Below are 63266 nucleotides of genomic sequence, written 5' to 3'. Positions count from 1 at the left end.
AACATATTGACTTGGGGCTGGAGGCAGGGCTCGAAGTTAAGAATACATATTGCTCTTTCAGAGAACCCAAGTTTGTTTCCTTGGGTTCCATCCATGTCAGGCAGCTCACAATCACCTGTAACTCTATCTCCAGGAGATCCTACACTTCTAACCTCCAAGGGCACCTGAACTTATGTGCATACAATATATACAAAGACACATACAAGTACATATTATTTTAAATTATATAAAAATAACAAAAATAAATCTTAGAAAAAAGATTAAGTTGACTTGTCCACCCCCCCCCCCCCTTAGGAAGGCAAGCAATCCCTTATAAAGAAAAACAACTTACATCAAGTTATGGACCTTGAGTAAATAGAAGGCAAATGCCAGTCTTTTCTTAATGCACATTCCAAGCAACCTAATGTGGGAGGTCTTATATCCCTAAATGATTACAAGAATCCAAATAGGTCATATAAATGAGTGAAACACTTAGTAGGTAAAAAACCTCTTAAATCCATACATTTATTGATTGTGTGTGTTGGGGGGGGGGGAGGGAGGGAGGGAGGGAGACTGAGAGAATAGAGATCATAGGACAACTCATGTCAGTTGCTTCTCCTTCCGCCATGTGGGGCCTGAGAACTGAACTCAGGTCTTCAGGCTTGGTGGTAAGTGCCATTATCTCTGGAGCTATCCCACCAGCTACAACACACACACACACACACACACACACACACACACACACACACACACACACACACACAGACTCCCCTTCTCTAGAAGCACCCACTAATCACAGGCAACAGTTATCATGCAAGCCATTTTTTTTTTAAGACAAGAAAAGCAAAAATTTGGTATGTTTTTAAAATATTGGCTCAATTTTTTTTAATGAAGGCAAAACATAACATTTCTATAAGGAACTCATTCCTAGTAACCCACTCATTCAGTAGCCTCAATGATAAAATAATCAGAGTTGGAAACTTTAATCCTTTATCACATAAACCATGTTGCCCACATGTCCTTCATTGGCAGTCTGAAATCTGCTGCCGCTCCAAAACAAGTCTCCTGTGGTTCAGTGGTTTTCATATCGAGAAGCTACTACACTAAGTATTCAAAAGATATCCTTCCTCTGGAAGACAATCCATCATACACATTGCATTCTAATCTGAGGCGGTTAATTCTGCACACTTGACTCCCTGATCTGACCGTGACTATATAAGCTCATGGTCACCTTAGCTTGTATGGCCACCAAACCATTGCCCTTGATCATGCTCAGCTTTGCTCCATCCTGTTTCCAGAAGCAATGTTAAATCTTAGCAACTAGGTACAAGTTCGCATACATACGCATTAATCCTCTCATAATTAAAAATACAAGATAATAGTTTGCTGATCAATGAACAAAGTATTTATTCAGCACCCATGTGCCAAGCACAGTGCTAGGCACTGTGGTGGATACAAAAATTAAGACATAGTCCCTGCCCTTAAGGAGCTTACATTCTCATGAAGGAAACAAAACTAACATACATGTAGCAGCTAGGAACAGTACAAGACAATATATGGTTTGCTATAAGAACTTTAGTACAGATTTGAAGCTTCACAGGGATTTAAAGAAGACAATGAAATAGACCTTAGTATTAAGATTTGAGTGTCAGGGTCTTGAAAGACGGAAGAGACTTAAATCGAGGTCCCTGCTAAGTAGAAGTGGGAGCAGGGTTCAGAGGAAGACAGAGATATGCATTTGATAAGGGCCAAGAATGGACTGCAGGTTTCTGAGCACAGTGGCTTAACCATAGAAGCAAGGTTCAAGAGCTTTGATGAAAACTCAAAATAGTAAGTAGCTTAGTCATCCTAAGAGGAGCGAAGGGCAGGATATTGGCTAACACAGATAGAACTCACCTGTTAAAGGAAAACACAGCCACAAAATAAAACAGCGGCAGAAGGCATGGCAATTCTAGGAAGCATGTTACACAACATGCCAATAGCTCCAATGTTTCCTAATTCCCAGAGGACCCCAGAGACAGTGCTATGGTTCCATTTCAAGATCCAGGGTGTGGACGTTTTGCCTCACACAAGTACAAAAGAAATATAAAAGACAGGACACAGAAGAATGACAGAAAAAGAAGTCGAAGAAACAAGTAAAAATTCATAGTGAAAAAAACACACCAAAGTATATAAAATGTATCTCCTAGGGAGATGCAATTGGTATGTCCATTCATTTTTAAATGAACATATATTGTATTTCTATAAAAACAAAACAAAACTCCCTATGCTTTAGGTGTGCTTTTCAGTTATTTCTGGTACAATCCAGGAAATGTCTCAAACTATACTCATGTAAACTTAAGCAGTCAAAATCCCACAATCCAATCTCACTTTTCTGTTGACTCACATTACAAAAAGGAAGCATGTTTTAGAAGAATCAGAAATCAGAAGTTTGCTGGGGAAATGAAGACTTTCCCTCTTGTCCAGGTAAGCACAGAGATCCTATCAAACTACACAGGACCAGGGACACAAATGTGGGACTGGCCAAACTCCTAAGAGGCCAAATGCCTGAAACTGGCACTCTAAGGGCACAGTGTGGAGCACAGCATGGCATTTTTGCCACTAGGAATTGACATCCTAAAAACCAGACTGCTTTAGGCTATACATCCAAAATGTATTTCCTGTTTTACCCGGTCATTAATATGTACAGGTATTTGCTACTTAAAATGAACAGCTGGTGAAGAGATTTTAGAATTAAAACTTTACCACAAAAATTCCATCAATTAGCTAAGTCTAAAATTCACTCAGGGACAATAAATAAAACCTAAAGAAACTCATTTCTGGCTCAACAGCAAGCAGTAATAATAAAAATAAATTCCTAAAAGTTACCAGTAAAGCTTTCTTGAACAAAAACAATGATTAAACGTAAGAATCCCATAAGGATCATACAGCCTAAGATTGTCATTAAACGTAAGAGATTTTTAAACAAGAGAAAAAAGCAGCCCCTTTAACACACGCTCCCTAAAATCCTCTTCAGTTATTTACTAGCAACATGGAACACGCCAGTACTCATTCCATTCCTTCTGCATATTCCACTTAGTCATTAAAATACTTCCCACTTCAAGGGCAATCTGCAGCTTCTCACCTAGAATGGTTACTACAGCTTGTTAACCCTTTGTCAACCTCTGAGAAAGATCTCATTCTGGAAAGCAGCTCAGCCGAAGTAGGACAAGCCAGTCTGGGGAGTCCTGCGCCTATATGATGTTTATGAAAACTATCTGCTCATCTTCCTGGGTTCTGATGAAGCAGCATGAATGTAAAACGAGATGTACTATCTTTGACAAGCATTCACTGAACCGTCAGTGTGGCTGCTTCCAAATACCCTAATTTCCACCTGACTGCGAAGGTGAATGAGGCACTTGCCTCTGGAAAGGTTTTGAGCTTTTCTGGAATGACAAGAGGAAGACATACCCGACTGCTGCCCATTCATATTCCTGTGCTTTGACAAAGGGTGGCCATTACTAACCTGGGTAGTTCTTAGTGGAGAAATTCCAGCTAAGAGATGTTACAGTTGCTTTCTGTTTACAGCTGACTCTCCTACGGATTCCTCTGCTACAAGAAATCACCCTCCCTTCTCTCTCCTCCTGTGGTTTAGTAACTTGAAGCTTCGTAGTTTTCAGACGGAGAACTATCTGAATGGCAGAAACCAATCTTCCTCCTACCGAGGCTATGACTCTGAACTAGTCAGATGTACATAACAGCTGTGTATTTCCAATCTTGAAATGAAATCCAGTCGAAAGCCGTGGAGACACGAGGCAGACACAGAAACTGCTGTGTTCAGACCTACGCAGGAGAGCTAGAACACATTACCATGATTTAAAAGATCACACGAAAGCTTAAATACAGTGTGAGAGAGATGGAATTCAGTTTTATTTTGTCCTCTCTGAAACTTCCATTTACACCACGGCCTTGTCTATCAAAGAGGCGGAGGAGGAAACGCCCTGCCTTATGCCAGAGCTCAAGTACCCATGTACTTGTTAGAGGCGGCAGGGTATCTGTTTCTCCAGTTTTTTGGCTCCAAGAGGTTGTTATACTTTTAGTACCAGCATAGTGAGGAACCCCTGGCAAACTGCTGGAAATGTCTTCTGTGTTAGTCAGTGTACCATTCCGTAAAGTGCTTCTGGAGTTAAAATCTGTCAAGCTGTCAAAAGTGTCCACACTTTCGCAACAAGGGATAAAAGAATCCCAATGGGCATTTCACTGAGTCCTTCTCAGATGGGTTTCATAAATTGGCACAGCTGCTTTACCCTCCAAGGCGCTGGCCCTCACCCCAGGCGAAGCCTCCTGGCCGCTCTTCAGGTAGTGGGTTGTAATTGGGATCCTCATCTGGTGTATCAAAAATAGTCCTCCTAAAACACACAAGACTATTCAATGCCAGAGCCATCTTAGATTGGAAGTACTAGAAAGCAGTTCATTCCCACAGGGCTTCCACAAACAGAGAAGCGTCATCTCTGCCTGCCAACTAAAGAGGTATTATACCGTAAGGGCTCCACAATTATTTAGCATTTACATTAACTTACCTCCTTTACTAATGTTTACTATAGAAATGATAAATGCTGATGAGGTACCTGGAACAGTCAAATAAACAGGCACAAAAAGAACGATGGTTGCTGGTAGACGGGAACAGGAATTACTCAATGGGCAGACTTTTAGGATTACAAGATCAAAACATTCTAAGGACAGTGGCCACAGCAGCACGACACAAATGCACGTAACACCACTGCACTGTCCGTGGTAAAACGGTTAAGACGGTGAATTTCATGTTGGGGTGTGTTGACTTAGTTACAAGGACATTCATCACTCCAATTACAGAAGGAAAAGCAATAACTAATGTCAGTGTCCATTAATAAGGAAGTAACACAGTATGTTAAATATGAACCACAGAATGTCATGTAGCCACTAAAATTCTGTAGGGCATATAATGGAAAAGTAATCACTCCCCTCACCCAACCCCTGCAGACAGGGTTTCTCTATGTGTAGGCCTAGCTGTCCTGGAACTAGCTCTATAGACCAGGCTGGCCTTAAACTCATGAAGATCCATCGGCCTCTGCCTCCCAAGTGCTTGGTTCAAAAGTATGTGCCACCACACCTAGCTAGGAAAAGTAATTCTTACATATTAGGCTAAAAAAAAAAAAAAAATGACATTTTAGCTGGGCAAGGGTTTCTCTGTGTAGCTTTGGAGCCTGTCCTGGAACTCACTCTGTAGACCAGGCTGCCCTTGAACTCAGAGATCTACCTGCCTCTGCTTCCAGAGTGCTGGGATTAAAGGTGTACACCACCAAGTCTGGCTGAAAAAAAGACATTTTAAGAAGTATACAGATAGGGGCTGGAGAGATGGCTTAGCAGTTAAGAGAACTTATTGCTCTTGTAGAGGACCAAGGTTTGGTTCCCAGCACCCACATCGGGGAGTTTACAATCACCTGTAATTCCAGTTCCAGGGGACATACTGTCCCTGGCCTCTGCAGGCACACACAGTCATACATACAGTGCACATAAAATGCAGGCATACAGCCTTGTAAACATATTTATAAAATAAATCTTTGAAATACATTAAAATTATAAAGCTATTTTAATAAAAAAGCATATACAGATAGATAGTTACCCAATTCTAAGTGTTCAGCCCTAAACACATCTACATACAAACAACACTAGATGGACTAAATAGGTAAATAGATTTTGTTTATGTCTGTATAGTAATAATTAAAGAAGGGGTCATGAATTGGATAGGGAGTAAGGATACACAAAAGGAGTTGAAGGGGAGAGAGGGAGAAGTGGAAATGATATAATACAAGAATCACGTAGGAAATTATCAAAAAGGTATGAAAGATACAAGACTAGCTGTCGTCAGTCAAAGGAAACTGCTATGTATAAGCAGAATTACAGAAGATTTTGCTTCCTGTGGTGGTTTGAATAGGTATGGCCCCCATAGACTCATGTGTTTGAATGTTTGGCCCATAAGGCATGGCACTATTAGGAGGTGTGGCCTTGTTGGGGGAAGTGTGTCACTGTGGGGGTGGGCTTTGGGGTTTCCTATGCTCAAGCTACATCCAGTGAGAAAGACCACTTCCTGCTGCCTGTGAGCAGAGATGTAGGATTCTCAGCTTCTTCTCCAGCACCATATCTGTCTACATGCCACCATGTCCTGCCATGATGATAATGGACTAAACCTCTGAAACTGTTAGCCATCCCCGATTATATGTTTTCCTTTATAAAAGTTGCCGTGGTCATGGTGTCTCTTCACAGCAATAGAAACCCTAATTAAGACACTTACTTGTTTTTCGTTAATTACAAAAAAAAAAAAAAAAAAAAAATTTCCTCTTGAGATGGATTCTTGGTATGTTACCTAGGTTGACATCAAACTTTGAATTCTTCTGCCTCAGCCTTTGGAGTGGATGGGATGACAGGCATATACTAGCATACCTTGCTAGTTCACTCTTCTTTTTCTCTTTCTTAGATATATTTACTTCCCTTCTATTGATTTTAGTTCTTTTTTAAAGGTTTATTTATTTGTGTATTTCATGTATATGGGTATTTTGTCTGCATGTACACCTGTACACCAAAGGAGGGCATCAGATCCATGGGATCATAATTACAGATGGTTGTGAGCCACCATGTGGGTGCTGGGAACTGAACTCAAGACCTCTGGAAGAGCAGCCAGTGCTCTGAGCCATCCCTCCAGCCCCTTATTTTCATTTTACACCTGTGGGTATTTGCCTGCACGTATGTCTGCGTAGCATGTACTTTCAGTGCCTGAAGAGGCCAGAGGATGGCGCTGGATCCCAGGGAACTGAAGTTATAGACGGTTGTTAGCTGCCATGTGGGTGCTGGAATTGAACCTGGGTCTTCTAAAAGAGCGGCCAGTGCTGCTAACCACTGAGCCATCTTCATTCTTTTTTGCTTAACCATTTTACAACAGAGAATTTATATCAAAGCATTTGGTCGTCTCAGTAGAGCCTTGTTTGTCTGTTTTTTGAGACAGAGTTTCTTTGTGTAACCCACCACCTCCCAGCAAGCCCCCTTCTCTGCCCCTTAACGTAGTAGTTTCCAAGGATACAAAATTCTAGAGCAGAAACAGGTCTTATAAATCAAAACTCTAGCTCAAGAAACTGCAGAATACAAATGAAGAGAAGTGCTTCAAGTCACACTGCTTGGTGGTGGCACAGCTAGTCTGGCTTCAGGTCCAAAGCCTTTTCCATTCTATTTCCCTGTGTATCTCCACCACCTGCTTTGCTGGTCACAAAGTCATCAGAAACATCCTCTGAACTATGTGGCTCCTTCCAATGTTTACTTCTCTCAACCTGGACAGCAGCTTTCATACAGCCGGCAGGCTCTTCTCTGGCACACAAGTTCTAGTGGTCACTCAGGATAATAAATGCAAAGTCACCCCCACGATGTCAAGAGCCAAGTAATTACAACCCTGGCCTAATCTGCGCCTGGCCAATACAAAAGTTCTTCATTGCAGCCATGTTGCTCAATCTTCAAACACTGGTATGAACCACATGAATCAGGAGCTAAGGGAGCCCAGAATACACCATGATCACAGTTTGTGTGCATGGACAGTGAAACACGGTATTAAATACTCACAAAAGAGATGGTGTTTTCAGAATTCTTATTCCACCAGGCTGATTGGGAAATATATCTTCCAAGAAAAAATATATGTGCCCAACTGCAATACCTATAATCAACCAGAAATAAAGGATAAAAAGGAAGATTAAAGTTTCAATTTTAAGTCTCCTACCAATATACGCTTTATTTAGGGTAAGGTAATTATTGAAAGTCAATGAGCTAATATTATCTTTCAGATATAATTATTAAACAATCTTGCAATAGCTATATATGAAGACTGAACAGAATAAACATGAAAGACAGTGACAAAATACAGTTCAGGTAAAATAAGACAAAAAGTAGTGATAAGATGCTTACCCAAAAGGTCCACAATAATTGAGTTCCCCAACAACAAGGAAAACCCCATGAGCACCCAGGGCAGAAAGGGGGCCTGGAAGTTTAGAAGACCAAAGAAGTTCATGCGGACATACGGGTTCCTTCGGCTCCACACGTAGACCAGCATTATTGTAAAGGCCTGGCCTAAAAAAACTAAGCTCACAAACAAACCAAAAAGCTAGCAAATGGAATTAAGGAAAATACCAACATGAAAGCATGCCAGGGAAGGCTAAGTAAGAGAACTAAAGACTATCCTTTTGCTAAAATCTGAATTAAAAAAAGCTAAGTAGTGACATTTTCAAAGTGTAAGAAGAAAATTAATTACCCAAGGCAAAACTGGCTTGGGCTAAATTGTCCGGCTCACAGCTACTACAGACTAAACTTGTGCTTTTGTGAGGCTTTTGCCTTTTTGGAAAAAGTTAATTCCTTTGTAAGTAAATGCCACGAAGAGCACTCTCCACTGACGCCTTCACAGGTGCCGAAGCATGCATGCTGGAATGAAGCCTTGGCACACAGCACGGATTGGATCGAAGTCTGGTACACACAACGAAGTTCTTTTCTTTCTAGAAAACATTGTATCAGTTTGACAGTGACTTAATACATGTCTTACCAACTAAGTGAAGTGAAGTCACCCACCAGTAGGGATATAACTGAAAACCCACCCGGGTTAAAAGTTCTTGCTCGGCCCTGTCCAGCCTCTAGGTTTGGAAGCTGTCAAAGTGGGCTGTGAAATAAATGGGAGCGCCCCGAGGCTACAATTTGGGGAACTACTTTATCTGTTTGTTCAGAGTAGCTTGTGAATCATGGGAGACAGACTGAGGAGTAGACAGTCTGTTCTTTAATATTTTCCTGTATTTTATTTGTTGAAGGATACAGTCATTAAAAGTCCACCAAAAAGGAACATAAATACAAAGTCTGCTGTCCGACCTCGGAAAGAGCCTTCTTCTAGCATTCGACAGTAACGGTATCTTAAGTTTCAGGTTAAGAAAATATTAAGCACATACATAAGAAGAAAATAAAATGTAATGAACCACTGAAACATACTTAGGCTTCAGACTACACAGGAAAGCTGCATTTCTCTAAGAATGTTTAAGTAGTAATCTGGTTTCTTTTTTTTTTTCCCATCAAGCATTTTAGGCAACAACAAAACTCGCACCATATTATACAAAGCCTATTCCTGGTTGGGTAGCTAATTCAAATACTGCACGAATGCGCTTCCAATCACCATTACATCTCTTCCAATTTGTAGTACTGTCTTTCCCATGTTCATCTACATGGGAATTTGCACCATCCTTGGTTTGCTAATTTGGAAGAAATCCCTGCAAAGAAGCCTTGTGTGATAACTACTTTTCTAGGCCAGGTAGGCCAAGCATTTCTATATTCCAGTTCATAAAAACTGTAACGAAAAGCCTTTTATTAGAAACTTATCAGAATACAGCCTATACAGGAAACAAAAAAAAAAAAAAAAAAACCGTTCTAGGACTTACAGGTCCTCTGTCTCCTGCAGATGAGCTGGAGTGCTGGGTGCTCAGCACACCTGATTCCCATCTGACTCTTCGATTACCAGGGCTCTTCCTGTCTGTCAACAAACCTAAATATGTCGCGCCCAGCAGACATTTTGGCACTCACTTTTTTTTCAGCCTTGCAATCATGGTCCCCACGCTATGTCATAAACTCATTCCAAACCCCGGGGAAAATTCTGTGGAGTTAGCAATGTTTCAGGGTGATTTACTACTGTGCCAGCTGATGCTGACATTGTTTTACAAATGTGTCTACAATAAATCACAGCTGAAGGACATAAATGTTTTAATAGTTGGAACTTCCTGTGTAAACAAGGGGTTACAAAGAATTTCAAAACATTATGATTTGATTACAAACTACAGACCCCGAAGTCATAACTACAATGTTATTAAAAATAAATAAACAAGAGTAATAGTTTCAACTTACAATATATACCAAGTTAACCTAAAGTCTTGATGTTGACTCCACTTAAAAGGATACAGAAAAATCATGTTAAACAAAAAATTGAATCCAACTGGACCAAAAAATAAGAAATTGGTGATTAGCCTCCATATCTGTGGGGGGTGGGGGTGGGGGTGGGAGAGAGAAAGATACATTAAGTAAAATACATAACCAGGAAACATTTCTATAGTAAGAGAAAAACGACATTCTATGACTCTAAGGCTCCAAAGTCCTAGGTGGGGCCCATTCAAATGTGACATCCATCTGATTCTGGGTTTGTTTTGTGTGTGTGTGTGTGTGTGTGTGTGTGTGTGTGTGTGTGTGTGTGTGTGTGATGCTTCTAGTTAAAAGACTAAAAGATATTAATTGGACTGTGAAATTTATACGGATGATAGGACAAAAATTCAAAATCATAATTGTCTTTCATAAAACAACACAAAAAGCCCACACCATGTGGCTAAGCAAATTAGCCGTCTGAATAAACACCTAGGTTAGTTTGCAGAACAGAGTGCTTTTATATGTGTAGTCACCATAAGGAGGAGTTTACAGATACTAAAAACTTCAGGGATCCAGTAAATAAAGCTGCTGAAAATAGTTTCTAAATTAGCCCCAACATCCTAATGGAAAAATTCTAAGACAGTCAGGTTTTGGTTTGAAGTCGACTTCCTACAAGAATTGATGCTCCCAGAGTCAAGGAGAGATACAAAAACAGTCTCACCTACTCAATCTACAACTACTCACAAAGCTTTACATAATTTACTATCATGTGAGATCTTAGCAATCTTGTGAGACAGGCAAGCTGATGTGACCATCCTCACTTCACAGATAAGAAATCTTAAGACTTAGGGCTTGCTGAAGGGCATGGCAGCTGGGTGGAGCCTCTTGATAGCAAAGCTAGAACTCCTAATTCCAAACTTAATACAAGAATTTAACCTTGGCTAGGGATGGTTGCTCATGTCTATAATCCTAGTACTAAGGAGTCCAGGCAGGAAGTTCACAGAATTGCTGTTAAATTCAAAAGTTGCCCAGGCTTCATAAGAGATCCTGTGGTTTTGTTGTTGCTTTAAAAAAAAAGTACGGTGATGTACACCTTGTGATCCTAGGAGGCTGAGGCAAGAGGACACCATGAGGACCATGCCACAGTCACAGCCACAAAACAAACTATCTCAGAAAATAAACAAAAAACAACCAAAGAACTTAACCCTAGGCAGTCAGTAGGAAGCAATCCCAGGAAAGGCCACAGGAAAACAACCTGGCAAAGACCAGATTGCCAGGGGACCGACTGCTCATACACCATTAAACCCTCCACCACTGGTAACTATTTGTGACAACTAATGTTGACAGTCACCTATAAGACAAACTCTGGGCATCCCTCTCTGAGGGAGTTTCTAGACTCTGTCACTTGAGGTGGGAAGGAAAACACTAGCTGGGGGCGCCATACAATGGGCTGGGATCCTAGAACAACTGAGCAGGAAGAAGTGAACTGTTTCCTCACTAAGGGTACCAGGGGACCCACAGCCTTAAGTTCTGGATGCAGTGACTTCCCAACCACAATGGACTTTACCAACAAACTGAGAGCCAAATAAGCCCTTCCGTCTTAAGCTGCTTTGTCAGTATTCCCATCACAGCAGTGAGAACAGTGACCAGCACTCTGTTTACATGGAAACAATCCAGTTCTATGTGTTATCTGAACATAGGAGCTCATAGAATCCTCAACCCAGTGAGGACACCACACATAAAAGCTCCCAAGTAAAGCTGGATGGTGATGGTGCACGCCTTTAATCCCAGCACTCAGAGGCAGAGACAGACAGATCCCTGGGAGTTCAAGGCCAGCCTGGTCTAGGGAACGAGATCCAGGACAGCCAGGACTACAGAGAAACCCCATATAGAAAAACCAAACCAAACCAACCAACCAACCAACCAACCAACCAACCAACCAGAAAACCCCAAGTAAGGGTGAGAGATACTCTATCGTGAAAGGTAATATATCTGAAGGCACACAAAAGCTGCATCTTGAAAGGCAAACTAGAGTTCAATGGGTACAAAGGGAGTATAATCCATTTGGGGCAGGGAACAGCACGAATAAAGCAGAATTACAGCCAATGAGATCTTGCCTTCACCTAGAGTGTGAATGACCATCCTGGCATGAAAACACACTGCTCTTTAGCATTTTAATCACTGGAAAAAGACTTCTTCAAGCTGTACTCTAATAAGCCAACATACTGTTTTAGAGAATGGCCTTTTAGACTTGTGTTAGTATGATCTGACTTCTGGAAGACAGATCAGTGTTAAAGCTCTACCAGAACTGGTTTATGAGCTGGACCAAGAGGATTAACAACAATTAACCCAGGTTGTGTCTGGGTGGTGAATGGACAAAATAAGGGCTATCCTGTGAGACTCCCTGGGCAGTTAGCTGGTTAGTCTATTCTCAAATCACATCATTATCATCATCACCATCATAATTATTACTATTAACATTGGTTGTTGTTACTATTGCTTGTGTTTTAAGATAATTCCTTGATGTGTAGCTCAAGCTGGCCTCAGCTTCCTGACTGCTGGGATTATGGCCACATTAATTCTTAACTAGCTGTAATCAAATACAGGAACTCAATACACCCAAAACATACTAAAAATAGAAGATGAATTATAAATTCCCACCTGTAGCAATTTTCTTAAGACAGGGTCTTCCTAGGTAGTCCAAGCTAACCCAGAACTTGCCATCTTCCTGCTTAATCTGCTTGGACCGCGATCCACCCTTGGCAATTCTAATTTGGTATATGCTCACAAATACCTAGCAGCTCTTAAATGATTCTGGAGTCCAACCAGGCTGCAGAATTCCTTCTTTACATTTCAGTAAGACTTATAATCAGAGCTTCCTCCACTGGATTATTTTTTGAGACTGTATCTGATAGGATTTATTACTTACTAAACAATAAAGAAAAAATGATAGTGGAAATATTAATCATAGTAGCCATAGACCACTTACTTGAAAGTGTTTAAAAATTAGTTCAGGGTTGAAGTATAACTGAAAAGGTGTGATCAATTCCAACTGCTGAAATGGAAAAAAAAAAAACTTCTTAAATCAGATCGATCACAAAACAAAATTTCAGCATTAACAACAAAGGATCAGTAGCTCTAATAATTTCTGTTGTCACTTGGAGTAAATTTCTATGTCTTGATTGCGACGGCTGGTAAGGGATCTTTAGAATTCGTACAACCGTTTGTATCCTCAATACACAATGCAAGTTTTATGTTGCAATATTTGAGGATGCTATAAGGCAACAGTATCTTTTACGAATCTGTGTGTCGCGTGGTCACCACCTGAAACAGCTGGGTGAGACAACTCCGAATAAGAGATTCGAGGCCCCGATACCTTTAGGGCTAGGTACAGGCGACCAGTTCTTTCATCCACGGGCCGTCTTTTGAAAGATGCTTCCAGACAATTCGAGATTTTTATTCTTAATATGGAAGTCTGTGAACCTAGCGGACCTTGCTCCCACACTAGTCACCTGGCCATATCTAGAGCTCTGAGACACATTTTTGGGTGGGCGGCTCCCGCAGGTCTGACTCGCTACAGGTCTCGATTTCATCTCTCGGAAACTGACCTACTCTCGCATGGAGGAGCACTTCCTTTTCAGGTCACTGGCTTGGCACCCTTGGGACTATCCTGAACCCTAGAGTCAGCTCCGGATGTCTCCACCCACCCCTGGGACCAAACCCTCTGGGCTTCTCTGCGGCCCAAACCCGTTTTCTGAAGACCCAGTCATAGCTAGCCTGAAAAAGAGGACGTGGCGCCACAGCTGCTCACCACGGCCGCGGTGGTGAGGACGCAGGCGGTAGTGTAGGCGCGGCTGACCGGCGGGATCTGCAGGTACTCCAGCCGGAGGCTCTGGTACGCCATCTTCCCCACCGCGCCTGCCCCCCTTCCCCTTCCGCCAGTATGCCAGGCGGCGGGGCGGACTCAAAGCCGGCCTTCAGCCTTACCACCGCTGTCCAATCAGCGCCGCGCACCCGGCCAGCCACCAATCGCTGGCGCCCTGGGGACTGCGCATCCACCAATCACGAGTTGCGCCTCCGCGTCGGCCCATCCTTACATCTCCGCCTACCAACGAAGAGAGAAAGTACCAGTTCCTTCCGCCAATCCCCGCCGGCCACAGCTAGCTTTCCCTCCTTGTCCCCTTCCCTTTACCAATCCAAGTGCTCCCTTTCGACCCCGCGGCCAGCCAATCAGGAGTGCGATCCATCCCGCCTTTGGTTTGTTCGCAGAGGCGCATTTCAGTCGCTTCCGAGGAGCCGGTGCCGCCGCCTCCCTCCTTCAGCTCCGTGTGGTTTGAAGGAAGTGGCGGGAAGCCGGTGTGTGGCGGACTCCATCACCCCCGGGATCGCTTCGGTAGGGGCTGTGTGCTCTCTGAGGAGGAGCGGTGTCGTTTCAGGGGCGCCGGAGCGTTCTGCAGGGTATCCCTCCCACCAGGCCGGTTTAGGCCTGGAGACCTGGAGGTCCCGGCATGCTTCGCGGCCGCAGGGTGGGACGGGAGCTGGAGCTGCCGGAAGCGCCTCCCGCTCTGCGGTTTCTGGGCCTTGTCTGTGGTGGTCGTGGGCTCCGTTCCACTCGTCGAGATGGTGTGGGGACCTCCCATGTTTATTAACTTCAGCCGCAGGAACTCTGTCTGGCAGAGAAGAGATGGTAGATGAGTTAATAACACTGAGGGGGGGGAAGCGAAGGAGGTAGTGGCTGCTGCTTCGGGGATCTGTATTGGAACTGCCTCTTGAAGGATCTGTGCTCAGTGCGTGCCTACTTGAAGGAAAGAAAATAGAATTCGGTTGTGTTGGAGCAAAGGCTATCCAGATCGTGGCCGAAGTATTCTTGTAAGTTAAAAGAAGCATAAAAATTGTGTGTGTGTGTGTGGGGGGGGAAGTGTGACTGTAAAGAGAGAATGGCATTTAGAAGGAATATAAGGCTGAACGCAGTAGTGGCACCTGCCTGTGACTCCTAGCCATTCTGGAGGCTGAAGCCAGAGGCTTTGTTGAGTCCTGAAGTTGTAGGCCAGCGTGGACAACATAGAGGAGATTGGGGGCAAACACAAGAAGAGTGGTCTTGTTGATAAAACTGCAGCTTTATAGCTACCACCTCGCCATAGCATTGGCTGTGTAACAGAGAAAAGGCAAACTTGGAACTTTTCTCTGAACTGGAAGTTTGGATTTAGGAACTTGGTTAGAATTGCTATTTTATATATATATATATATATATATATATATATACACACACACACACACACACACATACATACATATATATACACATACATACATATATATACACACACATTTGAAGCAAAGTTAGAATGCAAACTTAATTATAGGGTGCAAGTTGTCGGTAGGTTGACTCATCATTTGGGTAATTTGTAACAGACATCCATCCTACTTGGATAATGAAAATATTAAAATCTTCTAGAAAAGGCATCGCAGTATAAACAGCAGATGTGGAGGGTGGAGGTAGTTTCAGTGTCCAAACAGTATGTGAGGCCAGATGGTTTTAATTTTTAAAATACAGTGTGGGGCTGGGAATGTATCAGTAGAGTGCAAACCTAGCTTATAAAAGGCCCTGGACATAATGCTTAGCACTATAGGAAGGAAAAACAAGTTTATGACTACCAAATTGGCAAAAGTTAAGAGGGTTGGCAGATAAAAGAAGTTCTGGTCTACTCCAAGTGAGTGTAACCCAGTCTGGATGTTCTGAGAATGTTTTAGCAGTATTTAGTGACATAATATATGCAAATATCTGGCAAGTCCCTAAGAGACTTGGAAGATCTCCATATAACCCACCCCCCCCCACCCCCCGGTGTTTGGGCAACTTTATTGAAGAAAACAAAATTAGTTACTATCAGACCTATTAGGTGATCCCTCTTCCATTATTAACTCCCAACATCTTTCCTTGGGAGATAAATTAATAGCTCCAAGCCTCCTAGCAATTTAGATGAAAATTCAGAACTGTTTTGAGACTGTTTTGGAATACAAAGGATGTTTGTCTTTCCATATTAATGCTACAGATTCAAAACCAATTCTTTAACCCATCAGTTATGAGCATAAAGAATATTTGTAAACTGAGACTTAACAGTGGAAGGCTTAAACAAGGACAGTTGCTGCTAAAATGTTTCATCCTATGGTGGGACAACTAAATACCCACGTCTATTCCCCACTCAGATGATTTCTCCAGTGTTAGATCAGTGAGGAATGGTTTAGTCTCATCAAGTTAGAGTGAAGGCATGGCCACATAATACACTTGCTCCACTTAAAAAAAAATGTAGCCAGGTGGTGGCCAGCCTTGTCTACAGAGTGAGTTCCAGGACAGCCAGGGCTACGCAGAGAAACCCTGTAAATCGTAATCTTGATTAACTGTTACCTTATAATACAGTTTTCCAAACAGCAGTTATTGTGTGGGTATAGTCATGGCTCAACAGTAAGGTCCCCATGCCACTTCCAGAGGATGAGTTTGCATCGCAGCGCCCTTGTTCAGTGGCTCCCAACTGCCTCTAACTCTGGCTGCAGCCGGACTGACACCCTCCCCTGGTCTCCAAGGGCACCTGTGTGCATGTGGCATATGCACACGTGAGCATACACACATAAATAGTAAGACTAAATCTTTTAAAAGTTCTTGTACAGCACTGAAAGAGCTGAAGTCTTCTTAGGTGACCCAGTGACTGAATGGTGGTAAGCAAAAGACAAAAGTAAGAAGAGGTCTGATAAAGGAACTGCCAAATGAGAATAGAAGAGGAAGAGTAATTTAAAGTTTATTCCAGCAATAATGCAGGCTATTCTGACTTTAAGGTCATATCATATGGCATGTTTCTGACTTTGTTCCCAACATAATCTCTTAAATGTATCTCTGATTTATAGATCTGTACAATCTGTGGCACTAAAGGAGCATGCAAACTTGTATCAAAACAGTGAACAAATGAATAGAGTGATTTAGAAATAGTTAAAGCAGGTGATCACTGATCTTAGACTATGGAGTCAGATGCTATTACTGTTACCATTTGAATGAAAGTTCTTGCAAATGTATCCTTAGCTGATTTGAAAGTAGAAAAGTGAATTGTCAGAAAGAATACTCTGCTTTGATATGGGCTGTTATTAATCTTATCATTGTGGCTTGCCAGTGAAGCCTAGCCTCAGCTGCACCTGCAGAATTTTATATTGGAGTATCATGGACCAAATATGACAGAGCCTCACATTAATCCATTTCAGTGTCATAGTTTGACTTCTACCTGGTTCCTTGTTACCTTTTTTTTTTTTAAAGTTATTTTGTTTGTTTGTTTGTAAAGTGTATTTTGTTTGTTTATTCATTTATTTAGTTTGCCTGCATGTATGTATATGCATCATGCCTGTGCCTGGTTTCCACACGGCCAGAAGAAGGCATTGAATTCTCTAGAACTGGAGTTACAGATTGTCTGAGCCGTCATGTGCTAGTGCTCTTAATCACTGAGTCATTTCTCCATCCCCAACTATCTTGTTTGTTATTGTTGCTTAATGATTTTAGTTTTTGAAATGTATGTGTATGAGTGTTTTGCTTGCATTTTTGTATATGTACCATATGTGTGCCATGTCCCCCAAAGAGGTTATTAGAACAGGGCATTGGATTTCCTGGAATTGGAGTTATTGATGGTTATGAGCCACCATGTGGGTGTTGGGTCTTATGCAAGAACAGGTGCTCTTAACCATTGAGCCATCTCTCCAGTCCTGTTCCTCACTAGCTTAAAACATTTTAAAAATTAATGTATTTTTATTTTTATGTGTGTGCCTGCATATATATGTATGCTGCACTATGTGCAGTGCCCAAGGTGGTCAGGAGAGGGTGTCAGATAACTGGAATTACAGATAGTTGTGAGCTTTTATATGGATTCTGGAAACCAAACTTGGGCCCTCTGCAAGAGCAGCAGATGCGCTTAACAGCTGAGCCATCTCTGGCAGCCCTACTCCTCATCATCTTGATGTGTGCTCAAAGGTCTGACAGGTGTCTTGATTATTTGGTTGGTGGGGAAGGATTGTCTTGTTTTACACTGTGTATCAGTCCCCCTAACACCACTGTCACAAACACAGGGTAGCTCTAAGATTTACTTCTCATGCATAATCATTGAATTTGTGCCGCCCCTTTCCTTCTCCTTTTTGGAACAGCAGCTTCTTACTAAACTGGGTGGGGATGGCTGTGGGGATGCCTAAGAGGGAGCATAGATGCAGAGCTGAAACGCTTAAAGGATGCATTTTGTTTGTTGTTTTTATTTTTCGAGGCAGGGTTTCTCTGTGTAGCCCTGGCTGTCCTGGAACTTGCTCTGTAGACCAGGCTGGCCTCGAACTCACAGAGATCCACCTGCCTCTGCCTCCTGAATGCTGGGATTAGAGGTGTGGCATGGACACTTTACCTGGGATATGTGTGTGTGTGTGTGTGTGTGTGTGTGTGTGTGTGTGTGTGTGTGTGTGTGTGTGTGTAATAGAACTGCTATACTGCTGTGGTCAGGGTCAGTCAAGTAATGAGTGTGGTAACATGAAGTGATTAGGCCATTAAAATGTAAATGTGTATATGAGACTATTTGTAGGGGCTGGAGAGGTGGCTCCAAAGTTAAGAGCTCTTGTTGCCTTTGCAGAGGGCCTGAGTTGGGTTCCCAGCAAGTTGAGTTGCCAGCACTCACAGCTGTTTATAACTCCAGCTCCAGAGAACCCAGCACCTTCTTTTTTTTGTAGGCATCTTCATGTATGTGTACATACACAGGTGGATATATGCATATACACATAAAAAGTGAGTTCTAGGCCAGCCAGAGCTACCTGTCTAAAAACAGCACCACAAATTGTAAGAGTAGTTTTGGCATTCTACTCCTTGGGAGGCTAAGGCAGAAAAGTTGAAATTTTGAAGCCAGCCTAAGCAACATAGTGAGGCCCTGTCTCAACAAAACCAAACCCTAGTAGGAGCATAATCTGTGAGAAGTGTTCAGGAAGTAAAAATCTTACAAGCCAGAGATACTCTATGAACGATACGACAAAAAACAAATTCTGTTTATATAGCCACACAGTTACCACCGCCATATTTTAAACCATTGCATATATAATTTTTCAAGGTTGATGACATCCTGTCTTCTCATAAGATTGTCCACACCATTGGCTATACTTTTTTTCACTTAAATTTTTAAAAAATTCATCTGGTAGGGGAAGTAGCAGTTTGTAGATTACATTAAGTGCCCTAACCTGAGAATGGAGTGAAACGTCTCTTATTTCCATAACAAGCATATGGTTACTAGTAGGACAAAAATGCCATGGTTAAGTTCCATGGTTCCAAGGTTAAGGAAATGGGATGACATGTTTCTAGATGCTTACACTGGAAAAGAATGCCTCTCAGATCCTTGAAACAAATCAGGGTAAAGGCTTGGTCATTTAGTTGGATTTTTCTCTGATGGCTAGGGTGGGAGACAATGAGATAATTAAAATGGTAGAACATGGGACTAAAAGGAATGAGCAAAGAAGTTAGGTGGAGCTGCTAAAGGTACAGTGTGACTGACAGACTAGTATAGGACTTGATTAAAATGTAGTTCAGTTAGTAGAGTGCTTGTCTGGGCCCTGGGTTCTAACCCCAACACCACATTATTGGTATACTCCTATGATCCAAGCATTCTGGTAGTAGAGACAGAAGAATCAGAAGTTCAAGATCATCCTCAGCTACATACCAAGTTTGAGGTCAGCTTGGGCTACATGAGACCCTGTCACAAATGAAAGAAAGAGTTTGAGGCCAACCTGTGGGCTGCACAGTAAGAGATTTTCTCAAAATGTGGGGGCACATGTGGATCATGGAAGCTCAAAAAGCAGGTCTCTAGGGTATTGAGGCCATCTGTTTAAACTTTCAAAGTTGCCCAAGATAACAGAATTGAGAAGGTTGGGCTTATATCTAAGTCTTCAGTAATAATAACTGAGGGAAATGAACAATAAAGAGAGTATAGGAAAGAGACTCAAGAGGCAAGGGCTTCTGTCTTTCTGTGGACAGTTAAGGCTGGAAGGAACATCAGGTATCAAAGGAGCACAAATGCCTTAGTTTTCGATTTGCTTCCTTTGTTTGCTTGCTTATCAATAGAGAGGTTTGTTACTTTCTTTCCCCTGATGATTTTGCCCAAATGAAATTTCTGTGTTTTTGTACTTGCAGGTTTTCACAGTTGAGGACAGCAAAATAAAGCAGGATGTCCGTGGATCCGATGGCCTATGAGGCCCAGTTCTTTGGCTTCACACCACAGACTTGCCTGCTGAGGATCTACATAGCATTTCAAGACCACCTGTTTGAAGTGATGCAGGCTGTTGAACAGGTTATCCTAAAGAAGCTGGAGGGCATCCCAGACTCTGAGATTAGCCCTGTCCAAATTCGTAAATGCACAGAGAAGTTTCTTTGCTTCATGAAAGGACGTTTTGATAACCTTTTTGGCAAAATGGAGCAGCTGCTTTTGCAGTCGGTTTTGTGTATTCCCCCAAACATCCTGCTTCCTGAAGATAAGTGTCAGGAGACGCATCCTTTCAGTGAAGAGAAATTCCAGCTCCTCAAAAAGGAAATCGAAGAGTTAAAGGGGAAGTATAAGGTCGAATTATGCACTGAACAGGCCCTTCTTGCAGAATTAGAAGAGCAAAAAACTGTTAAAGCCAAACTTAAAGAGACCTTGACTTTCTTCGATGAGCTTGAAAACATTGGCAGAGATCACGGAACTAGTAACTTTAGGGAGAGTTTGGTCTCCCTGGTCCAGAACTGTAGAAAACTCCAGAACATTAGAGACAATGTAGAAAAACAAAGCAAAAGACTGGAAACATGGTAATTTCTCAGTAGTGAAAAGAGAGAACATGTAAATAAGCAGCTTTTCTTTGATTATTCTTATGTTTAAAGTCTTTTGGGGCTACTTCCCCCTCCTTTCCCAGATTCCACAAAGCAGATTGGCAACTGCATGCTCCGGTTCAGACTTCTAAAGCAGAGTTTGTGTTCATCTGCTTTCCCCCTTCTGAGATTTGGGTTAACTGCCCTTGTATCTGGTAACGCCTCTAGTTCTTCTTTTGGGTTTGTACCCATTCAGCTGTTAGGGGTGCTTTAGTCTGATTTCATGAGGGAGTGGAATCCTGTGTAAGTGAGGCCTATATATTCATTCATTGAATGTTGGAGTGCAGCCATGAAGTACATCAGGAACTAATAAAGCAGAAAGGACATAGCTCAGTGGTAGAGTATGCTCAGCATGTGGGTGTCTTGGGGTTTAACATGCCACACTCTGGAGAGAAGAAAAGGAGGAGGGGGAAGAACAAAAATTAAAAAACAAAGGGAAATGGTGTGGCAGAGGGGGTCAGGGATATGGGGTGAAGTATAAGACAGGCAGGGGCTGATGATATGAGTCAGCAGGTAAAAGGACTTGTAGTACAAGCCTGGTGACCCTAGTTGGATCCCCAGAACCCATGTAAAGGTGGAAAGAAAAGCTTGACTCCACAGAATTGTACTCTGACTTCCAAAGGTACACTGTGGTATGTGCACCCCTCATCCCCCACATTGTGTGTGCATACACACATATACACATATAATAATAATTTTGTTTTAAGAGATAAGCAAAACCTCTGTATGTTTGAGTGTGTGCCACTAGAAAACTGACTCCTCGCTGGCTGTCATGCACGCGGTGATCCCAGCACTTGGGAGGCATAGGCAGATGGATCTCTTGGGAGTTCAGCCTGGCCTATCTAAAGAGTTCCAGGACAGCCAGGGCTACATAGAGAGACTTGTCTCACAAACCAAAAACAAACAAAACAATAAAACTCAAATCTGATTCATGACACTTGTTATGTTGGTAAAACAGACTGTATTGGGGACTCTTGGGTTAGATACAGGAACCATTGCAGCAGGGATTTGCATTGAGGGAAAGGTTAGATTCTGAATATAACAAGGAAAAGTTGGGGATATGCAGCTAAGGAACAGAATGACTTGTAGGGACAAAAGGTCATCACTGGATGGAAAATTACTAAAAGGGTCAGTGTTAGGGTTCGAAGTGTCCACAAAATTCATGTGTTAAAACTGATTTCCTAGTGATACAGTGTTGAAGTTGAATATTTATACTTTGATTAATGCCTGTGGGAGTGGGGGAGTTTTTAGGGAGTAGGTTTCCAATAAAAACATGAGTTCAGGCCACTCTCTGGTGTGATCTCACCCTATAACGCCTCCACTGTGGGAAGAGACAGCAAGAAGGCATTTTCCTTAACATTGGACTTCCTAATCTCTATACTTGTAAGTAAATACTTTCTTGAGGTATTTACATGCTACCTTGCAGCTTAATATATGGGAAGAGATTCTTAATTCAGCACTGGCTTCTTTGAGGGGACTGCTTAAAGAATGATGCCATAGCCAAAGATACTTGTACTTTGGTCGTGAGCCCTTTGTGATCTCAGTCCTTTTGACTGACTGAAGACAACTTAAGAGAAGGATTAAATCAACTGATTCCTTTATTAACCGGGCATCACACTGGGCCAGCCAGTACAGCACACTTACCAGTAGCTTTACTTACACCAGGAACTGGCTAATTGATTGCAATAAGTAGCAAAAAAGACCATTCTTGGCTTTGGTACAGAAGAAAGGTTGCTGTTTCCAGAACAAATCCTTCGCAAGAGCAAGGCCCTGGTGGTGGTAAGCAGTTAACCTTGGAGTCCAGCAAGACTTAGAGAAAAGCCAGTCTCCTTTATGGCTTTTTGTTATTTGGGGTTTTGTTTTGTTTTGTTGAGGCAAGGTTTCATGTACTCAGATTGTCTTCTACCTACAAAAAATGCTGGCATTACTGTTTGCCACTACACCTGGCTCCTTGGCTTTTTACTTAAATGAGAGCTTTCACATTTGTAGCACATTGGAAACATTGTAGTTGAATGGGGATCTCTCAGAAGATATGTTTGTCTTGTAATTCCTGAGACTTAAATGTTGCCTTATTTAGAAAGAGGGTCTTTGTAAGTATAATCATTGAGTATGAAGAGACCATCTTGAATTACCTTGGTGGGCCCTAGTCCAGTGATGCTAACTAAATATACCTCTAAGGAGAAAGCAAGGGCCAGGGAGGCCAAGAGAAGATTTGAGATGAAAGACAAGCTGTCTTGTTACCCTAGACATTTCGGGATACTGCAGCCACAAGGTGGAAGAGGTGGGGCACAGTAAGCATCTGTGAGCTTCTAGAAGTGGTGTGGTCCTGTGGACACATTGTAGATTTCTGACCTACACAGCTATGATAAGAGTTCCTGGTGTTTTGAGTCACTGGGTTTTTTACAGCAGCCATGGCCTAGTGAAATCAGAGTATGATACTTATAAGGGTATAGGATACCTGTTAGGAAAATAAAATCTGAGGCCTTTCATGCTATATCCCAGATAACGAAGTTCTAACATTGCCCTTGCTGTGGGATGGTCTGTATGTCAAATGTGTTGCTGATTGGTCAATGAATAAATCACTGATTGGTCAGTGGCCAGGCAGGAAGTATAGGCGGGACTAACAGAGAGGAGAATTGAGAGAACAGGAAGCTGGGTGAGAGAGACACTGCCAGCCGCCATCAGGACAAGGAAGATGTAAAGTACCGGTAAGGCACAAGCCACAAGCCACGTGGCAAGGTATAGATTAATAGAAATGGATTAATTTAAGCTGTAAGAACAGTTAGCAAGAAGCCTGCCACGGCCATACAGTTTGTAACCAATATAGTCTCTGTGTTTATTTGGTTGGGTCTGAATGGCTATGGGAGTGGCGGATGTCAGATTTGTCCTGACTGTGGGCCAGGCAGGAAAACTAGCTACATGCCCTCAAGCATAATATTTCATAATCAGAAATGATTTCGTGTGTCCATATATCTGTCTGCCACTGACAACTCAGAGTAGAACAGGACACTTGCCCCAAACAATTGACACTGGGTTAATTTTGATCTGCTCGAAGTAGATAGCTGATGTTTGTCCCTTGGGCCAAACGTAGATATGTGATCTCAGCTAGGCCAATAAGAGTCTAGAATTTTAGAAATACATATTTTTGGCACTAGTGATTGAACCTAAGCGTGTTCACACTAAGCTATACTGAACTATACATTCCTAGGAATTTAGCAACATAAAACATGGGCCAAAAGGATTAATAAAACATTTGATTATTTTTAAGATTTATTTTATGTGTATAAATGTTTTGCCTACATGTACATGGAGTGAATGCCTGAAGAGGCCAGAAGAGAGTGTCTGATCCCCAGAACTGTAGTCACCATGTGGGTCATGGAAGCCTAAACCCTGTCCTCTGCAAGAATCCTGAGTGTTCTTAACTGTTGAGCCATTTCTCCAGCTCACAGGTGATTTTACAGTCACACTCTAAAAGGCTGCTTATTAATTAGGAAAAGACTTGGTATGCAGCCTCAAAATTGGTTTATTTTTGAGATCATAGGGAAGCAGTCTCCTTCAAAATAAAGTAGTCAAATGCATGATCACTGTGGGAAACCTAAACTGCCTAACAGGAAGGTAGGCCAGACAGGTGATGATGCTAAGGCAACATGTGGATGATGGGAAAGCAGTGATTAGAAAATACAGACCACCCAGCACTCGGGAGGCAGAGACAAACGGATCTCTGTGAGTTTGAGGCCAGCCTGGTCTACAGAGAGTTCCAGGAGAGCCAGGGCTACACAAAGACATCTTGAATCAAAAACCAAAAAGAAAATACGAGCCAGATACTGGAGCTGAATAGAACCAGAAAGTTCAAAGAAAATGAGCAGATGTAGGGAACACAGGCCAATAAGACGTATTGGAGTATGGGAAGGAAAGTCATTGAGTCTTGGGTCTGGGTAGACTTGAAGGCAGTGGTGGGTGAATGGTAAAGGCTGCAGTACAACAGCAGGGAGACTTGGTGGGACAACAATACATTCAGAAGTGAGGGACAATATAGGTTATGTTTGCTGTTCTGGGCACTGAACCTAGGGTTCGTAACATTGAAATACATCCCAATATTGGGGATATTTGAGATTTTAAAATTTTATTTGTATCCCTGTATATGCCATATGTTTGTTGGTGCTTGTGAAGGCCAGAAGAGGGCATCAGAGCTGGGGTGAAAGGGTGATGGTGAGCTGACCAACATAGATGCAGGGAATTGAACTCCAGTCCTCTGGAAGAGCAGCAAGCATTCTTTTGTTACGTGGTTGGTGGGTTTGGTTTGGGCTCATGGGAGGAAAAGTTTCCATTTCCTCTTATATATCAAGGTAAGTCTTACTGAGGGAAGTCGGGGCAGGGACTCAAGCCTGGAGGCAGAAACTGAAGCGGAGGCCACTGAAGAATGCTACTTACTCTATGGCCTGCTCAGCTTTTTTATTAAAACATAGTTACATATTTTCCTCATTCCCTTTACTCCCTCCAACCCTTCCCATGCCCCTCTTCTCAAATTCATGTCCCTTTTCTTAAATCGTTATTGTTAAAACACATACACACACACACAAATATATAAATACAACCTGCTGAGTCTATTTAGTGTTTGTATGTATAAGCTTTACCCATAATACCTCAACATTATGACTGCCTAAACAAGATCTGAACAAGGACAACACTAATACACATACTAACATGAAGTGGGGAGATCTCACTGGGTCCCACCCATAGACAACTACAGGCAACCAAGGAATGCTGAGAGAGTGAGAGGGAGCGAGGGAGAATTAGTCTTCCTAGGGATGAGCTGTCAAATACGATGTAACAAGCATTCTAAATGGCTGAACCATCTCCAGTCCGGACATTGAAGTCAATGATAAGATAATAAAGGCAATATGTCTAACAGTGGTATAATTGGTAGAACTAGATGCTTGAATTTGGGGTAGAAAATGGGAACTTAGATATCAGGAAAATTTGATAACATGGAATAATAAATATTGACGAATGGGTAATTTGGTTTGGGGACTGGAGGAAGGAATCTACTGTCAGGATGATACGATCATACCTAGGACTGTAAAGTGAGAGACAATGCTTAGAAAGCATGAGCCCATACAAAGGGATTCGGGGGGAGCATTATAAGGGATAGCACTAGATCCAGTATCCAAGGGTAAGAAAGAGAAACTGACAGATACCTGTCTCAGTTCCTTGGAGATGTAATTTGGGGAACTGCCATTGATGGTTAGAATTACTGACCTATTTCAGTTCCTTGGAGATGTAGTTTGGGGAACTGCGGTTGATGATTAGAATTACTGTAAATAGGCTGTCATCAGGGAAGAGTGGGCGTCAGACTGGCACTTAAAGTGCAGAGAAGCAGGATACCAAGTCACATGGTGATACGGTGTTAGGGAAGGCCAGAACTGTGGAGGAAGGCCCCTTTATTGGAAAACAGTTTATAAAATCCCAAGATGGGTGAATCAGTGGGGCAGATCCAGAGCTTAGCTGAGGGACTGCTGGGCCAGGAGCCCCTTAATAGGGAGACAAGTGGGGACTAAATACTGAGGAGCAGTGGGGCCATGTAGCAGTGGCAGACCTGATGTTAGGGGATAGGAAGTCTGTCAAGGGCCATCGTATAGTTGGAAGTTAATGAACAACTGAATACAAAGGAGACTGAGAATGTGATTTATTCCATCAGATATACCACAATTGTGGACATTTCCATAAAGTATAGCAGTGTTGGAGTGCTGCATCTGAACAACTGACATTCACGAGTAAACAAAGTGGGTAGGCGAACAACCTGCAAAGATGAGTTCTGGTATTTACTTTTTTGAGGCTGAGATGACAAGTCCAGCAGGAACTCTTGTTATCGACAGTCCCCAAACCCAGCCCCTTCATCTTGGTCCCTTAGCTTCAGAGGGCCTCCAGGCTGAAGTGAAGTCGCCTGAGAATTCTCTAGCATAGTCCTCCCATGGACCCCAGTAAAGGAAGGCCCTCAGTCTCATTTCATGGAATCCACGAATTCTAGTCCTCCGTCCCTGAAGGTCTGCTGTCCCCTGTTCCATACAGTCCAAGAAACCTGTCTTAAGCGTTGGCTTGCTGATATTCAGCTCCGCTTACTACAGGCCTTGGGTCCTCCTGGTAGCCACAAAACCTAAAGCAGGGAAAAAAAAAAAATGCCCATCCCGCGTCAGCTCCAACTCCTGAGGGCGCAGAATCATACCTTGACAAACACCACTCACCTCCAGCTTCCAGCCATACCCGCTGCTCTCCCAGGTCCGCCAGCTTGGTGTGCAGAGTTCTGACTGAAACAGCTCCTAAACAAAACTAGCTCGTTCTGGAGCGACGCATCATCATGGGGCTCCAGCGCTACAGCTAGGGCGCCGATTCTCCTCTCGGTAACCTCTGGGAGACCGCGGGCTCGGGTCTGGTTCATCCTTTAAGCAACAGAAGGCTGGACTCATTCTTTGCTCTACAAACACAAAAACACTGGGCCCTCACGTCACAAAGTGGTAGGCTATAGAGACATCATCTTAATTACAAATGGGGTTCAATCCAATCCAGGATCGTAAACGTTAGAGACTAATTGCACTCAATGCGTGGGTGCAAGCAACACCGTCAATTCATTGCCGGCAGCGACTTTGGACCTTCTGATGAACAGTTAGACAAAGCAACAACAAAGAAAAGCATCAAAGGCTAGATGGAAGGGGTGCAGCGCATCACCAAAACAAAAGGCTGCGTGTTCCCCTACCCCAACCGCCCCCACCCCCACCCCAACTCTGCGGCCACCCCGTCGGACCCAGGCCGCTTAGGCAAGCTGCAAATGGATATAGGTGAAAATGCAGGAAGTGATGGAGAAGGCGATGGCCGCGTAGATGAAGATGGAGAGGTGCGGGAAGTGATCGAGGTAGCAGCCCTCCTCCACTAGAGGCTCCTCTTCCTCGGGCTCGGAGCGCACGGCGGCCTTCCGGGACTGCCCAGCGCGGGTCCCAGGAGCCCTCCCGCCCGCGCGCGGACCAGATTTCCTGCTAGCCCAGGACGCCGACTTGGGTGCGCGGGCAGTGTAGCTCTCCTCCGGGGGCGGCTTATCGAACAGGCCCTCGGACTCAGGGTCAGAGTCGAAATACATCTGTTCTGGACCCCAGGGCTTGCGCTGAAAGGGACCTTTAGCCATCGGCGCAGAGCACGGGCAGGCGGGTCAGCTGCTGACACTGGGAGACGAAGTCCCTACAGGGTCGCAGTGCAGTGGGCGGTGGCCGGGACTGCAGCAGTATTTCTACACCCAGTGGGGGTGTGAGTGGGGGTGGCAGAGGCGGAGCCAGCAGAGCAGGGGGCCTCTGAGGGTCCCGGGCCTCTCTGCCCAGGCGCCACTTTCTCTGACTCCTCCTTTCTGCCCACAGCCTGTTGCAGAGGTTGGCCAGCCAGCTTCTGGCACCTCGCAAGCCTTGGCGCAGCAAGGCCTGTCTCCATAGCAACGAGACTGGCCTTCCGGGGGGAGGGGGGGAGTCGGGGGGAGGAGGCGAGAGGCGCTTGTTGGGATCCCCCAGCTATTAGGCGGACGTGGCACTTATGGAAGATGAAAGGCAGGAGTTAAAGCTCCAAGCTTCGTGATGAGCTTCCCCAGGGTTTTATTTCTTCCTTTCAAAGACATGAATAATATAAGGTCTTAAAAACAACACGGAGAAACCCTGTCTTGAAAAACCAACCCCCCCCCAAAAAAAATTGATAGACAAACACTTTAATGAGGTGATGCACAAATGCACAGTTTTTTTTTTTTTTTGCAACCAAACGACATGGCGTTGCTCCATGAGAGCCAGATACATGAAAATCAGTGGAGAAAGGCCAACTCACAGACTAAGTGGTGGCTGCTTAAATGCTCTTTCCCTTTGTCCCGTCCTCCTTCCTCCCAGGCAGAACTCCCTATCCCCATGAGGCTCCAGCAGTGTGAGTGTGTGTTTGTGTGTGTGTGTGTGTGTGTGTGTGTGTGTGTGTGTGTGTGTGTGTAATGCATGAAAAACTGACACAATCTTATAGGAAAAATGGTAAATTTATCTGTGTACGCACACAAGAGACTGAGGCAGAAGAAGGCATGAGTTCCAGTCTAGCCTGCATGTATATGGAGGCTCTGATTCAAAAGATAAAGACAAAATAACCTAATGAAAACAATATCACAATAAAGCTTCCACAAACCGAGGGTCCAGAAGTAACAAAGTTAAAGACTCATGTTTCTCTCCCTCTCCCCTCGCTGCTATCTACATCCTATTTTCACATTTTTCATCTGCCTCCATCCTTCGGGGCATTTCATCTGTGATGAGGAACAAGTCCTCTCAGGGAGCCAGTAAGGTGGCTCAGTAGGTTGAAGGCACTTGCCACCTAGCCTGATGACTTGAATTTGATCCCCAAAATCCACATGATAGGAGAGAACTGGCTTCTGCAAATTGTCCCCTGAACTCCACACGTATGCTGTAATGCACACACTCATACACACAGACACACTAAATGTACCTGCTCACACTGTTCAGCTGGAATCTCCAGCTTGCCCCTGTGAAAGCCCCATTTCTGCCTCTCCAAACCCCGCCCTCTCAGAGAATCTCTAACAAAGGGAAGGCTCCAAAAATCCCAGTACCACATTCTTGGTGGCCACGGTAGCTCCTCCCCTAAAGTCTCCACCTAAAGCATACCATACTTGGGCACAAACCCAACTTATGGCAGACACATCATCACCCCTCGACTACAGGGTACATAAGTGCCCTGCTTTAGTTTGGCCATGTGATTTTCTCCTGCCCCTTCTCCCTCCTCGGTCTCTGGGGGCTGGAGGAGTCACCTGGGAGTTATTTTGCTCAAAATAAACCTGTTCTTTAACTTTTTCAATTTGGCTTGATCTGGCTTACTGCATTGGCAGAGAAACCTATTATTGGGGTACAGAAAACCTATTACACACTAGTTATGTTTTTTAAGTGTTGAAAAAAGTCCTTCCAGAAACTTTTCATGATCTAAGCCCATTTCTCACCTCTGTTCCTAGTCAGACTCTTTGGCACCTTTAGTACTTGGTGGGTACCACTGTTTCTTGGTACTTCTATTGTGTCTGAGGGTCAGTCCCTTGTGGGATTTGGGGAGAGCAATCACATGACTCATTTGGGGCTTCATTTGTGTTGGAGGAATCCACTGGCAAGCCTGTTGGGAGCAACAGAGCCAACTCCTGCCAGACAACTCATTCTAGTTCATCCAATAGAAACCAGGATCAGAGTGTTGAAATAATGTGACCAGAGTGCTGTCTCTCACTCTCAAAACATTCAGGACTCCTTGCAGCAATAGCAGATATCATTAGGTAGTGGCGGCATTCTGATGTTTGTTGAATAAGTGATAAGGCGAATGAATGATGGGCTGTTGGCAGCAAGAGGCTACATTCTCAGAGTCTAGCAGCTGCAGATAAGAGCATTTCCTTTGCTAGGACAAAGAGAACATGGGACCCTCAGCCATGCTACTGGGAACTGAGAAGGGTGGAGAGATTTTAGAAAGCGGTCTGACAGTTTCATAAAAAGTTAAGCATATACTTAAGATGTAACTCAGGGGGCTGGAGAGATGGCTCAGCAGTTATGAGTGCTGGCTGCTCTTCCAGAGGTTCCATGTTCTATTCCCAGCACCACAAGGTGGCCTACAACTGTCTGTAAGTCCAGTTCCAGGGGATCCGACACCTTCTTCTGACCTCCGTGGGCACCAGGCATGCACATAGTACACAGACATACATGCAGGGAAAACACCCATATGCATAAATTTCTTTTTAAAAGTTACAAAAAGGATAGGACCCAAGTCTTATCCCCAGCTTGTAGCAGATCACCTGTGGTGTCTGCCCCATTCCCAATGGATCACTCAGATCTTCTACAGCCTTCCTCCATGACACATCACTTTGTCTCAGCTGCCAAATCCAGGAGGCACTCCCTGGAAAACAGACTGGCCACTTTGACCAAGGAATCATATTAGTGTGTTGCTCAGCCATCATTAAGGAAGCTTCCTCCTTCAGTAGATGGAAACAAATACAGAGACCCAAAGCCAGACAATGTGCAGAGTGAGAGACCTTGGAACAGTGGCTGTGCCCTAATTTACTGCTATTTCAGCCAGCAATTGCAACTCCACAGTTACCGGCCTGCTTCTCTAGCAGCAGCCTGGTGGGAATTCTGTTCCTGCAGGTACCGGCCCTGTTGCTGCTGCTAAAGGTAGTTTTAACTAAATCTTTATCGTTCTATTTATAAATAAGACTTGAAATTCAAAGGCTGGGGTGAAAACCTGAGAAGTCAGAGAGGTTGAGTAGCAAAAAGCTAACCTTCTCTACTTGCTGGCATCTCCGAAAGCCCCATGCTTCCACTACGCCAAACCAGAAAAGCCTGCACCACTCCAAATCCCTCCCTTCTACTTCCTGTGTCTCTCTATCTCTCCTGGATGCCCTCTGATGCTCTATGATTACTTTCTGTCAACTAATTGCTAACTCAGCCTCCTGACCCAAAGTTTATTTTATGTAATCAACGTAAATGCAGACTCGGGGTTCACAATGTGATTGAATATTCCCCAACAACACTCTATCTTTTTTTTTTTTTTTTTTTTTTTTTTTTTTTTTTTTTTTTTTTTTTTTCTGAGACAGGGTTTCTCTGTGTAGCTTTGAGCCTTTCCTGGAACTCACTCTATAGTCCAGGCTGGACTCGAACTCACAGAGATCCACCTGCCTCTGCCTCCCGAGTGCTGGGATTAAAGGCGTGTGCCACCACCGCCTGGCAAACACTCTGTCTTAAAAGGGTTATCTCCATCAATCAAGGTTCCCAGGGCTTAGGGAACCTTGCAGAAGAGTAGATGGAAAGATTGCAAGAGTCAGAGGATGGAGGATGCCAAGGAAACAAGGTTCTCTAGACACAATAGGACTAACACATATATGAACTCACAGAGACTGTGGCCACATGCACAGGCCTGTGTGGGTCTGTGCCAGATGAGGTCCCACAACTGGGAGAAGTGGTCACAAACCCCCATCCCTAACCCAGACGCTATCTACAATTGATAACCACTCACAAAAGAAAAATTAGTTTTCTTCTATGGAGTCTCACTGGGGAAACAAACCACTTTTAAGGGCAGACTCTAAGCCCAGCAGTAGATGGCCAACAGAAAATGAACTCAACGGCATCTTTGGAGGTTCTTTGTCTCATAGTGTTGTGCCAGACTTTCTTTCTTCTTCTTGTTTTTCCTTACAGGTCCTTTGTGTATACATTATGACTTCCAGATTTGTATTTTAATGATTCCTGTGTGTATGACTGTGTCTGTCCTAGTCCGGTTTGCTTGTGTTTTATTTTATTATTATTCTTTAGATGCCTGTTGTTTTCTAATGAGGAAAGGTGTGGATTCAGATGGATCTTGGAGGAGTTGGGAGAAGAGAAACCATATTAGAATACATTGTATGAAAAAAAATCTAATTTTAATGAGAGAAAAATAGAAATAAAAATGATAGGACCCAGTAATTCCACTCCTAGATTCTACCTGAGAGAAATGACAGCTCTACATGGAGACTAATGTATAAACATCTATAGCAATGTTATTGGTAATAGCCGGAATTAAGAACAATTCAAATCACCATCAAATGGTGAATGGATGAGGTTTATCTGTACAACTAGAATGCTACTTGGCAATGCAAAGGAGTGAGCTACTGGTACTAACCAGGATGGGTCTAAAAATCATGCTAAGTGAAAAAGAAAAGCCAGGTGGAAAAAGCCATAGGTGATAGAATAAATATGGAATGTCTAGAAAAGACAAATTTATAGAGATAGAAAAGACATTTATTGCTTGTGGCCAAGGGGGACATAAAAATGCTAGCTGCAGCCTACTGGCTATGGGTGGGTTAGGATTTCTGTTGGTCTTTTCTGTGTCGAACACACAGATTGCAAGCCCAGCACCACTTTGAGATCTTTGGCAACAGTTAACTCTGCAGCTCACACACGATTGAACCTGTATGATAATGAGTATTCAAAGACGGGTAATACCTGGGGGGTGCTCACCAACCTAAGACAGAGTGCCTGTGTAGCCTGGACAAACAGGTAAGGTGACCTGCTGACATCCCACGCAACCTAAGTCAGAAGCTCATTTATTAGTAAAAGGAGGGACCTACAGGTTTTGGGTAACTGTTGCCTTGCTTGCTGACCTTGACCTTGATATCCTCAAAAGTCTGTGTCTTCCAGGCTCAAGACCCAGATCAGAAGTATGTTGTCTTCCTGCCTCAAGATCTGAATCACAAGTGTGCCCTCCATTTCTGATTGTAGTCCATGCCAGCTATAGTCAGGTTGACAACCAAGAATAGCTGCCACACTTAACCCTCTGTATTGCTCATTCCCACTACCCCCACCGCGTTAGTTCATCATTCCTTTCACCCTGAGGAGGTCCCCTTAACCCTCTGCTTACTCCCCCAATGACTGCTCAGCTTGATGCACGCCTATAATCTAGCACTTAGGACAAGACCAGGAGTTTAGGATTATTTTCAGTTACCCAGAAAGTTCAAGAGCAGCCTGGGCTACAGTAGACCTGGCCTCAAACAACAAAAACAAAAACTGGCAGAGAACCGGAAATAGATGAACCAGCGTGAAATGCAGTCATAGAGCCCCCTAGACAGGCCCTCCTTCTAGGAACAGCAGTGGCCCTCTTCTCCAAGTGGGATCCTTGGTGTGAGTGAATCAATCTGCCCTGTGTGGGCACATGCACTGGCTCCTTGGCTGCAGAGGTCTCCCTGGGATGCGCCTTCATCGTGGGGGCCAAGGTTTCTGTTTGATTGTTTGTTTTGTGGGCAGATAACTATTTTGTGGAGGATAATCATAGTCAGAGGAGTAGATCTTTAAAGAGCAGATTTGTTTCTAAGAGTGAATTGTTCTAAGCACTCAGTCCCCTTTGTCACTGTCTTCTTTACACTGCTGCCCTTTTATACAGGTTCCCTCCCTAACTGGCTTAGCAGAAGCCGTCTTCAGATAAAAAGCTGCCTAGCTAGCCTCCAGAACTATATGCCAGACTTTAAAACACAAAGTCCCGAGCTTCAGGTACTCTGTTATAACAACAGAGAATGGACAAAGACACTGTGAGAAAGCCACTGTGAGTCTCAGGCACTTGGGCAGGGTGATCAGTTAATGGGAGAACAAAATGTTCTAGCACAGTCCGGGCTCTTCTCTTCCTGGTGCTATCAGGCTTCCAGGAAATCTTGGTGGTGCTGACTCTGACATGTTAGTCATCACACACAGTGTTAATGCTGGGCCGTCCTACTGAAACATGAGCTGGTCCAGGGACATCATTGGACATGTGGCCCCAATCATTCCCACAAAAGGAAGGCACGCCCTGCTGCAGAACAGTTAGAGCCAAAGCTGGACAGAAAACGTGATGAACTGCCTCAGAGGTGGCAGTTTCCTATCTTAAGATGTTTTACAGCTTCATTATATTTTATATAATAGAGGCATGCTATGTGTATATACGTAAATTAAATGTGTTGACATATAAAATGAAGCCACCACAATTGCAATAATGACTATCTCTACATTTTCTCATATATCTTCACGCTCCTTTGGAATCACTCCTTTTTGTCCTTCTCCATACTTTCTCTGGCAGGCAGCCAGTAATAGCCTTTATCTTACTATAGCTTTGTTTACATTGTCTAGAAATTTATTTATTTATGAAGAGATGGGTCTTACTATGCTTCGCAGACTGGCCCTGATCTCCAGTGCTCAAATGAGCCTTTTGCCTCAGTTTCCTAGGTAGCTTGGATTACAGGCACGAGGCACTGTGACTTTTGTTATTATAGCAAAATATGTGAAGCTGGTTTGCTTTGTGTTTTAAAGTTTGGCATATAGTTTTGGAGGCTAGCTAGGCAGCTTTATCTGATGATGGCTTCTGCTAAGCCAGTTACAACACCATGGAGGGAGCCTGTATGAAAGGCCAGCGGTGTGAGTGACAAGAAGGGTTGGCTACTTATAAGAATTCACTCTCAGGAACTAACATAGTACTCTAAGTCACCCCTCTCCAAAGAATTCTATGACCTAGAATTTTGTGTAACTGGAATCATGTAGTGGCCATTTATTTCCCCTCTAGCATTTTAAATTTAATACTTTCTTTCCAAAAGGTTTATGCTGCTTTTTAGTAGTTTTTTTCTCTCCAATACAATATTTTATTATTTGGGAATTTCATCTCAATTACACTCACTTTTCTACTCCTCCCAGGCCCACACTCCCACCCTTTGGCACTTGATAGTTTATTTTTTAAGTGTATTTATTTTTATTTCATGTGCATTGGTATTTTGTCTGCATATATGCCTGTGTGAGGGTGTCAGATTCCCTGGAACTGGAGTTACAGACGGTTGTGAGCTGTCATGTGGGACCTCTGGAAGAGCAGCCAGTGCTCTTTTTTTAAAAAAATTATTTATTATGTGTATATACAGTGTTCTGCCTGCATGTATGCTTGCACTGCAGGCCAGAAGAGGGCACCAGATATCATTATAGATCATTACAGATGGTAGTAAGCCACTTTGTGGTTGCTGGGAATTGAACTCAGGACCTCTGGAAGAGCAAACAGTCCTCTTAACCTCTGAGCCATCTCTCCAGCCCATTAGTTTATCTTTATTTTATCTATCTATCTATCTATCTATCTATCTATCTATCTATCTATCTATCTATCTATCTATCTATCTATTGATTTTTCAAGACAGGGTTTCTCTGTGTAGTTTTGGTGCCTGTTCTGGATCTCGCTCTGTAGCCCAGGCTGCCCTTGAACTCACAGAGATTCCCCCTGGCTCTGCCTCCCGAGTGCTGGGATTAAAGGCGTGCGCCACCACCGTCTGGCCATTAGTTTATTTTTAATTGCTAATTTTAATATAGTATTCTGCCATGAGCATGCCACCACAAAGCATTTTTCTACTTATCTGTTAGTGGGTTGTGGATTGTTTCTAGATTTTAACTATTAAAAATTTCGCTTCTCGGCCACTTGTTTACAAGTCTTTATATGGCCATGTGCACTTGTTTATCTTGGGTAGGCACCAAGTTATAGAATGACTCGTGCTATCATACTGGCTACCAGTACCCTGAAAACCTAATGAAGGAGCTACTTTGTGTGTGTGTGAGTGTATGAGTGTGTCTTTGTCTATGGGTGACATTAGTCATTAGGAAGATGTTGACTTTCAGAGACACAAGCTGCTCCCCACCTGGACTTTGGTTTGCTTTCTCCTTCGCTCACAACCCTGCATTCAGCCCCGCTCAGAGTTAAGGCTGCAGTTGTGACTTCGTCCTGCAGGTGGCAGGAGCGGGCAAGGTCTGAAGGCCCAACTCGTAGCTGCTCCCTTCGGCAGATCCTGGGGCTTCCTGTATGCCCAAGTGGGAGGACTTTTGGGTTCCCCTCCTTTCCCAGGTTTGGCAAAGCAGATTGGCAAACCTAGAACTGTAGGCTCCAGTTCAGGCTTCTAAAGGAGAGTCTGTGTTCATCAACATTTTTATCTTCCAAGCTCCTGCTGAACAGTCCACTAAGTGCTTAACAATCAATGGCCTTTCTAGTCCAAAGTCCTTCTGCAAATCTCCCTAAAACACATGGTCAGGTCTCTCACAGCAATACCCCACTATCCTGGTACAAATTTCTGTCTTAGGGTTACTATGGCTGTGATTAAACACTATGGTCAAAGCAATGGGGGTGTGTGGGGGGGGGCTTCTTCCTTATACTTTGGAAGTAGCTGGGACTGACGCATGGTCCTTGCCTCCTAATTTTCTTTTCTTTTTTTATACTTGTCAAGTGGTAGGTGGAGACTGTCTTCTGTCTCCTACTGCGTTCTTGTCCCTCTCTCTAAGAATGGAGGGGACAGACAATTGAGTACAAATGGCAAGTATTTTATTTTTTCAAATTGGAAATGGCAAGGTTTAAGTGGAATGAAACAATTTAAAACAGACTGCCACATGGGATTAAAATAAACAGGTTTGAACTCTCCGTAGCAGTAGGATACTGTTATAGTTTCGAGAAGTGTTCCCAGTTAACGGGAGTGTTACAGCTCAGCAGTTCTTACGGAACTCTGGGATACCAGCCAAGAGCAGTCTCTTGTGGAGCAACACAGAGGAGCAGGACTGACGGTATCTTGTTCTCCTGTCTCCAGAGAGTCTGGAAGGTTGGAGTCATAGGTCTCTGAAGCAGTTCTTCGAGGCTGGAAACAGCCGCAGGAATGAATTCGCCTTTGCCGCCCAGCCGGTGCTGAGCCGTGGAGGCTGAGGCAGAAACACCTCGAGTCCTGGAAGCTGGCTTTGAGCAAGCTCCTTGCCCAGGACAGAAAAACGTCAGGTGAAGGCAGCCTCCTCTTTGATGAGTGAGGTGTTTGGGAGTCTGGCTCTTGAAGTCTTCATGGCTTTTTCCTATGAAGAGAACAGGAGCACTAGGCTCAGAAGTCTTCCTTTTCCTCTTTTTCCATGGGTTCCTGCAGTAGTTCTGGCTTTATAGTCTTGAAATGTGTGGATTTGGTTGCCAGGATGCCAACTAAATGTTGCTGGCTAAATGTGGGTATGTAAATAAGGTGAAGAAATAGGACCAATCAGAGAAGAGCTATCAAACCTAATAGGGGAAAGACCCCTAAGCTCCACCAGTCTCTGTTTCCATAGAGGTAGGAAACACTGTGTAAGTTTCTGCTGTGATGTTTTCAGATGCTTGCTGTGTCCAGGCTGTTTAGTTCATCAAGGGGTTTAAATGGGATGCAAATGAAACCGCTTTGAACTCTAGGTAGCAGTAGAACGCTCTTCTAGTTCTGAGAAGTGTTACAGTTACACTGCGTGTTACAGTTCAGCAGCTCTGATCTATTAGTTGTTTCTTGGGTGTGTGTGGTGTGGTGGTGGGGCTCTTTGTTTCTGTTTAGGACTGCTGCTACTGTTTTAACTACTGTTAGCCGCCTGCTGCCTGTGGCTCCTTTGTCCTCTACACCTGAGCATGCTGGATACTGGAAAGTTCCCAATGGGGGACCCCATCTAACCAACATTTGTATACAAACAATGCTACATTTTCTAACTGTACAATTGTGGGATGCTGAGAGATATGCTGACCTTCTTCACCCACCCACTAAGCAGTGAAATCAAGATATTGTACACAGTGCCTACTGTGTACTTTAGTCCTTTTTTTTTTTTAAAGGCAGGGCTTTTAATTAGCTCAAATTCAATTGTGGCTTGAAAATGTTACATGGACAATTCCAGAAACAAACAATTTGTAAGTTCTAAATTGTATGCCATTCTGAGTGGACTGATAAAATATGTCCACTGCCGCTGGGCGGTGGTGGCCCACGCCTTTAATCCCAGCACTCGGGAGGCAGAGGCAGGAGGATTTCTGTGAGTTCGAGGCCAGCCTGGGCTACAGAGTGAGTTCCTGGGAAGGCACAAAGCTACCCTGAGAAACTCTGTCTCGAAAAACAAGAACAAAAACAAAAACAACAACAAAAGCAACAACAACAACAAAAATGTCCACTGCCAAGGATGCCTCATAGTTACCCAATTGCCCCTTGGCTTTCACAGGCAAGCTGTCCAAGAGGGACATCTCTGAGAATGCCACCTGCAGCAGGCAAGTTTTACAGAACCAAGACCAAGCCAAGGGGGATCATAGACGGTGGAAATGAGGCCAAAAGAAAGATCAGGCAGAGGCATGATTCAGGACTCAGGTTTCAGCTGCCCAGATTTCAGGATACCCATTCCCCAAGGGCCCTGCCCCACATCTCCCAGAGTTCTAGGATCAGGTAAGAGTGGGTCTCCTTCAGGGCTTGGTAGAGTTGACTTTTTCTGGCCTTGTCCCAGGACCGACTGTAGCTGAACAGCCTCCGCATCTTGTCTGAATTGGTGGCCTCAGCACGAACCATCTCATACTGCTCTTCACTCAGCACTTGACCATGCAGTTTGTCCAAGACAGGGTCCACTGATGTCACTCGGGCCACCAGCTGCTCCCGATGCTGGTCCACAAAGTGCAGGGAGGGCCAGGCAACTGTGGATGAAGGCAAGACTGGCAGTAATCAAAGAAAGGCTCCCAGCAGAGCCTCTCACAGCTCATTCTCCACTTCTGTTTCTTTTCTTTTCTTTTTTTTTTTTTTTGGTTTTTCGAGACAGGGTTTCTCTGTGTAGCTTTGCGCCTTTCCTGGAACTCACTTGGTAGCCCAGGCTGGCCTCGAACTCACAGAGATCCGCCTGGCTCTGCCTCCCGAGTGCTGGGATTAAAGGCGTGCGCCGCCGCCGCCGCCGCCGCCGCCACCACCGCCTGGCCACTTCTGTTTCTTAGCTCATTGTGTCACTGGCTTCCTTCCCACTCTGGAAACCCCTTGCCTCGTCTCATGTCAGTATCCAGTCTGACACTCTGTGGGAACAGAAAAGGTTCATGACTGAGGTTGTGAGTAGGGTGTGTTATGGTCCCCATGGCCAGGAGCAAAAGGCCCGGGGACTTGGATGTGAAGCTCTCCAACACAATCCTGGTGAGGCCGGCAATGAGAGGGTCCCCTCTTTTCTCCTTTCCCTTCCCTCCAGAACCAGATAGTGCACCCTGAAACCCTCACTGCCTCATTTGGTCTGGCAGGTGCTACTGACCTGTAGGGGCTGGAGTGACTGGAGTGGATGCAGGTCTAAGGTCTCCTAGAGGAAAGGAGAGATGGAGATGCATCTATAATAGTGCTAGTTATAAACTCACATGACATACCCTGAAACTCTCGTCTAGATGGTTGGATTCTGAGGACAAGCTAGAGACAAATTCTGTCAGAGTCTGGCCTAAGAGTAGGATGGACCTATAGACACAATCCAGGTGAATCCTTTCCTAATGTCTTTAGGAAGTTGAAGCCCAGAGGTTATGATTTTAGACTAATCAAAAGAAAGAAAGCTTCTAGATGAGTAACAGCAACTTCTTCCAACATCATCTCAACCCATTTTAGCCTGCCTTGGCCTGAATTAAATTCCTGGAGAACTAACCAAGTCCTTTGCCAGAAGTTTTAAAGTATTTGATATTTTATTTTGAGTTGAAACCTATTTCTTTTCCTTTTTAATATTTTTAAAGAATTATTTTTGTAATTTTAAATTATGCTTGTTTGTGTGTGTCTGTGCACATGAGTGTAGGTGCCTGTAGAGCCCAGAAGAGGACTCTGGATCTCCTGGAGCTGGAGTTATAAGCAGCCATGAAACATGGGTGCTGGGAAATAAACTCAGGTCTCGTGGAAGAATTGAAATTCTTATAAAATCAGTGTCTGTATAACTTAAAAAGCCACATCATTTTTCTGGGGGCATTTCTGATCAGTTGGCCCATCATGGATCTTTCTCCTACCTCTGTGCACCCTGAATTTGTCCTGGGTTTACCTGGTTTCAACAAGGTTTCCCAAACTACAGTGTCAGCATTCTTGTTTTTTATTTCCAACCGGATCCCTGATTGTAAGTGGCCAACATAGATTTCTGAGAAGAGCTGGGCTTCCGCGGAGCTCCGGTAGCACAGTTCAAGTTCCTGGAGAAAGCAAGAGCCTCTATGTGAGAAGCCATTGTTTGTCCTGAAGATGAGTCTTTCCCCACTCCAACACCCTCTTGGTCCTACTCCATTGCAGAGGGACATTATCCTTTCTCCTGAAGTCAATTGCTTTGACAACATGTACTAACTCAGAAGGGTGAGAGCACTGAGAGAATCCATGGACCAACTCAAGGCTCATTCTCAAAGTAGTGCTCACACATTCTAAGCCAAAGCTTTTCCCCTTCATCTTTTCTTTTCTCTCTTCCTCTTCCTCTTCATCCTTCCTTCCTTCCTTCCTTCCTTCCTTCCTTCCTTCCTTCCTTCCTTCCTCTTTAACTGGGCCTTTCTTTTTTCTTCTTTCCTAGCTTGCATCTAAAGCCCTCATTCCTTTAGTACAAAATTTTATTCCTAACAAGTCCTAAACTTAACTTGTTTCCAGTCAACAGAAAACTTACATCTATCCGTTTTCCTAGGCAAATCAAATCTAAGACAGAAGACTTGACTCCCAGCTGTCTTTCAAGCATGCCCTTCCCAAGTCTCCTCAAACTCAGAAAATTGCACAACCATCTTTTGAGTGCCCAGATCCCCATCTGGGTACCGTCTGTAACCTCTTCCTGTATCTTCCCATAATAACCTGTCTATCGAAGTCTGTTGCCTTTACCAACACGATTGATTTAGAAACCCATCATAAAGACTCATAGTCCTTTTGGTCTTGACAGTTTCTTGTGTTGTCAGTTTCCTGACTCTATCAACTATTCTTCATCTCCATGGCTGCTTCCTCAGTTAAGCTACTATGGCCTCTCATCTGCATCCTTTTGATTTGTTCTTGCTTTTGCTCTTGCCTGCTTATCATCCATTCTCACCTAGTGCTAGAAACATCTTTATTAGAGTAAACGAAGTCCTGCATGATCATGTTTAAGACCCTGTAGGTGGAAGTTTCTCTCCTGCCTGCCTGTTCCCAAATACCCAGCAGCTGCTTCTTAAATAATTGACTATGAGGCTTATTTATAAATGCTCAGCCAGTAGCTCAGGCTTATTATTCACTTGCTCTTGCACTTAAATTAACCCATAATTCTTGTCTATGTTTAGCCATGTAGCTTGGTACCTTAACTCTGTACAACATTCTCATCTTGCTTCCTCTGTATCTGGCTAGTCACTCCTTGACTCCACCTTCCTTCTTCCCAGTATTCTCAGTTTGGCTTTCCTGCCTAACTTCCTGCCCAGCTACCAACCAGTCAGTACTTTTATTTTTTTTTTTTGGTTTTTCAAGACAGGATTTCTCTGTGTAGTTTTGGTGCCTGTCCTGGATCTTGCTCTGTAGCCCAGGCTGGCCTCGAACTCACAGAGCTCTGCCTGGCTCTGCCTCCCAAGTGCTAGAATTAAAGGCATGAGTCACCACCGCCCAGCAAGTCAGTCAATTTATTAAACCAATTTGAGTGACAAATATTTACAGTGTACAAGAGCATTACCCCACAGCAGACCCCATGGTGGGGTCTTGCCTTTACACTTGCACAAAATCAAAATTCCGTAACAGGACAAACTGGACCAATGAGTCCTAGGAGGTGCTGCCTCTAGTGTGACCCCACTTTCTGCTACATGCACCAACTCTGCCACGCTAACTTCCTCTCTGGCACCTGGAGATTTCAAGCTTGCTCTCATCTTTGTGCCTCTGTACATGTTCCTGTGTCTGAAGTACTTCAGAATCCTACATGCCTCAGCTCTTTATGTCAAATGTTTCTGACTTGCCAATAGAAGTGTCCAAGTCATTCTCTGATAAGTACAAATCCTACAACTGATCTTGGTGAAAAGGCTGAGAAGTGATCCCAAGTCACTCTCACAGTGCTGTATTTACTTGCTAGCTCTCGGTGTTACTGGTTACTATTATTTATTCAGTTCTTACCTGATGGGATGCTACCCTCCTAAGTAAATGGATCTCTCTGACCTATCTCCCCTGAAGCATATCTCTGGCACTAGGTTAACATTTGTTGAATGAGTAGATTATCTCTCTCTTATCACTGGTTGGCAACAGATATACAGAAGGGCTCCAAACTGTGCAGCTTGCCTATTCATCCTTTGGTTCATGATTCCAAATGTAACAGACAGACATCACCTCCTTTTCAGTACCTGTCACCTAGCTCAATATTAAATAGGATCATCAAGGTGTGAGTGTATGTATGTGTATACATGTGCCATGGTGTGCACGTGGAGGTCAGAAGACAGCTTGATGGAGTCAGTTCTCTCCATTTACCATGTGGGCTCCAGGGACCAAACCTAGGTCATCAGGTGTGGTGGCAAGTGCCTTTATCCACTGAGCCATCTTGCTCATAAGGCTCCACCTTACTTTTTGCTAGGCTGGCCAGCTTTCCCAAGGGATCCTCCTATCTCTGTCTTCCCAGCACTGGAGTTACAGGCAGCTTTTCACATGGGTGCTGGGGTTCTTAACTCAGACCTTCATGTTTGCGTGAAATCACACTTTGCTGCCGTCTTCCCAGCCCCTGTCTGGGATCATTTATTTTTTGTCTTTTTTTTTTTTTTTGAGACAAGGTTTCTCTGTGTAGCCCTAGCTGTCCTGGAACTCTATCTGTGGACCAGGCTGGCCTTGAACTTACAGACATTCACCTGTCCCTGCCTCCCAAGTGCTGGGACTAAAGCTGTGCACCACCACCTGGCCTGTCTGGGGTCTTAAGTGCTGTTGCTAGCCAGTGTCCTGATAGATGTTTCAGACTAAACTCACACTCGTCTAACTCTGGTTCAGCCACAGACCACCATTCACATATGCTTTCTGTTCATAAGCAGAAAATCTGGGCCAGTTATGGACATGTGGGTAATACAGATTAACGCTCAGTAGCTTTTGGTCAAAGAGTGTTGGGAGAGGATATACTGAGAAATAGGGAAAAGCCAAAGGCAGTCCCCAGTGTCCTGGAAGAATCTGAGACTCAGCTAAATCTCAGTGTCAATACAAAGAGTTCCAAGACTTGCGGGTCAGCCATGTTACAGCTCTTCCATTGGACATGCACAGGGCATCTTCTTTAAATAGCTTACCACGAAGCCCACAGAATCCCAAACACCCTACAACCCATACTAAATGAATCTTGTATGTTCAACCATTCCAATATTCTATTGCTTTAGTTTCACCATGGTAACATTTGGTTTGTTGAGATCGCCAGTCAGAGAACTGTCCCTGCTCTCTGACAATACCCAACATAGAGTAATTAGGCTTCCTTAGTTCTTCCTGACAAGTACCAAACGACGGACATCCTACAGTGCTTTCTTCCTAGAGCCATTTTACTGAGATGTCCCACGATGAGTAATAAGTCAGGTTTATTTGGCTTCATGGCTTGAGCACAGTATAGCCTAAACACTATGGTGCTCCAAGTCAGTCCATCCAGTTGTGATTTCCCGTACACCATGAATTCCAATTGCTTTCCTCCAAACCTCAAGTTTCAGTGCCTGAGAGAACCACCTAACAGGTTTTCCCAAGCCTAACATCTGATCTTTGAGAAGGGCAAGTATCAGGCTGCTTACCTTGGGTATAATTTCCATAGTCCCTGAACCAGACACGGTATATCGAGAGCCCACATAAAGGGAGCCCACGGGGGGAGGCTTGTGTATTCGCACAAACTGGAACTTCATTTCTTCATCATCTATGGCCTAAGGAAGGTAATGGACAGTGATTTCTGCCCTACATAATCTTGCTGAATAAGGTGAGATGGCCCATTGGTTCTTTTGTGTGTGTGCATGGAAGCGGGGGTGGGGGGTGGTGGTAACCAAACCTCTGCAATCCTCCTCCCCATGCACTGTACAGACAGCTCCACTCTAGTTTGTTCCATGTTCACAATGGTCGTAGGGTTACTGCCAGAGAAGAAGGGGCAGGGAAAGGCTGCAGGTTGGGTGTGGAGCCTCCCCATCCTTCCAATGCCATCAAAGAGGCTGTAGAAAGCTGTGAAGAGGTTAGTGAAGGAGCAGCAGACACAAGGAAGACTTGGGGTTGAGGAGAACAGACCAAGGCTGAGCAGAGGGCAGATCACTCACCCACACCAGGGTCTACTCACAAGAGGCCCACCCTCACTCCCAGGAGAGGATCCCACTGGGATGCTCTCCTCGTTTCGTGTTTTCTGTCAGCCCACCCTGGATGGGCCTGTGTGGTTCTCACCTTCCGAATAGTGCAGTCATTGGGGATCAGGTAAAGGTGGAGTTTCAGTTCCTCAGCATGAGGTTGATGGTAGAGCAACGTGATGGAGGTGATGGATAGGAATCGCCAGGTGGCAGGGATTCTTTTCAGCATCACTCCTATAGTCGAGAAGCTGGGGTTTTTCAGAACTGTGCAATGTGGCTCCACTTTGGCTGGCTTCTCCAAGACTACCCCGTCCTTCATAAAGTGGGCCACTTGGAACTTTGAGGTGTCCTCCTGAATTCCTGTCCAAGAATGGAGTCAAATGGCATAGATTAAGTGCCTGCCTGAGCCAGGCTTGGCTTGGGATAGTAGAAGCCCAGGGCTCAGCTCAGAGAGACATTGGAGGAAGTTTAAATGACTCTGTCCTCTCAAAAATCCTAATCCAGGGGAATGGATTTAGGCAGCGCTTTAGGAGAGTGATGATGTAGAACCCTCATGAATGGGCTTAGGAGAGAGTCAAGGGCCCCCTTCTGCCACCTGAGAGAAAAGTAGAAGGTGCCATTTACAAAGAAGATAGTCTTTTCTAGACACTGAGTATCCTAGCACCTTGATCTTGGCCTTCCTAGGAGACCTCCAAAGACATTGTCACCAGCTTGGTGAATTCATTCCTGTCCAAATGTGACCTGCAGTTCAGCAGGCTTTGGCTAGATTCCTTTGCACTCAAAGGCTCCCTAATTCCTTGGGAAAATCCCATTTCCCCGGCCTACTTGGTGGATGGATGAGATTAACAAGGGTATGGATAGAGTGACTTTATAATGGGAAAGGGTGGGCTTGCCAACCACCCCTTTCCCTAGGTTTAGAGTGTGAAAAGGGCTAAAGACAGACTGTTTTCTCTGTTCTTCTTGTTTGGCTGTAGAAATTCACTCTATTAGTCAAATACCAGCCTTGGATACCCTAGTGCAGCATGAGGACAGATGAAGGTCTATCACTGATGGACATGGGCAGAGCTCTTTCTCCCAAACAGATCACCTGGACAACCTCTGGGCCCATGTCTCACTGTGGTAGAGGCAGCATGGTAGAACAGTGGTTATATTCACTACTCTGTGGATCATCAGCCATCATCACCCTTTCCATTTCTAAATGGACTTATAAAGTCTCCAGAGCTTCCTTGGGCCTCTGTCCTTAACCTTGTGTTGCTCTGGAACTTTCCCTAGGGAATACTTTACAGGGGATCAGGACTCCTGGAGTTCTGAGTTTCTGGTCCATTTCCCCTGCCCCATGCTCCGCTCCTAGTGAGCAGCTTCAGTTGCTCACTAAACTTCTGTGACTGCAGAAATGAGACTTCCCTGGAACTAAAAAACCTAAGCACCAAGAGAACAAATAACCCAATTAGGAAATGGACTATGGAACTGAGCAGTGCTCTTAAAACAAGAAATACTTCTTGGAACTTTATCCATGGAGGTGAGTGAGGTTGAGATAGTTTATGACCCCTTTCTTCTCTTAAGTCCTTTTTCCATGACTCCAGTTCTCACATGTCTGTAGGGATGGTAATGGCTTTCACATGTTGACAGACTTTGGTACTAAGTGTTGCTTGTTAGTTCACTTTGTACATGGTCTTCACAAGATCTCTTAAAATAGCTTAATTTATCCAATGTCTGGCTAGGAGCTTAAGGGACATCGTGTATAAAGAGCACTTAATAAATACCAGTTAATGTTGCTACTGAGGGGAGGCATGGGCAGGGGAGAGATGCCCTCTCCCATTCCACTCCCCTGCCCATAAATGCCTGAGGCAGGTGGGAGAGCTGGCCCTGGGACCATTTGAGCAGGAGAGCTGCCCCTGCCCATCACCAGCTGCAACACTTGGGAGAGCAGGCCCTGCACCCTGCTTTGGCAGCAAAATAGAGCCAACTCCATTGGTGGAGGCGGGGGTAAGCCAGCCCCAAAGTCGAGAATGGGAGAGCTATCCCCATTACTCATCTGTCATGTGGCAGCATAGGTAGGGGAGAGATGTTCTCCCCCACCCCACTCCCACCCATCAATGCCTGAGGCAGGTGGGAGAATTGTCCCTGTCCCTCATCAGCTGCAGCACTTGGGAGAGTGGCTCCTGCCCCTTGCCTGGGCAACACAGAAGAGCTGGTTCTCTGTGGGAGAACCCACCCTGAGGACATGAAAGCAGAACTGGTCTCATCCCCTGCTCATCACTACAAAGGGTGAACTCACCAGGGCAATGCTGCAGAGCTCATCCTGGTGATAAGGGCAAGAGAAAGCTGGTGGGCTGACCAAATCTGCAATTACTCAGGCCCAGAACCAGGGTTATGTGTTGGCCCACTCCAATATCCATCCCATCTGTGATCTGCTGGAGCATGTGAAGGGACAGGTCCTGCAGACCCAAAGCTGTAGGATCTCCACAACACGGGACAACAACAGGATAACCAAGAAGAGTTCTAGTGAGGCTCAGCATTGATAGTGTAGCAGAATCAGAGGACTTGAACCAGACCAATGGTTGTTTGCAATGAACACTTGCAAGTAAAGCCATATGGATAAAAAGGGTTTACTGTCTGACTCACTATGTCACACTACAGCTTCCATGATGAGATTGATTTTTCTTTTTTTGTTTTCCTCCTACATTTTATTTTATTTTATTTTGTCGGTAGAGGTTGCAAGGACAGAGGGCAGATGCGAAGTGATAGTGAGTTGAATGGGATGGAAATGCGTGATGTGAATGACACAAAGAGTAAATTAAAAGAAAGTTTAAAAAAGATTGCTGCTGAGGACATCAGTTCTTACTTAAGTCTTACGGGCTGCAAGAATATATTATAGATTCAGCTGTGTATTAAAGCTATGCTTTGACTGACCGAGGCTCCGTCAAATGGGAAGCCATTTATCAGGGAATGTTTGGTGTTATACAGCCATAATATTCAGCTACACCTTGCTATGAATTTCTTGTGGGCCCATATATTAGTAGACCATTTTGCAAACTGTTCAGCTTCTCACACCTGCTGAACCTCTAGGTAACTCCCCCCACCACCACACACACACACTGAGTCTAGGAGACAAGTAGGCTATAGATACATGGCTTTGCTTCTTGTGCAAATGAAGCCCAGACCATCCCCTTCCTTCAGGCCTAGGGGCATGGCAGAGAGATGGACTGAGGACAGTAGGGCTTTTTGCATAACCAGGTGCAGTAAGGACTGGAGAGGAATTCCAGAGGAGACAGAACCCAGTGGCCAGAGAGAGGAGAGGAAGACAGAGGTTCTATGGAGGGTAAAGCAGATCTCTTGTAGAGTTTATCAGGGCCAGGGGTGAGGAGCCAGGAAGGATAGATGGAGAAAGAAGGAACAGAGGAGGGAGATGAGGGCTTAGTTATTACCAGGGCTATGAGGGGACAGAAAGAGTAGGTACAAAGAGGAACTGAGACTCAGGATGGAACTGAAGCTGTATAGAGTTTTGTCATAAAGGAATAAAGTAAAAGGACAAAAGAGCATTGTGTACGTAGATTCCTTTCCCTCAGGTACCCCTCACCATACATAGCATCTTCCCCAGGACTCTGGGAGGAATTTTCTCAGGGCAGGCCTTGAGAAAATTGCGTTATCTTTACTTAAGGACTCTTTCAGGTAAGCTCTACCTCCATGACCCTCTCTCTCACTAAGGAAGCCACGAGCTCTTTCCTCATCATCCCATCTATCATCCTACGTTCTCCTGTATGAGTGGAAAAACCTCCCATTACCACAACCCTCCTCCTTATCCTTCCCTTGGTTACCTTGGAGATCCACAAAATGAGGGAGGTACACAGCAGCCACAGCTCCCTGCTCAGCCTTGATGTCAAACAGAGGCCCAGCCACCATGTGACTCTGTTCCAGGGAAGTCTTGCCCAGGAATTGGCTCCAGGCACAGAATTTTATCTCTATAGTCACTGCTCTTGTCACCACAAAGCGAAGACCAGTGCTGGGCCAGTGATAGGAGCCAGCCATGGGGAACTGAACTCTAGAAGATGCAGAAACAGACATGCATTGGATAAGGTCTGCTCACAGGCTGGATACAGATCTGGTGCAGGGCCATAGACACACCGACTTCAGTCAAATCTCTGAGTCCTGGCTCCTTTGCTCTCTGCATATGGACCCTAAACAAAGTATTTAGCCTTCTGACTCCTGGTTTCCTTATCTGTAAATAGGGGCAATGGCAATATCATCTTATAGATCTGTGAGTACTGAGCGAGCTAGAGCAAACCTACAGGGAACACACACCTAGAGCAACTAGCTATTCCTGTGATGATGATGATGAAATAGGTGAGTCTCTCTCTCTCTCTCTCTCTCTCTCTCTCTCTCTCTCTCTCTCTCTCTCTCTCTCTCTTCCCCCCTCTCCCATTAAAGCTCTAAAAAGGCAACCATGGCCTGTGATTCCTCCGATCAACACTCTCCTCCCTCGGCATGGCCGCTGCGAGCGGCGGCCAGCCACGAGCAGCATGCCGTTTAACCAACAGAGGGGACATACTGCGGGAGACTGGTTTGGATGTCAGCCTTTGGAATCCTTTGTGGGGCGTGGAATGGAGAATAGCTCACTCACCTGTACAGGTTTCTTTCTCTGTCAACCACCTCAGTAGCCACAGGTCCTGTGCTGCCCCAGAAGCCATCTTCAGTCCCAAGAGACTCTGTGAGCTTGTCACCCAGAGGGGAAGAGTCGGGTGAGTGGGGGAGTTTCAGCTGCGCCGTGTGTGGAGCTCCTTCCTCTGGAAGAGGCAGGACAGTGGTCACTCCCCAGCCTCTCTCTCCAGCTAGACTGGGGCTAGGCTCTTCCTGAGACCTGGCTGCATCAGAGAGTGAGTCTGTTCTCTTTGTCCCTGCTCCTGAGGCTTCTCTGTTTCTTTCATTTTCTCTCTCTCTCCTCTTCATCCCTCTTTTCTCCTCTCACTATCTCCTTTTTTTCTTGTTTTCACTGCTCACCTTCTGAGCATCTCCAAACCTTGGCATCTGCTTCTGACTAATGCCCTGCCTTCTTCTTCCCTACTGGCCCAGAAGTGTTTCTTTTCCCAGCATTTCTCCAGAGACAGGTTGAAGATAGAACCTGTCTCTGGGAAGGGCTGGGGAGGTGGTTTCCAGGCCTTAGCATGTGACAATGGGACATGGGTGCCTGGTATAGAGTCTGATGCCTGCCATAGACATGTGAGAGGGATAACATTGAATCCTGATGCTGTGATAGAAGAAAGCAAACTATCATCCCTCTAGATTCTAAATGTGAAAGATGGTGCAAGTTCCTCTTTCCAGGAGTGAACCTGCTTTTCCCCATATCAGAGATGGGGGAGAGAAATGATGGTCCCATCATGATGCTTCAAGTCTGGCCCCTTCACATACCTGACTGTAGTCTCTGCCGCTTGCATGAGGATGGGCCAGCACTCATTTCTCCTTTATCCAGACCCAGAGTAGAGACAGTCTCACGTGGTTTCCTGTATGCAGAGATGTTCTTCCCCTCAGAGGTCAGGGGAAACTAGGGTTGTCTATAAGACATCCCCACCTACAATCTAATTCATCTGAATTTGAACTAAGGCCCATGATTCTCCTCTAGGCCACATCTCTATGATCCCCTTTCCCCAGGTCTACCTAGGTACCTGTGTCATAACTGATATCATCTTGATCCCTTCCTTTTTAAAAATTTTATTTGTATTTTTGTATGTATGAGTGCTCTGCATGTATGCCTGCATGCCAGAAGAGGGCACCAGATCCTATTATAAGTGGTTGTGAGGCACCATGTGGTTGCTGGGAATTGAACTCAGGACCTCTGGAAGAGCAGCCAGTGCTCTTAAGCCCTGAGCCATCTCTCCAAGGCCTCTGCCTTCATGAATGGGTTAGTGTCATAATTACAGGAGCAGAGTCTCGTGGCCAGAATGGGATTGCCACAAAAGCCAGCTCAGCCTCTTGCTCTCATTGTACATTCTGGTCCTTTCCTGTTCTGCCCGGGGATGGCAAAACAAGGAGTGTGGGCCCTGGCCCCCCACTGTGAGTGGCTGCCGCCTTGCTTGCCGACCTTAACCAGATGTCCTCCCTATTCAGATTCCCTGCCGGTTTCCTTCTCACCTAACTGATCAACTGGAGGTTCTTTGTTCCTGTATCCTGCATTTGGTGTAAACAGTTTAGATGCAAGAACGTAGCAGAGAACTTCTGCCCTCCAGGGATCCGCCATTGTGCTGTAAGCCTGTATTTAAGGTTTCCTCCCTCTTTCAATAAAAGGCATTTGGCATTCAGCCGTGGCGAATGACTCGCTGTCTCTTGTCCCTTATTTTTTAATCCTCAGCCCCTCGCTTGGACATGGTGAATGGGTATCGGTAATGCAGGCGTTGCTGCTACAAAGGAGGATTTCCCCAGATGTGGAGCCCACAGCTTGACACTCCCCAGTCTTTACAACTCCAGCGAATCATCTTTTTTTGATGTAGCCAGGCACAGGTGAGGCAGCAGAAGAGGGACTGAGACAGTCACTCACCCTGACAGCACCTCCCACATTTCTGTCCTTTCTGTTCTCTGCTCTCCACCTTCACAGATGCCAACTATGTCCCGAGAGAGAGAGAGAGAGAGAGAGAGAGAGAGAGAGAGAGAGAGAGAGAGAGAGAGAGAGCCTGATGGCCTGAACCACTGCATCACACTCCAACAGGTTTTCTGCTTTTCTGCTCTCAACCTCCTCTAGCCCAGTTTCTAGAAGGTAGTTGACCAAAAGACAGGAAACAGGTGTCCCTTCACTGCTGAAGCCCTGGAGTGGCTCTCTTCTGTTTCATGGAAGAAAGTGATGGGTTCACAACACGCCCCCATGGTTGGGTGTGTTTGCACATGCTCGGCGGACCTGGACACTTCCGCCTAGCCAGTTCCAGGTCAAAATAGTCATTTCCGGGTCAAGACGGCTTGTGTGACCAGGATCCGTGACTTTGCATGGCGCAATGCAGCCATGTGATCTACGCACATGCGTGGAGTTACGTCTGTTGTGCCCAGATCGTGACCCCCAGAGAGACCACCAAAGACGAGCATGCCGGAATGCAAAAGCAAGGTTTAATTCTGGATATCCAAAAGCAATACAAGCCTAGGCAGGGACTTCGTCCAATACATCCAACACAGTGGAGGCTGGAGGAAGCGCCCACCTGTCTGCAAGCTCAGTTTTTAAAGGGAAAAGTCACAAGGTTACATCGTTTAGGGGTGCTAGTACAGGTACAATTCTGATTGGCTTGCTTCTAGGGGCTTTCTAGAAATCATGGCTTAATCTTACTTCTAAGGGAGTGGTTGCCCACCACCATTTCTCATTGGCTGCCCTCAGGTGGGGGCATTTTTATGGTCAGTTACCCTGGAAACCAGGGAGAGGACATTCCATAGTTGGGCAGGCATTACCTCGTGACTATCTTGTGACTCTATACTTTTATACTTCCTGGTTTCTGGAATCTGAACTGACTTGTTTCAGTAACTATTGGCCTATTCCTAGAAGGAGACTCTTAGGCCTTAGTTTTTGGGTGAAGGCATTTTGATCTTATTTCTAAGATGGCTCATTTTGGTCTCACAACGTCGACCTTTATCATATGCACGCCTAGCCTTTATAAGCCAGCGCCATATTCCCGGCTTTCTCTCTCTCTCTCCTCTTCTTCTTCTTCTCTACACATGTGTCTTCCACAGGCCTGGGCACTCGTCTGTCCCTTTCATCTTAATAAAACTCTTGTTAGCGGATTCTGTCGTGTTTTGTGACATTTCCTCACAGGGTAAGAGCACCGCGAAATAACTAACAGAAAGTCCTTAGCACAGTCCACACGCTTTGCCACAGCCCTGTCGTCCTCCAGCCCTGACTATGCCACCTTTTCTTCCTTCCCCAGACTCGTGGCTTTCACACTCAGCGTGCTTGAGTGTCACTTGGATGACCTGCTAAATCAGAGATCCTATTGACGGAAGCTGCTTCACTCCTGGATGCAGAACCAATGGGTCTGGCGTGGGCCCTGAGAAGCTGTGACTCTTTTTTTTTTTTAAGTTTTTAAAATTTGATTTTATGTGTATGATTGTTTGCCTGCACATATGCATGTGTAGTTCATGCATGCCTGGTGCCCACAGAGGCCAGAAGAGGGCACTGGATACTCGGAACTCAGTTGCAGATGGTTGTGAACCACCATTTGGGTGCTGGGAACTGAACCTGAGTCTTCTGTAAGAGCAGCAAGTGCTCTAACCAGTGAGCAGTCTCTCTAGCCCCAAACATCTCTCTGTGTCTTTGTCTCCCATGTGTGGTGACTCCATTGCTCCAGCGTTCTGGGTTCACTGTGGAGCTGGTAGCTACTTGTGCTGTGCCCAGAGGATTCTCTACTCATTTCCTTTTTTTCTGTTATTGAAGGAGGGAGGAGGTCTTAAAAACAGGCTTACAGCACAATGGGAGAACCCCAGAGGGCAGGAGTTCGCTACAGATGTTTTACAGTCTTGCATCTAAGCTGTTAATGCCCAATATGCAGGATACACAGACAAGGAACTTCCCTTAAGCATTCAGGAGGGTGGAACCCGGCAGGGAATTAGCACAGGGAGGACATCAAGGTCAAGGTCAGCAAGCAAGGCAACAGTTACCCAAAATGGGGGCCATCCTTTTTTTTTTTTAATCTCGTCCCTTTCACATGGAGGGATTTAAGAGGCAGGTTATGTGATTCTATTTTCACTAATGAACAAAACCAACACAAATGAAATCAAAATAACCCACTTCGTGTTGGTTGCTATGGTTTCCTGGTTTCTTCCTGTTCTGATTTATCTCTCCTGCCACCCCAGGACCATTTTCTCACCTCTGAGCTCTGGACCAGCCATAGAATCTCATTTTGAACCACTCCTTACCATGTGCTCTGGATGAGAAGCTTGGGATTCTTTTCCGTCAGAGCCCTCAGCTCCGCCATCACCTGCTCACTCAGAGAGGCCTGGTCTAGCCTGCAAGCACAAGGGAAGCCATATTGTCCTGGGACACACCAAGGAGTGTGGAAGACTCTCACAGTTAGGTTCCTCAGAATTAGGTTCTGAGATGAAGCCAGCGAGGGAGCTTATTAGGGTGTGTTCTTTGGCCAACACCAGGACAGAGAAGAGAGGGCAGTAGCCATGGAGAGGGGCAGATGTGGCCATGAAGTGGTGCCAGTGAGGTCTTGGCCAGATCACAGGCAGATCGGAACTGGGATGATGGCCTTTGGGACTGTTGCCTTTTTATACTCCTACATGGTGCAGATGTTGGATCTGAACCATCCTAGGAATGGGGCATGACTGGGTGTGGAGGTTCTTGTTGGGAGAGAGCATCCCTACAGCCCTCAGCATCACTGTGGTTGAGGGTCACGAGGTCACGGCTTTGTCACAGAAGTGACTCTGGAGAGCTGTTTAAAGAAAATGTAGAAGGTCCGGGTTCTAGGATTCTGTGAGAATTCCGCTAGAAGGACAGATCTTTGTCCCATTTCTGTCTTCCCCATTTCAGTGCTAGAGATGGGAGTTGTGTTCTCACACATGAGCTTTCTCTATTGAGCCACAAGCCAGGCCTTGGATTCCACTCTTACAGGCTTCAAGTCCCGGGGCTTCTGTAGGTTTAGGAGAATTACCACCTTCCTTGGGCCTCCATGTCCACAACCAGGGACACCATCACTCCCTCTCAGGCTGCTATGAAGTGAGAACAAGGCAGGAGAGGAAAGAGTCCTACACTTTCGAGAGGCTGTCAGTGCCACTGCTCCTGCCCTAGGGGCTGTTCTCCTTGGGGAGGGAGATGGAGCCCGTGAAGTTGAAGCTTGTTCCTGTCTCCAGGAGGGAAGGAGGCAGCTGAGATTTGACAAGTAACCGAGATGTGTCCTGAAAGCAGAGCTGTGGCAGAGGCCAGCATTGGAAAGGCTCATCAGCGTGTGGAGAGAGTCATGGGTGAAAGCTGGATGGGCCAGTTTCCACCATCCGTGGGGTCAAAAGCAGACTCCTCCTGGCCATGTCCTGCTCTGACTGTTCCTTTAGATTTCAGAGCAGAAGTGGTGGTCCTGGTGGGAAAGTCACAGGGCAGAGGCTTCTTAGACTCTCTCTGTCAAATGGAAGAACCAGAGGGCACTGGACACAGGGGTCTAGAGCCTTCTGTGGTTCTCTGAGCACATAGCAGGAGGGCTCTGGCCAGGAACTGCAGGGAGTGTTCCTCTAGGCTCTTGCTGGGGAGGTAGAAGGGAGAGGAAGCTGGATGCATGGAAGTAGAGAAGGACATACAGGAGGGAGGCTTTCCTAGTTTGCATGTAAATCTAGGGCTTGGAGATGACTCCAGTTCAGCCACACAGTGTCGATTGAAGCTCTTCTAAGTCTCTATGTCTGCCCTTTGGCCTCCTTTTGTTTCAGGGTCTTCCTCCACTCTGCTTTTGTCGGGACTACTGTCCCCAGATTGGCCTCAGAGAAGTCTCCATGGACCCTTCAATACAGTCTCCCCTCCCACAGCATTACACACTCACAATACTATTGACTCCGCAGCATCCAGCAGAGCTTGTCAATAGAGTCAGGGGCTGATGGGTGATCTATGCCTGTCTTTTCCCACCCAGCTTCAGGAGGACAGAGCCATGTGTGTTTGTGATTCTATACCCAGGGCCGGGACCAGTGCTTGGCACACAGGTGCCTAATACAAAGGAATGAATGAGTGAATGAGTGAAGAGCTACCACGGAGTGAAATGAAGTCGTTTGAACATGCAGCCTCATTTTAAACCTTTCTTTTAATTTATTCTTTGTGTCTTTCACATCATGCATCTCAATCCCATTCATTTCCCTGTCCCTTTGTATCTGCCCTCTGCCCTTGCAACCTCCCCCGACAAAATAAAAAAAAATATAAAAAGTTTAGGAGGAAAAAATAAAGGAAAAATCAGTCTCATCATGGGAGCTGTAGTGTGACAGTTACTTGCAGGTGTTCATTGCAAAGAGTCATTGGTCTGGATCAAGGCCTCTGGTTTCTGCTGCACTATCAATGCTGGGCCCTCACTGGGACTCCTCTTGGATATCTTGTTGTTGCCCTGGGTCATGGAGATCCTGCAGCTTTGGTTCTGCAAGAACGGTCCCTTCAGGTGCTCCAGCAGATCATAGATGGGGTGGATGTTGGAGTAGGCCAACTCATAACCCTGATTCTGGGCCTGGGTAGTTGCAGGGTTGGTCAGCCTGCCAGCTCTCCCCAGTCCTCACCACCAGGGTGAGCTCTCCAGCATTGCCCTGACTAGTTAGCTCCTTGTAGCAATGAGCAAGGGGTGGGGCCAGTTCTCCTGCTTACGTGCCCTCAGGGTCAGCTCTCCCACACCTGCATCATCAGGGGCAGCTCTACTGTGTTGCCCAGGTGAGGTGCAGGGGCCACTCTCCCGAGTACTGCAGCTGACGAGGGACAGGGATAGTTCTCTCACCCTTATGACCTCTCTCCCTCATCTACACCACCATATGGCAGATGAGGGGGTAGGCCAGATCTCCCATGGTCACGTTCTTGGGACTGGTTCACCTGCACCCCAGTCAATAGGGTCAGCTCTACTGTGCTGCCCAGGCAAGGTGCAGGCCTGCTTTCTGAGTGCTGCAGCTGGTAAGGGGAGGGTCAGCTCTCTTGTCTGCTGCAGGTGGTGAAGGACAAGGGGTAACAGGACGGGGGTGGGGCGCATCTCTGTCCCGCCCATGCCACCAACATGAAGCCTCATTAATAAATATGATTCCACAGTGGCCACCTGCCCACCTGGTATTATGTTTGTTTTTATATATGTATATTATATGTCATTACAATCCAAAAGGTGGGTATGACATTCCCGTTTAATAGATGAGGGAATTGAGTTCAGAGAAGACAGGGACTTGCCGAAGTCACAGGTGTAAGTGGCACAAGCTGGTCAGGAGCCAGACTGACTGTGCATTATCTGTCCCCTTTCTTTTACACATCGGATCCTCTGGTATTCCACCTACTGCCTTCCCAGGCCTCCCTGTAGAAGGGACTCCCAGAGTCTTTCTTACCGCAGGATTCTGAGTTTGCAGGCAGGATTCCTGAGGCCCTCACACAGCAGCCTCACACCACGATCGCCCAGGTCATTCAGCTGCAGGTCTAGCTCAGTCAAGCTGCCGCTGGTGCAGAGGACAGAGGCCAGGTCCCAGCAGCAGCTGTATGTGATGCCACAGCTGACCAGCCTGCATGAGAGATACACTCTGTCATTTCCTGAGAGTTCACTCCTCTAGATAGCGTGGATTGGGTCTCCCTTTCTGGTACCTGCCAGGTCCTCATTAAAGGGAAATTGGGGTTTCACTGGATTGTAGTAACTTTTCAAGGTTTTAATTTTCCTCTTGCACCTAAGTTGCCCCTGAGGATGCAGACCACCTCTACTTCTCACTCCTGGTAGGATTCACACCAATTCTCCTTTCTACCACATCAACTTTATATGTACAACTTACCCAATGCCCAATTTGTATACCCAAGATTAACTGTTAGCTACATTGGCCCAGCCAAATAACCAGAGACAATGGATATAAGATGTCTAGGTAGTTCCAATATTATGGTCATTGATAGACCAGATAATAAACCAGTGAGCTTCTAGTACAAGAACAGAAGGTGAAAAGGAACAAGGCAGGTTTGTTTGGACCCAAGAGCCTGTCTTAGGCTTCTCAGTATATATTGGGATCTAGAGTATGTGTTACTCAGGCTACGACCATGTCTGCAGCTGACATCTGTGATGCATCTTTGCCTATCCATGTCTCATCAGGGTGGAAAATTCAATATGTCCCATAACTGAGCTGCAGGACCAATGGCGTATAGAGGTTTACTGTTCTGCTGCTGGGTCAGGGAGGGCCAAGCTCCTCGAAATCCACAGCATCCCACTAGTGTGTCTCAAGAACTATGCAAAAGTGAAATATTCTGTGAAGACATAGAATAGGGCATGACTCACTCGTCATGTGAAATCTTTTTTTTTTTTCGAGACAGGGTTTCTCTGTGTAGCTTTGGTGCCTGTCCTGGATCTCACTCTGTAGACCAGGCTGGCCTCGAACTCACAGAGATCCGCCTGGCTCTGCCTCCCGAGTGCTGGGATTAAAGGTGTGCTCCACCACCACCCGGCTGTGAAATCTTAATAAAGATGGAGTCCATAGAAACAGAGTAGAAGGCTGGTTACAAGGGTAGAGAGCAGGAGGGAATGGGAGATGCCATTCCCTGGGCCTGGAGCTTTCTTCCTTCCTGCTTCGTTTAGCCTCTTCCTCTGTGTTCTTCAGCTCTGCTGTAGCCGCTTCCTCAGGAAGTTTGCTCCACTGCAGACCTCATGGGCCTCTTGTTAGCAATAGCTAGTGGATGTCAGTCTTTCATGATCCCCAAGAACAGGACCCCATTGGTTTATCATAACGAGTCTGGTATCTGTCATGGGTGTGGTCAAAAGGGTTCAGTGAATGTTTGATGAATACCTAGCCTCACCCTAGACTCAGATTTTGCCTTTATTCTCCTGCCATCCATCCCTGCTTCAGAGGAGAACCCAGGCCAGACTCACCACAATATCTTTAGTTGGCAGCCATGATGTCTCAGGGTCCTACAAAGACTCTGTACTTCAGAGTTACTCAGTGGATTTCCACTTAGGTCCAGCTCCTCCAGGCTTTCTGTGAACTCAAGAGTGGAGAAGAGAACCTGCCAACTGGCATTAGTGATTGGGGTCCACCTGGACCTGAGGGAAAGAAAGAGAAAGGAGAGCTGTGAATTGCATACGCAATCTGAAGTGGACAGCCCCACACTGCAGAGTGGAGTTCTATCCTCCTGACTCCGAGGCCTCTGTGGAGGTTTGAATAAGAACGTCTCCCAAAGGCTCATAGATTTGAATGCTTGGTCACAGGGAATGGTTCTGTTAGGACATTCAGCCTTGTTGGACTAAGTGTGGCCTTGTTGGAGGAAGTGTGTCACTGTGGTGGGTGGGCTTTGGGATTTTAAATGCTCAAGCCAGGTTCAGTGTCTCTCTTTTCCTGCTGTTCTCAGATCTGAATGTGGAACTCACAGCTGCCTTTCCAGTGCCATGTCTGTCTGTGTGTTACCATGATTCCTGCCATGATGATAATGGACTAAACCTCTGAGTGTAAGCAAGCCCCAATTAAATGTGCTTTCTTTTATAAGAGTTGCTGTGGTCATGGCGTCTCTTCACAGCAATAGAACACTGACTAGACAGTTTTACTACGCCATCCCCAGGGCAGATTTGCCTCTACACCTATTCTTCTTCCCTAACATCTTGGTCCTTTATCTGTGTAGTTCCTCATCTATGGTCTTTAGCATGCTGTATGCTCATTTTGTTTTCTGTTTCCATTTCAGTCTAGGTGTTCCTCGAGGCCATGGACAGATAGGTGGCATCTTTTCTTTATAGTATCAGTGCCTAGTATAGGACCTGGCACAGAGGAGGACGTTGGTAGTTTGGACAGTCTTATTTCCTTTGATATGTACATACCTGTCTCCTTTTATAGAATTCTAGAGTCACAGTGGCCATAAAGGTAAACTGGAGATGGGAAGTGGAGCGTTCAGGAGAGGTGGTTGAGGGAGACTCTGTGATGGGATGTTGAATATGATCATAAACACTATGACCATGTTGGTTTACATGGACCCCACTCCCTTCCAAGAATAGAAGACCACAGATACGTTCCATGGAGAGAACCAAGGGAATGTCTTGGGAGAGAATGTCTGCAGGCTGAGTGGGAGAGAATTCTGGAATTGCTGAAATGGACTTTGCCCTGTATAACTCCTGCCTAATTAATTTCTCCATTTTTACACACCCCTTTATCAACCTTACTGGCTTCCAGGTTTCAGCTACTCAAGGTTTATCCCAAACTTCAGACAGCTATTTCTGTTCTTTAGTTCAATACCTCAGTTAACTCTTTGACCTAGTGTGTCTCAATTTGTTTCCAATCTTAATCCATTCCACCACCTCCACAGTGTATAGAGCCATGCAGAGGTGACTAGCCAGCTGCCTGCACACCAGGCTGTGCCTCACTCAGTCTTCTTAGCTGCAAAAGCCTGGGCCACAGGGGTTTCCACTACTCAGAAGACTCATGAGGATGACAAGATACTTGCTTACTCTTCGTTCTGCAGCAGTCTGCCTGCCAGAGGCCCTCCTCCCAGCCATATCCATTCCCTGGGGACTCCACTTCTTGGTGCTGATCCTCAATCACCTTAGCTCTTTCTCACAGACCTTCCAAGCCTTCCCTTCTAGCTTAACTCCACTTCTTTGTGTCAGTACTGACCCACAGAAACACTTTCAACAGGGATCCCAGTGGCCATTCTGGGCTGGGACATAGGTAGACAGTTTTTATTATTCTTCCTGTCCTCCTTACCAGTCTTTCCAGGCTTACTCTTAGTCCTGCTGAAGCATGTCTGCAGGGTCCCCTCCTCCCACCCCACCTCTATTCCCTGGGGACTCCACATCTTGGTGCAGACTAAGGGTTACCCTAGCTCTTTCCCAATGCCTCTCTCAGTCTTTGCTCCTAGTTGATCTCCATTCCTTTGTATCATCCACTGAATTGCAGAAACACTCTCTACCAGGGAACCCGAAGTGACCATACTGGCCTGGGATTGTGAGTAGGCAACAGCAATCAAAGAATGTAACACACCTCCAACAAAGACAAGACCAGATATCTATGCCTAGAAACATCTCAAATATAACTTCAGATGTATAGAATCCAGCCAAAAAACATAAATATGAACAGTCAAGAGAATATGCTTCCTCCAGAAGCCAGCAACCCTTTTGAAATAGACCCTGAGAAATGTAATTTAGCTGAAGCACAAGGCAAGGCCTTCAAAATGGCAATTATGAATATGTTCAAAGACCTTAACAAAAATTTGAATAAACGCCTTAATGAAGACTGTGAAAACACAAACAGTTGAGTGAAACAATAAGAAAACAAGACATGAAAACAGAACTTAGGAAAGTAATAGAATCACTAAAGAAAACCCAAACTGAAATAAAAGTGGAAATGAAAAAAACTCAGGATGTCAAACAAAAACCTCAGAGGAAAGCCTTTCCAACAGATGACAGGACATGGAAGAGAGAATTTCAGGCCTTGAAGACAAGGTAGAAGAAATGGATAGGTCAGTCAAAGAAAATGTTAAATCTAAAAACTACAGGCACAAAACTTACAGGAAATCCAACTCATGATGAAAAGACCAAACCTATGACTAATAAGTATAGAAGGAACCCAGATAAAAGGCAAAGGAATTTTTTACAAAACAAAATCAAATAAGAAATTTCCCCCATCTAGAGAGGGAGGTGCCTATCAAGGTACAAAAAGCAATATGGAACATTAAATAGATAAGACCAGAAAAGAAATTCCTATAACACACAATGATCAAAATGCTAAATATACAGAATGAAGAAAGAATATTAAAAGTTGCAAGGGAAAAAGACCAAGTCACATAAGATGGCAGATTCATCAGAATAACACCTGACTTTTTTTTTTTTTTTTAAAGATTTATTTATTATGTATACAGTGTTCTGCCTGCAGGCCAGAAGAGGGTGCCAGATCCCATTACAGATGGCTGTGAGCCACCATGTGGTTGCTGGGAATTGAACTCAGGTCCTCTGGAAGAACAGCCAGGCTCTTAACCACTGAGCCATCTCTCCAGCCCAACACCTGGCTTCTAACAGAGACTTTGGAAGCCAGAAGGTCCTGGATGGATGTTCTACAAACTCTGAGAGACACAGATGCCGACCCAGACTACACTTTCCAGAAAAACTGTCAATCACAAACATTGGAGAAAGAAAAACATCCCACAATAAAATGAAATTTAACTAATTTCTATCTACAAATCCAGCTCTACAGAAGGCACCAGAAGGAAAAGTTCAGCCCAAAGGTGTTGACTACAAGAATACAAGAAAATAAGCCGGGTGGTGGTGGTACACGCCTTTAATCCCAGCACACGGGAGGCAGAGGCAGGCAGATCTCTGTGAGTTCGAGGCCAGCCTGGGCTACCAAGTGAGTTCCAGGAAAGGCGCAAAGCTACACAAAGAAACCCTGTCTTGAAAAACCAAAAAAAAAAAAAAAATTAGAAAATAATCTCAGAACAGTAAATCATCAAAATCCAAATCACAAAAATAAAATAGCAGGAAATCAACAAATACTGCTCATTAATAACACTCAATATTAATGGTCTCATATCCCCAATAAAAAGACACAGACTAACAGATTAGATTAGAAAACAATCTGCCTTTTTGCTGCTTCCAAGAAACACAACTCATCATGTGGATAGGCATTACCTTGCCCCAAGCTGGAATTATCTGTGAAGAAGAATCTCAGTTGAGAAAAGGCCTCCATCATTTGGTTGTAGGCAAGTCTGTAGGGCATTTTTTTTATTAGTGATTGATGTGGTAGAACCCAGTTCACTGTTGGCAGTGTTCTCCCTGGGCTGGTGTTCCTGGGATGTATAAGATAGTGAGATGAGCAAGTCATGCAGAGCAGTGCAGTAAACCTTGTCCCCCCACAGCCTCTGCTTCAGTTCCTGCCTACAGGTTCCTGACATGAGTTCCCTTCATGATGGACTGTGTTGTAGAAGGGTAAGCTTAAGTAAATCCTTTCTTCCCCAAGGTGCCTTTTGTCTTGGTGTTTCATCACAGCAAAATAAATCCTTACTAAGACAATAATCATATAAAAATGAGAGTCATTTCATTGAGCCATCTTCGTGTGTGTGTGTGTGTGTGTGTGTATGTGTGTATCATATGCTGATTGCATTTATTCTCTCTAACCCATTTCCTCCCCTCCCCTCCCCATCTCCTTCCTGTTCTACAATAGTTACTCTACTACTTTTAAATCCATTTTTTATTTTTAAGGTGGGTTTCCTCCCACTGTTGCTCAGATTGGTCTCGAATGCCTAAACTCCAGTAATTTTCCAGCTTTGGCTTCCTGAGTAATGGAATTACAAGCCCATGCCAGCAAGTCCAGCTGGAATGTGGGTTTTGTCATGAGAAGAAGCTTGAAAATGTGGAAATAGAAGACTGAAAACCAAACCAAACCCAAAACATTTATTCCTCTGAGAATCTTTCCCTTTCTGGTCCACTTGTGTCATCATTCTCTTCTAAGGTACCTTGTATGTGGCTGATCATTGCAGATGCCATGCCAGATGGTAATTAGAGTAGAAGACTGTCTTTTCTTCCAAGTTGTGAGGTGATTATGGTAGCAATTCTATTTTCTGTTTTGTGATTGGTAGGGCTCATCATAAAATCAGTGCTTAATGAATATTTATGGAATGACTCAAGGGGAGTCTGATATTGAGTAACCACTGATACTGAGTACTGATACTGAGTAATCACTGCTGCACAAAGGCATGGGACCTGGGAAGGGACATCCACCATGTCCCATGGATAGGGACTATTTTAGGTTGAGTACTAAGGGTCACAGTGGTATCAGTGACTCAAGTAAGTCACTTTTTTTGTGGGATGTCTTTCTGTATGCTGTGAATATGTGTTGTTCTCCTTGGTAGATAAATAAAGCTGTTTGGCCAATAGCAAGGCAGAATAAGGTTAGGTGGTACATTCAAACTGAAGACAGAGATGAAGAAGGGTAGAGTCAGAGCAGACACCAGTCCATTGGCCAAGGAGCAACATACCAGTAGACTGGTAACACCATGACCACATGGAAATACATAGATTAATAGAAATGGGTTCATTTAAGATGAAAGAACTAGTGAGCAATAAGCCTGAGCCATAGACCAAACAGTTTGTAATTGATATAAACCTCTTTGTGTTTATTTGGGACCAAGATGCTGTGGGACACAGGAAAACTTCTGGCTACATTTGGCACCCAACATGGGGCATGAACCCAGGACCCTGAGATTAAGAGTTTCATGCTCTACCAACTGAACTAACTGGTACCATCTTGGTAGCCACATTTTTTTTCCCACATAGGCTCATATAAGAAAAAAGAGGACTTC

General features: G+C 44.9%; 4 protein-coding genes across 7 annotated transcripts in view; 1 reads left to right on the top strand and 3 right to left on the bottom strand.

Annotated features, from left to right (window-relative positions):
- Positions 1-3859: 3859 nt before the first annotated feature.
- On the bottom strand, positions 3860-14223 carry Derl2 (derlin 2). 3 transcript variants are annotated; one of them, XM_052756396.1, is made up of 8 exons: positions 14111-14223; positions 13906-14023; positions 12908-12973; positions 9961-10034; positions 8834-8927; positions 7942-8137; positions 7603-7693; positions 3860-4367 (listed from the first exon to the last, which is right to left on the bottom strand). In XM_052756396.1, the coding sequence occupies exons 4-8, from the start codon at positions 9969-9971 to the stop codon at positions 4262-4264; spliced, it is 498 nt and encodes a 165-aa protein (XP_052612356.1). In that variant the 5' UTR covers positions 9972-10034; positions 12908-12973; positions 13906-14023; positions 14111-14223; the 3' UTR covers positions 3860-4261. The 3 variants fall into 3 exon arrangements, with proteins under 3 accessions (XP_052612356.1, XP_052612355.1, XP_052612357.1); XM_052756395.1 differs by lacking the exons at positions 13906-14023; positions 14111-14223 and adding an exon at positions 13730-13863; XM_052756397.1 differs by lacking the exons at positions 3860-4367; positions 7942-8137; positions 8834-8927; ... (1 more) ...; positions 13906-14023; positions 14111-14223 and adding an exon at positions 13730-13889 and having other exon boundaries at positions 7628-7693.
- Mis12 (MIS12 kinetochore complex component) lies at positions 14200-22096 on the top strand. 2 transcript variants are annotated; one of them, XM_052756400.1, is made up of 2 exons: positions 14200-14311; positions 20099-22096. In XM_052756400.1, exon 2 carries the CDS (start codon positions 20133-20135, stop codon positions 20751-20753), a length of 621 nt encoding a protein of 206 aa, XP_052612360.1. In that variant the 5' UTR covers positions 14200-14311; positions 20099-20132; the 3' UTR covers positions 20754-22096. The 2 variants fall into 2 exon arrangements, with proteins under 2 accessions (XP_052612360.1, XP_052612358.1); XM_052756398.1 differs by lacking the exon at positions 14200-14311 and adding an exon at positions 14318-14787.
- A 4384-nt stretch (positions 22097-26480) lies between these two features.
- LOC128121601 (uncharacterized) lies at positions 26481-28261 on the bottom strand. The gene is made up of 2 exons (XM_052756401.1): positions 27052-28261; positions 26481-26963 (listed from the first exon to the last, which is right to left on the bottom strand). Exon 1 carries the CDS (start codon positions 27981-27983, stop codon positions 27618-27620), a length of 366 nt encoding a protein of 121 aa, XP_052612361.1. The 5' UTR covers positions 27984-28261; the 3' UTR covers positions 26481-26963; positions 27052-27617.
- Positions 28262-38263: 10002 nt separating this feature from the next.
- The window catches only part of LOC128122573 (NACHT, LRR and PYD domains-containing protein 1a-like), a 53383-nt gene continuing 28380 nt past the window's right edge, over positions 38264-63266 (bottom strand). The window contains exons 3-13 of the mRNA XM_052758215.1: positions 57862-58032; positions 56351-56521; positions 53225-53314; positions 49753-49842; positions 48966-49067; positions 48163-48386; positions 44442-44704; positions 43814-43939; positions 40147-40288; positions 39391-39435; positions 38264-38797 (exon numbers count right to left, since the gene is read on the bottom strand). Coding sequence (XP_052614175.1) covers positions 38499-38797; positions 39391-39435; positions 40147-40288; positions 43814-43939; positions 44442-44704; positions 48163-48386; positions 48966-49067; positions 49753-49842; positions 53225-53314; positions 56351-56521; positions 57862-58032 — 1723 coding nt within the window. The 3' untranslated portion in view covers positions 38264-38498. The remainder of the gene's footprint in view (positions 38798-39390; positions 39436-40146; positions 40289-43813; positions 43940-44441; positions 44705-48162; positions 48387-48965; positions 49068-49752; positions 49843-53224; positions 53315-56350; positions 56522-57861; positions 58033-63266) is intronic.

The sequence above is a fragment of the Peromyscus californicus genome, unplaced genomic scaffold (genome assembly GCF_007827085.1).
Source record: "Peromyscus californicus insignis strain IS unplaced genomic scaffold, ASM782708v3 Scaffold_3__1_contigs__length_106647218, whole genome shotgun sequence".
In the NCBI taxonomy this organism is placed as follows: Eukaryota; Metazoa; Chordata; class Mammalia; order Rodentia; family Cricetidae; genus Peromyscus; species Peromyscus californicus.
Note: the sequence above shows the minus strand (reverse complement) of the source record. Positions and strands in the feature narration are given on the sequence as shown.

What these genes read in the sequence shown, in the direction of transcription:
- Derl2 (XM_052756395.1), bottom strand. Translation starts at nt 13,822, where the DNA reads ATGGCGTACCAGAGCCTCCGGCTGGAGTACCTGCAGATCCCGCCGGTC. An exon ending in TCCTCACCACCGCGGCCGTG is followed by an intron (nt 12,974 to 13,729) that starts GTGAGCAGCTGT and finishes TTTCCATTTCAG; the next exon opens with CAGTTGGAATTGATCACACC. An exon ending in CTGAAAACACCATCTCTTTT is followed by an intron (nt 4,368 to 7,602) that starts GTGAGTATTTAA and finishes TGTGTGTTTTAG; the next exon opens with GAGGACTATTTTTGATACAC.
- Mis12 (XM_052756400.1), top strand. Translation starts at nt 20,133, where the DNA reads ATGTCCGTGGATCCGATGGCCTATGAGGCCCAGTTCTTTGGCTTCACA.
- LOC128121601 (XM_052756401.1), bottom strand. Translation starts at nt 27,983, where the DNA reads ATGGCTAAAGGTCCCTTTCAGCGCAAGCCCTGGGGTCCAGAACAGATG.